A 54,589-nucleotide genomic window follows, 5' to 3' on the forward strand; every position below is an offset into this window, starting at 1 on the left:
AATAGCTCCGTGAAATATACTCCCTTTTATATTTAAACTAGTACTTCACCCGTCAGTTGCACATATATCAGTTTTAAAATAAGAAAAATAATAACATGTTAACGACTATCTCTTTATAACAACACCAATTTAAGTAAAATAAAATGGAAAAAAAAAACATAAACTTTGATCTTTTAATTCAGAGTTGTAACATATGAAATTCAATTAAATATTACAAAGAAGAAAACGTGAAGCGCGCAAGACAAGATATGAAGATTAAGTGAACTCATTTAAAACATATGATGTAACCCTATTTCATGAAATGCAATCTACTACATCATGTGAATCTTCTGCAAAATAACTAACTTAACAACATACACGGTAGCAGGGAAATAACACAATAGATATTCAAATAACTTGCAAGTCTATCACTAACGATGTTCAGTTGGTGATGCACATTACTCAAACAACAACACAACTTATAAATATTGCAAAAAAGATAAGATATATACGTCACTACCAATACTAATACCAATACTAATACTAATATTGATACTAATACTGATACTAATATTTATAGTAATACTGATACTGATACTAATTCTCACACTGATACTAATACTAATACAAATACTAATACTAATACTAATACTAATACTAATGCTAAATACTAATAATAATAGTAATACGCATATTAATACTAATATTAATACTAAAACTAATACTTTTTTTTAAGGGAATCTAATACTAATACTAATACTAATATTAATACTAATACTAATACTAATACTAATATTAATACTAATACTATTACTATTACTAATACTAATATTAATACTAATATTAATATTAATACTATTACTAATACTAATATGTTAATATTGTTAATGTTAATGCTAATGTACTAATGTTAATACTAATTTTAATGTTAATGCTAATCTGGATATGCTAATGCTAATTATCATTGTAATCCTAATATTATCCAAATCATTATCATATTCCTAATTCTATTCATAACACTAATCATAATTCTAATCTTAATCCTTATCGTAATTATATTCCTAACACTAATCATTATTTTAATCCTAACACTTATAATTTTAATACTTATAATGCTAATGTTAATTATAATTCTAATTCTAACCTTAATTATAATCTTAATTCTAATCCTAATCCTAATCCTAGTGCTAATCATAATCCTAATACTGATACATGTTACTAATTGTAGTACTAATCATAATCATAATCTGAATTATAATTCTAATATTAATATTAATCACAATCCTAATCCTAACCCTAATATTATTTCTATATCATAATTATAATCTATTATTTTCTTATAAAAAACAATTATATTCAATCTCGCAACCTCTATATCAAATTATTTATATGTTGTAGTTGAAGCATTCAAAAACACATATTAAATATATTATAAATTAATATTTAATTATATTATCAATCTGACATTAATATGATTTAAAATATTATTAGGGAATAAGAAAACGTTAAGATGTAAAAAGAACAATAATCGTTGTTAATAGGATAAATTACGAAAATCCTCCTGAACTCAGGTTAAATTACGGAAAACACCCCCAATTATAAATCCTCCTGAACTCAGGTTAAATGTTTATATAAATAATAAATGGAAAAGTAAAATATAATTGGATTTTTGTGTAAATCAGTCGAATATATGATGATTTCAACAAACATAGAGATGTAGAATCGATATTTGATTCTTACAAATATTATAAAATAAGTTATATTATTTTACAAATATTATACAAATAGAATCTAACAAAATAAATATATCTTATTATATATGATTGGGAAATAGAAAACTTAAGAATATTACACTAATTTAGATACATAAATTGTAAGTTAGACAAAAGAACTCATGTATTCCGAAACCAAAATACAGTGTTAAAATATTTAATAATCAATTATTTACGCTATAATACCCTACATTCGTATTTTTATTTTCATCTGGTTTAAAATTTTAATTTAAAAAATTAGTAAGAATATGTGTAGCTAAACATAATTCTTTTCTATGATAGGTTGTCTATATCTTTACCCACACTATAATGGATTGTAGTAAATCTCGTATAAGTTCGATATGGTACCAATATTGTACCAAATGAAATGATAACCACTAATTTAGTATTTGTTAGATAATATTTTGTTGGTATACTTTGATACTTGATATTTGAAAGGTTGGGCCAAGCCAGACCTCAAGTACATCATCCCATTCGTTAAAATAAAAAGATTATTTGTTGCCGCAAAACCATGTTATATGCGTAACAAAACTCTGTCCAACCCGTAGTCAACAACACATACATTTTTCCATATTTTTTTGTCGCGAACACACAACAACTTAAAAATGATTGTCGTCCTTGTAGCGAAGGTTGATAGTAGACAATCCTGTCAACCGAGAAGCTTCAACAAAAGCATTACTCAAAGGCTGTAAATAGAATTGAATGAAGAAATCAAATACAAAATAAAGCAATAAATTAAAATTATACTACAAAAGGACTACAATAAAATATACCATTGCATGTAGGTGATTAATGCAATTCTTTCTCAAGAATTCTCTCCATATCTCCGAAACAGAAAAAATGATTGTGGAAAAGTTGATTAAGGTGAATGTGTTGAATGATAATTTATAGGAGAGTTAAGGAATGTAATAAATTTAACAAATAAAGTGATTAATTGAAATTGATATAATTTCCGGATTTATCTAAATTAATTTAAATATAATAATATGTGAAAATTATAAAAATTGCATTTAAGTCCTACAATTTTTTTAATCAAAATATTGTCTATAAAAAGGAAACTCATTAATCAATAAAAATACATTGTTTTGACATGTAGGAGAGATAAAATTTGAAAACCAATAATGTGAAATTATTTCATTAATAATATGGGTGATTCTTGTAGGTGGGGTTTTTTTGCAATTAATATAAATATTGTGGATAAAATCTCATTAACCAAAAAAAGAATTATGTGCCTTTATGAATTTACGTTTTTATTATGAAATGATTGATTAAAAAAAAGGAAATTCATTAACCAATAAAAAGACACTACTTTGACATGTAGGAGAGATAAAATTTGAAAACTAACAATGTGAAATTAATTAATAATATAGGTGATTATGGTAAGTGGGGTATTTTTGCAATTAATATAATATTGTGCATAAAATTTCCTCAATTGGAAAATTAAAAAATTGTATTTAAGTCCTACATTTTTTTTAATCAAACTATTGTTTATAAAAAGGAAACTCATTAACCAATAAAAAGACACTATTTTGACATGTAGGAGAGACAAAATTTAAAAACCAATAAAGTGAAATTATTTCATTAATAATATGGGTGATTATTGTTAGTGGGGTTTTTTTGCAATTAATATAAATATTGTGCATAAAATTTCCTCAATTGGGAAATTATAAATATAGCATATAGCTCCTACATTTTTTTAATCAAAATATTGTTTGTAAAAACGAAACTCATTAACCAATAAAAATACACTATTTTGACATGTAGGAGAGATAAAATTCGAAAACCAATTATATGAAATTATTTCATTAATAATATGGGTGATTCTTGTAAGTGGGGTTGTTTTGCAATTAATATAAATATTGTGTATAAAATCTCATTAACCAAAAAAAAAAAGAATTAAGGCGATGTTTGGAAGCGTTTTGGAACTTATTTTGATTTCATTTTGAGGAAAGATGTTTTGAGGTTGTTTGATTTTTTATGGATCTCTTAAAATTGCGATTGACATGGTTTGATAAGAAATTGAATCAAGTTCAACCGAGTTTTAATTGAGTTGAACACAAATTAAGCTCGATCAACTTGATTTTTTGTACATTTTTTATTATTATTTTTTAGTCGAACTCGAGCCGAGCTTCATAACTACTGTGTTAGCGCAACATGTGCATTTTCAGTGACATCAAATTTGAAGTGAGTTGAACGTGTTGATCTAAGGAGCGTAACCAACCGCACGGATGACATATTATTTTAGCGACAAAGCAAATTATTGTAAATACTACTCTTAATGAAATTAAATCAGTATGAATCAAACTGTATTTATAATTCACATTTTATTTTATTTATTGATATATTATGAATGTACACTTTTGAAAAAAACACTTGGTAATTGATGAATAATTCAATATGAAAAATGTATCTTTATATACAATAAGGTGGAGACTCTTTTAATCCTTCTGCGTTTATTCCTGTTGTGAAATGCCCTTTGAATGAACGTACTTATCTTTAGTTTTTAAGTTTGAGTTTTATTATAGATGGTTAATAAATAGAGTTAAAATCGCTAACGAATGATATGTTTGTTCAAACTTATATTCCCTAGACACAAAATATAATTTGGAGTATCAAAATAATAATAGCAATGCTCTCCTTAGAAAAATATTACATGTTGTTCCATTATTTTCTTAAAGAAAAATATGTCTAAAGAATCATGTTTAACTCCAAAAAAATTGTGGCAAAGAGCGGGTGATGTGGTCGAATTTTGATGTGAGATTGTTACGCCAGACATGTACTATATCCATAGGCACCGGAATCAGAGAGGGTGAGGCCGAGTTGGATGTGCTTCAATGCGTCCACGTTTCGCTTGATGATGGCATATAATTCTACCGTAGAGGGTGAAGTTAGTGAGTGTCTGTGCATGTTACTTGAGTGGTGGTATACGGTTCCATGAAATCGGTGTCTTTGGGGATGTACGGCAACGGTGACACAAAACGGTTGATACGGTTGAATTCCGACGTGAAATTGTTATGTGTTGAGGCTGAGAGCGGTTGATGCGGCCGAATTATGACATGAGATTGTAATGCGTGAGGCTCTTGTAGTGGATCTGTGTGGATTCCTCTCATGAAATGGCCTTTGATTTGAAGTCCTTAACATGACTGTCAATCAATTGCACAACTTCCATAGCATAAGAACTTAGCCCTAAGGTGTAAAAATAGTGTTGGAAATACTAACTGGTAGAAATAGCAAATAAATGTAGGAATGCAAGAATAATTTGTAGGAAAAATACTTGTATTGCTTTCAATGTTTGGATTTTTGGATGCCTTACAAACTAGGTCCCTATTTAAATTTATATCAATTCACCTCCTTAACGGACAGTGAAGATCGACCTTATCTAATGGCTAACATTTGTAGTTTAGAAAAATATAATGAATTCCTACAAAACATCTAAAAAAAAATCCTAGAAAGTCTTGTAAGAAATGAGAGAGTAGTGAGGATTATTATTTAAAATGGCAAATACATTCAAATAAACAATATATACTCGATGCGAATAAAATCTTGCTTTCCATCACAAAGATATATTTTGAACTCGTGATGCGTTGATGGTTAACTAATCCTATAACATATAAGGAAAAAAATTATTGAACTGCACCAAAGCACATATGAGCTTGAGAGACTAAGGGGATGTTTGTTTTTGTTTTCAAAACTTAATTTCAAGTTTTATACTATTCATAAAATTGAGATCATGTTTGTTTGATAGTTTTATCCAGAAATTCCTATTTTTTTCTTATCAAATTTCTATTGAAAATACACTATTCATACTTTTTCAAATTTCAAACTTACTAAAACCTACTATGAACCTATATTTTTTATTCCACCAACTGATTTCTCTCTCCTTCAATTCATCTATCCCCATTAATATTCACACTCTCTCTCCTCTCATTTCTCTCTCATCATTAATATCTACACTCTATTTCCTCTAATTTATCTCTCCTCATTAATATCTCAATCCCCACTCTCTTCTAATCTTATAATAATAATAATGATAATAATAATAATAATATTTTTTAACAATTATAATAATAATAAAGAAAAGGAGAAATCGAAAAGTACATAAATAAAGATAGAAAAATAACAAAAGAGAAGAAGAGGGAGTCGACGACAACGGGGGTGGCGGCGGTGAACGAAAGAGAGAGTGGGAGAGGCGGCGACGGTGGTGGTGGACAGATCTCAAAAAAAAAAAAAAAAAAAAAACTAACTGAGAAATCAAGAGAGATAATGAAAAGGAGATAAAGAGCCTTACGTGGAAACGAAGGAGACAGCGACGATGGTGGTGGTGGTGTACAGATTTATGTGGAGACGATGGTGGTGTAAGGAGAGAGAAATCGATAGAGATAACGAACAAGAGAGAAAGAGATTATTTATGTGGAGACGAAGGAGGAAGCGCCGGCGGCAACGAGGGGCGATGGCGCGGCAGTGGAGGAAGGTCGGAATTTTTGGAGAGAGTTGAGGGATTAGGTGGAGAAGAGAGAAGATGAAAGTGATAGAGGTGGACAGATAATTAAGGTTATAGTAGTTGAGGGTATTTTTGTCTTCTCACACTAGTCCAGGGGGACTCATTAAATAAGAATGAAATTTGGGTATAAGCAAAAGTTTTTAAAAGTCAATTGAATTTAGTTCAAACTATTTCCCATTCGAGGGGTATTGCATATTTCCCCATAAATTAAATTGAAGTTTCTATTTAATGTTTAATGTTAGATATCGGGGGTGGCCTGGGGAGGCCCGCCTAGGGGTGTGAACGAGTCGAGCTCGCCTCTTTTGGCAGGCTCGAGCCCCAGCTCGAGTCTATTTTGTCGATCTCAAGCTCGTCGAATTCCTTCTTTTTTGGCTCGAGCTCGTGTCCATTTTGTCGAGCTACTTTATATAACAATACTAGATGTAATGATTTTCACATCTCTTATATATCTATTGTTTATGTTTTTACGGGCGATCTACGATATTTTCATAAACTTTTTCCGAATCTCGTAATATGTTACAATATGTATGTCTCATCAACAATAAGATGATTCTTTGCCTTTTTGGACGAGGCCCGTTGAAGAATTCGCGAGATCCTGCGCAAAAGAATTGCTAACGGAGAGATTAATAATTGATATATGTTTGATTATATACATATTTTTGATGTATATATATGTATATGCCTTCAAATGAGGATTCAAATAGACTAATTGTTTGAAGAAATCGTGTTCCAAGGCCACGACATAAAGCGAATAAAATACGGGATTATGGAGTGGTTTTGTACATTTTAAATGAATCTCTACTACATATTAGAATAAATAACATATGCAACACTCCTTTTTTGGTGGAGTATAATTAATGTACATTTCAACGACGTATAAGCAAATGAAAACGGGGGTTGTCGTACATCTGCTGCTATAATAGTACTGTCGGTAGTACGATGTTTTTTCCACGTTATTCTTTAATTTCGTCGTCTAATGAATTAGTCGGTTTCACCTTCAAATTTACAAATTAGTACAGTTCCTAATTTAACTTATCTTCAGCGACTGGCATTAATTCATGCGAACCATCATGTTGCTTGGCTCGTCTATCGTGTTCGTTCTTCATATATATTTCCGAGTTTTCGTTGCCTTCCACAAGCCGTGAGAGGGCAAGATGATTTTCATCTACATCCAAATTTTGAACTGCATCATCTTTTGTCCCATCGGAAAAATTAGAACTCGTTGAGGCTGTTTGTCTTTCATGGTCCATGTGCTCGTTCGAACAATTCTTGATTCCCGTATCTTCATTTGAGGGTGAGTTTTCCTCTTTGTGATCCAAACAACTTGCCGATTTTTCAGTAAAATAACCGGATGCTTCTACATTAACCATATCTTGATGATCGGACAATTCCTCCTTATATATATGTGACCACAGACTCGTATTAACGTTTGAAATACTAACGTGGAAAAACTGAAAGTGCTTGTTAAAGAAAGCCCGGAAAAACATAAAGCATACCTCTTCAACAAATCGTGACGAATTTGTGTTATCAGTGTGATTTGTAGTTGTTTGAGTTTCCTCGATCGAAACGTCGTGATTGTTTCTACTTTCCTCCGTTTGTGAGGTGCCACCGAGTATTTCTTTTTGTTTTACGTCGTTTTGAGGAATATTGTCCTGTTTGTCAACAGATTCAGTATCGTCAGCTTCTGTAGTCGAAGAACTCGTTGAAGGTTGAGATGATTCCTGCTATAATATATGAAGTGCAATTGTAATTCATATTCGAGTTTCGATTTCTATTTCTCGTAAATTTTATAAGCGAACCTGTACTGAAGCTGTTGAGTTTTGTTGTACGACCGGCGGACTCGAAACTTGATCGTCGATATCATGATCAAAGCTTGACAAGGAGCCTTGGTCTAATGAAAGTGTCGGTACAAGTACAGATGTGGGTGATATTAAAGATGCCTGAACATGTTCGAACCCCACATTATTTGGAGCCAACGGTATCGGCTGGGGATCATTTGAACCGAGTGTAGTTCGATTACTGCTTCCTTCGCCAAAACTTTGTTCGCTTTCACTACGTTCGATCGGTCCGATATTTACATCATTAATATTATTGATTGTTTCTTCGGAGTCTTGGGAACGAGACCTTATAGTATTGTTGTCCGAAGCCAAGTGTTCCATATCCTCACCTAAACGCCTCTTCGGATTAGAAGATTCCTATTCAATTATAAGACGGTAAAAACGACACATTATTAAACGCGCACGCGTAGAGTTTAACACCTAATACTATATACAGGAGGACTCACCGCTACTGATGTTCCAGATTCATATCCATCCAATGTATGGGCGAGTAAATTCCATCTGTTCTTTCGTTTATTCTCGTGCGGATTAACTGAGCTGTATTGGAACATCTCGTGGATCTTGTCATGCAGACTTGTACCACCGTCGCCGGTGATGTCTTGGAGATCAGCAGTCGAAGAAGACGAGCTGATGCAATACCTCTTGCCATTATTGATTCTTGAGAACGCGTCCTTTGTGAACATATCTTGTTCGTTAATTTCGTTGTCATCGAGATGGGACAACCGAAACGAACTTGCCCACAAGTCCTGTTCCTGGTCATCCCAATTAGGGATCTTCTTTTCCATGTCACCATCGTACGACGAGATATCTTCATCTTGATCATGGTAAGAGTAGTTCTCGTCAATTGTTAGAGGAGGGGAACTAACTTCGGAGACCTCCACTTGCAAATCGGAAGCAATTGAAAAGGACCGAGCGTGGCGTCTAGTGAACTTGTCGCCGTAGTAGAATCGCTCCTTCAATCTAGTACTACTACTACTACTACTACTACAAGCATCGAATGGACAGTTGTTGTAGTTAAAATGATTCATTATCGGCTTGTTGTTGTTATTATCTGTAAGAACCGGATCTTCTTGGACAACGTTTCTTCGAGCCATGAAAGAGAGAGATTTGAGTATTGCTTCTTTGTCTATCTTGTAAACGGGTTCATTCTCTTCCGATGAAGACGGTGAGTTAGAAATAGTGCTCGAATTTTCATGCGGAATCGGCATGCTTGTTTCGACCTCGCTGCAGGTTGCGTCTTCTTCGCTATGATTGTGGATATCGTTCTCATATACTTGAATGACTTCTTTTATTTGATCGTCGTCATCGTCAGCGTTGTCATTAGTTGGATTAGATTTAGTCCTTTCGTGCGATTCTTGCTCAATTATCGAGGTGAATTCTCTATCTGTCATGACAAAGGAATAAAAGAAAACATAGAATACGAGTTCTTCATGAGAAATGATTGTAATAGAAATATATATTTTTTTTTCTTACCAAAATGATTTCTCGGGTATCCTTGGAAAGATGGTCTTTGTCTGAATCCGAAATCGTGGACTAAAAAGTCGCGGTTGTGATTGTATTCGCCGGGGAAGAAAGCCCCTAGGGTGAAGCTTTCGTGCCTGCAGAACATGATATCTCGATTAGTAATATTGTTAGGTGGCATGAACTCTCGTTGGAAACTATCGTCGCCCGTGAGGTCAGGTTTTTCCTCCTGCGGGTCGTAAGGAAGGTCGAAAGGATTCCTCATTGGTACCAAAATCGAAGGTGCTGAACCGGGGCCAGGCGAAAAGGGGCTCGAAAGACTAGAATGAATGTTGCTTTTAGGTATTACAATCGAGGCAATTTGGCTCGGTCTGTCGGTTTTGTCTATGTCCATCAATGTTCGTCTAACCTGAAGGCTAAGCAATTTCCGTGATCTTCGTCTAGCGATCAAACTCTCGAGCCTCTTGTTCCTTTCAGGTTCCGAAATTCCAATATCTATCACATTCTTCTTATCGTCTTCTTCTTCTTCTTCTTCTTCTTCACTCTCCTCGTTTTTCAAGGACTCCTTTTTTGTAGTTTTCTCGTCTCTGGATTCTTGTTTCAACAAACTTTGACGATGAGGTGAGGTGGAACTACTTTTGGTAGTTTCGAGCAGCGAGTAATCGTCCACTTCCACATCACGAATCTCTTTCGCGCATTCTTCTATCAAGGGCTTTTTATCGACGATATTATCGTACAAGTTGAAATTGGTTGAGGTAATAAATGCATTTTTGTCTTCGACTTTGTGGTGTTGCTTGTTGTTGTTGTTGTTGTCGTCGTCCCTTTTGAGCTCTTTAGCTCGTCTACGTCTAACGGAATGGACCCGCGTGTACGACTTTTTTGTATTATTATTATCGGAATTATCCGACGCAAAGTTGGAATTTCCGTCACTAATTTCCTCTTCGCCCTCCCTCTCGTTGTCTCTACACTTTTTGCCATCTCCGAGGGCGGAGGAGATACTAAGAATGAAACAAGTGGAAACGACGAGAGGAAACGAATATATCAAGAACCAAAACACGGATGGGAAGGATATATACACAACGAATAAACACAAGAAAGAAAACGAAGCAAAAGGATGTGCTGTTGAAATTGCAACACATGTTTTCCATGAATAGTTTAGTATTTTGCACAGACAAATATGAACATCGTTTGCATTAACAGCCATGAAGATTTTTTTTTTTTTTTTTTTTTTTAAATTAAATGTTCGTTTTCTCAGGGTACCATGAAAATTCAAGAAAATGAGATAAGACAAAAAAAAAATGGCTAACGTAAACCAAGTGTGTACATTGTATTGAATAATGATGGAAAAAGAAGCATTTAGCTTCAACCGATAAATGTGGCCCCAAATATATCTATCTTTTTGTTTGGTTGTTAACTTCATTTGATCCTCTATTTATGCTCATGTTTACTATTGTTCTCTTGTTACCCGGTTTCTATGCATGGAACACTAACCAAAAAAAAACCAATTAATAAATTAAAAATACAAGTTTGTATTTATCTTAATTTTATTTATTATTTGCACCTATTTGAGAGGTGGTTTGTAAAGTAATCACTTCTTGTATCTTTTACACATGCGAAAAGATGTCGAGAAGAAAGAAATAATACTACTCATGCCTTGGGCAAACTGCATAAAAACCCCACGTGTTATGGAAAATCTGCATCAAACCCCCCTGTGTTAATTTTATTGCATAGAATTATTTATGTTTTATTTTATCTTGCATGAAATCCTCATTCCGTTAACAATTAACACCGTGTTACACAAGAGGGTTTCGTCCATGTGATTTACAATACAAGTGGAATTTATGTAAAATTTAGTTATTTATTTAAATGTTGAATTATTTTTTGAAATTAAATCAAATATATTTATTCAATTTTTGAAAGTCTAATTTTCAAAATTATTAATATAATTATTTATATCAAAACTAAATTCGAATTTTCATATTATTTATATTCTTTGACATATAATATATTCAGATAATTTATACAAATATATAACAATATTGATATTATAAGTATATAATTTTGATTTTTTTTAAATACATTGATAAAATACCTTTTTTTATATTCAAAATTGGAAATTTCCAATTTTTTTTTATTTAGTTTCAATTTTGATGCAATTGTTTTTTTTAAGAGAAATGGAATCAAATTTTGGAAATCCAAATGAGAAAAACAATTTAAAAAATCGAATTGGAAACGGCAAAAAAAAAAAAAATTGTTAGAAAGTTCATCCTGACTATTGGTTTTTATTTTTTTTTATATTGCAATTGAAGATACTACGTGCATACGACCATGCAACTTGCTGATATCTTTACGAGGCTTTGGGAAAACGATAATTTGACTTTCTTCTTGGCAAGTTGGGCGTTCGAAATTAGCACGCTCCAACTTGAGGGGGAGTATTGGCGAGTATCGAATGAGAATACTATAGTCTTGATTCTCGGAGCAAATTATGGTTGGAAAATATTTTGTATTTCCTTAGTTGTAAATATATTTTGTATTATTATTGTTGAGAGGAAATCTCCTGTAGCATAGGAAGTTTAGGAGTTTTCCTTTTCTCATGTTGGTACGTCTTTGTGTACATATCTCTGTAACTTCAGTATTGCAAATTCAAGAAAATGTCTTCAGACCACATTTGAATTCATCAGATCGCGATCGTACACTTTCGGTTCCTATTTGAAGTTCCCAAGCTCGAGATACGATGATTTGGAATTTCACGGTCAATAGAGATTAGTCGGTAAAATCTTGCAATCATCTCATTCTCTCGATGACTAGCAGGGCCCAAATGAATACGCACGCAATCTGGTGGGGAAGCGAACAGTGGAATTTCTAAACACAGGTGGAAGGACATTTGGAAGTTGAAGTTTCCGCCGAAAATTAAGGTTTTTTTTAGTGGCGCGCATGTTCGGAAATTTTACCATGCGCTGTGGAGCTACTTCGAAGGAAAATCATTCGTTCTCCTTTTCTGCTGCTGCTGCACTGGCCGGGAAGAAATGCGAGTGGCTAAAGAGAAAGGGTGGACTTCGAATTCGATTATTATTGAAGGATTGTTTTTCAATTAGCTCTTTTTACTTCCAGCATTGCTCTTTTGTTTATTAAGCGGGCTGAGGTAGCAAGTAGCAACTTTTGCCCAGTAAAACTTTTGCTGCTTCTAAAAAAAAAAGATTTGTTTTTTAATAATATTTTAATTTTAACAAACAAAATGAAATATGCATATAAAATAGAATTGTCTTTCTTCTTTTTTCTTTTTTCTTTTTTATATAAAAGACAAACATAATAAAAAAGTTAAAATAAATAAATAAATAAATAACAAAAGAAAAAAAAAATTCAATAGAAGGAACACAGATTTCCATTTTCCGGATTTTTTTAACAAAAAAATTAAAATAAATTTGAGGCTCAGATCTGTAGTTGAAGCAGGCAAAAGAGAGCACCCACCACGCCATGGCAACTGAAAAAAACCGGTTGCCTATAAAGGCCATCCGGGTCGCCCCGCCAAGATACGGGTGGGCTAGATCTCAAATGCCCGATGAAATTCATCAGCCCAGAAAAAAAAAAGAATCCAAGAAAAATAATCATCACAGCCTCCATTACACATTACATACAGATATACGAGCGAATGGCATCGACCCATGAAAAAACACACACACAGTGTGATAACTATGGCTTCTTCTTACTTCTTCTGCTTCAAGGGCTGTTTTTTTTTTTCTTTTCTTTTTCTTGAAGAAATCATGCGAGTGTAGAGAGAGGGGTAACCGCCCTTTATAAGAATTCCCATACATCTCTCTGCAACTCTCATTCTTCTTTTTCTGGGCTGATGATTCAACTCATTTTTGGGGATTTAATGGAGTACTGGTACTTATAATAGAGGGAAATTTACAGTTTTTGTCCTTTAAGTTTACAACAATTCAACATTTGGTTATTATGTTTGAGTAAACTGCAAATACTACCCCTGTTTTATCTCGAAATAGCGAAAACCCCCCTGTGATAAATAAACTAGCAAAACCCCCCCATGAAATTTAGTCAAAGGCAGAATCCCCCCTAGCTGATTTTTTAGACTTGAAATGACAAAATTGTCCCTCAAAATGTATTTATATATATATACATATTATATGTATATATATTCTTTTTAATTTGTTTGTTTATAAATTAAAAAAAATAGTAAACAACTAAATTGATTATTTTTTAAATAAAATAATTAAAATATTTATAAAATATAAGAATTTATTAATTGCAAGACTCCAGGGGTATTTGTGTCTTTTTATATCAAGTCAACCCTCAAATAGTTCCATAGGGGGGTTTTTGCTATTTAAATAATTTCACAGGGGAGGTTTTTGCTAGTTTATTTATCATAGGGGGGTTTTTGCTATTTCGAGATTACACAGGGGTAGTTTTTGCAGTTTACTCTATTATGTTTATATAAAACTCAATTTGTCTATCATATTTTAATAATTAGACACTTTTAGTCATTTTCGATGTTTACAGTTTACTGTAAATCCATCAGTATGGTAGTGATGGGAATACGTTCAGTTCTGTTAGTTTTAGGAAAAAATTGACGGAAATGAGTGAAAGTGTTGATTTTTTTAAATATGAAGGACCAAATGTTAAATTGGAACAAACTTGAGGGATGGAAACTGTATTTTTCCCTATGCATATATATCATTTTGTTTGTTAAATTTAAAATATTATTCAACAAAAAAAATCTAATGTATTTTTTTTTTTTTTTTGCATTTTATTTGTGAAAATTAAATATTATTCAATTTATTTTTATTATACTAAATAATATTAAAAAAAATTAATTCTAAATAGTATTCTAGATGTTTTATTATTTCCCAGTCCCGAAGCAATTTTAAATTTAACTTTTCGCCCCAAAATAGTGTCTTCCGTTACATGTGAACGAACACATGACGAAGGGACTAGAATGTGTTTAAAATTGAACCTTGAAGGTAAAATTTGTTCATTTTGGAACAAGGGGACCAAAAGTAGAATCATGACAAACATGAGAGACGAAAAATGTAATTCTCCCAAATTACACGGTTGTTCATCAATTTCATTAATATGATGTCAAAAGTTATTAGAGTATGTACCTAACGTCTTTTGATAGAATAATTTAATAACAATTTAATGCATTAATGTGTATACATTATTTAATAACTTATTATCATGGATGGCATAATAGGAACTACAAAAAATTAAGAAACAAAAAACATTTATGATTTTAAAGGTAAAAAAAAAAAAGTATAGGATAGGAAGAATGAAGATAAGTTCGAGTTCTGAATTAGCCTTGATGTATATAATTATGGTTATTTGAGAGGACAAATTTATAAAGCTGTAGAGGATCATTTGTAAATTTTAAGTGTTCATATGAATAAAATTCGATGAGTTTGTCACCTATATCATTTAATGAACGGGTATAAATAAAAGTTCGAGTAAAATAGGACAAAAAAATGCTAATTTTACATAGTTATTGCATGTAAAATTGAAATATGGAAATTTGGAGGACCAAATCTCTAAGCATGAGAACGTATATTACCAAACTTACAATTTTCCCTTCATATAGTGTTGGAGTGTAGGTTTTACACCCAATTTATACAATTTTTTACGAGGATTTTTGTGGAATTTTATCGATATAATGGTGCTTAATGACTTGATTATTGTATTTTAGGTACAAATTGAAGATTATGTCGTTTTAATAATGAAACGGTAAAAAATGGGTCAAAGTCAAACAAGAATGGAAGAAAACAAGTCAGAGACAAAAATGACCGAGACGGCCGTCTGAAATCAGTTCAAATTCTTAGACGGACATCCCAAATGCAGAAATCTAACAGAAGCTCGAGACGGGCGTCCGAGAATTGTATTGGCATGGGACAGTCGTCCGAATGCACGCGGAGGTATAATTTGGGAGTTCAAATTGCGCAAGAAAACCCTGATCTTTTACCAAGTCTTAACATCTATATAAGAGCAAATACCAAACATGAAAAAAGGATATTTTTTACACAATCTTAGAGCAAGAAGAGCGAGAGAAGGGAGAATCGAAGACGAAAACTTGACAACCCTTCATCATAGTTTGTTCTTTATATCTCTTTTCTGAATTTATGTATTTTAATATTTTCATAATGTTTTTGCTTAAGAATATGAGTAGCTAAATTTTAATTTAGAATTTTGTCGGAACTCTATGTGGTGAATTTGAACCTATTTTTCTATTGTTATGCAAGTTTGATTTCCTGATTATTTCTTCTATATGATCTTATTTAGTGCATTAATCTAGCTAGGTTATGTTGTTATGTGTTATTGTTCAAATTTAATCGACATATCGTTTTAATAATTAGAATAGTGATAGAAGAACATTCGACTAGTTTTCACCAGATTAGTGTGTTAATTACATGTGGTATTGTATACATACATATATCACCGTAGGTAGCCATTGGCGAGACTTGATCTTTAATACTTTATTCAAAACTGGTTAGCGTAGATATATAATGAACTGCTTGTGAATAATAGAATTATAATACATGCGAGAACGTGGTATAATTATTATAGTGTCTCGGGTTAATAGCCAGAAGACGTAACTTGCATGATAGAGGTTTAATTGGGTGATAAATTAGGGGGAGACAAAGTCTTATATTCGTTTTTATTGATATCTTAACGCATAGAGTGCAAAATAGAATCTTAAAAATTTTCATTATACATTAGACTTTTAAAAGCGAAAAGTCGAGACATCGTTTTTAATGAAATTCAGACAGGACATGTAAGAAATCAAGGCTTGCGATTCTTCGAACCCCGCTATATTGCGCCACTCTAATTATTTAGAGAACCTAAAAAGGGGATACACATAAAGCGTGAGACCAACCACTGATTTAATATGAACATTGGTCTGACATTACTCGTGCATCTCTCAACATATCACTCACGATCTATGAGAGCCCTAAATTCCAAAACTTTCAAAGTCCAAAAATCTCCATTCCGATCTATCATATGCCTTAAACATATCAAATTTGAAGAGAATATTTTCACCATGCACTTTCCTATCAAGGTCAACAACCATTTCTTGGGCTAAATCTACATATTCATATATATATTTCATACCAAACGATTCAAATCAACGAAAACACATGAATATTTGTTATATGAAAAAAATAAAACACTTTTTGAATTCATTAAATTACATTTATTATAAGCTTGAAAAAACAAGTTCAATTATGAATGTAAATCCAAATTTTCATTTATTAATAAAACACTTTGTTCAATAATAAATTTAACAAAATCATTTATTTAAATAAGCTTATTTCGAGTTGAGTTTTCATAACAAGCTCAAACTCGACTATAAACTTTTCGGGCTTAATAGAATGACTCAAATTCGACAAAATTCTTAACTAACTAGGCTCAACTCAAATAAAATTGTATTGACTCATCGAGTAGGCTCAACTCGATTGAGAATCTTATTTATTAATTTTTTTTTTTTGAGAAAATTGAGTCTTATTTCTAAGCAAAGAATATTTCGGTATCTTCTTATTGCTAATTTATAGGTCATTTATGAAGACTTTCAGCTACTAATTGCATAATTGATTGGGATTTCTTGTACCAAAATGCGAAATCCCTTACCCCACGGCTCCCATCCCTTGGTCCGACAAGTATTTAATGGAGAAATCTAAATAGTCATGGTGACTCAACGGCTCGTTAAGTAGCGGATCCGGACCTGGTGCCCATTAGAAACCAACCCTCATTGGAGTTGAAATTCTCACACTACGGCTGCCAGGATTCGATTCTAGAACCTCGTACCAACACTGCCTCCGAAACCAGTTGAGCTAGCTTGATGGGGATTTCTAACTAATACTATTTTTAAACGGTATATAGAATTATATGTTTGGACAAACTGCCACATAAGCGAGAAGAACGAGAGAAATCGGATAAAACGGAAACGCACTCGTGCAAAACTATTTAACGGCCAGAAACCACCGTCGTCACCAATCTAACGGCTGATATTGCCGTTCTCCATCCCCTTCTCTAACCCACATATCTAGTGGAAACTGGAATAATCTCCGCCTCTGTAAATGTATATATATAATCTCCGGTGTTGTATGAATTCAAGTTGATTTTTTTTTTTTCATTTTCCTGGATTTTTTTTTTCTTCCTCCCAGATAATGGCAGCCACCGTCGACACGACGATAATCTACAGACGAATTTCGACTTTTAGATACAACAATCATCGCAACTATTTACACAATTGCCCCTCCGTTTGCAGTCGGTATAGAGCTTTCCATGGAAAACCTGGTCGCCTGCTGTACGATGTTTTGTCGCCGCCTAGGGTTCCGAATTTTCAATTGTGCTTTCTAAATAATTGCAATAATCCGAAGTGGAAATTATCCAGAATTTACGCCAATACCCCCCACGAACACGACAATGATTCGTCTGAGAAAGCCGAAACGAGTGGGTCAGAAACCCCGAAGGAAACGGGCCCCGGTTCGGGCTCGGGTTCGGGTTCGGGCCGGAGGGAGAAGCAGGGGAAGAACAATTGGTGGAGCAGCAACAGTAATAAATGGAGATGGCAGCCGATAATTCAAGCACAAGAGATGGGTGTTCTGCTCATACAATTAGGGATTGTGATGTTTGTGATGAGATTGCTTCGGCCCGGGATTCCGCTGCCTGGCTCCGAGCCTAGGACTCCGACCACGTTCGTTAGTGTTCCGTATAGCGAGTTTTTGAGTAGGATTAATTGTAATCAAGTGCACAAGGTGGAGGTTGATGGTGTGCACATTATGTTTAAGTTGAAGGGAGGAGAAGCTGTGCCTGGGAGTATTGAGAGTGCTGCGAGTGAGGTGAATAGTAAGTTTCAGGATTCGGAGTCTTTGTTGAGGAGCGTGGGTCCCACGAAGAGGGTGCTGTATACAACCACAAGGCCGGTTGACATCAAGACGCCGTATGAGAAGATGCTAGAGAATGATGTCGAGTTTGGTTCTCCGGATAAGAGGTCCGGTGGATTCTTGAATTCTGCATTGGTGAGTTCTTATTGCTTTATTGTTTTTTCTCAAAACTTTTTGCTTTGGAATCTGCTTGAAAAAATAGGTCTAACATTTGATAGTTCAATATGACATGATTTTGGAAAACTAGGACCATCAAGTTTCATTCTTTTGTGAGTTTTTGTGTTGCCAAGTGTTCTTATAGCAATGGCTTGAAGATTCTTGCTTTGATATACAGTACATATGTAGTCTCACTAATATAACACAGAAGCAAAATCTCCACTTTAATTTTTGATGATGTGATGATTGATTAAGTTCCCATGATTCCCGGTTATTTACTTTTGGTTGAAGCCTTAGGAAATGACAACTTCAACCAAGCAAAAGTAGGTCTATATATTATTCTAACAAATAAATTATAGACCATTCTGTTGGTAGTTAGCAAATGAGATCACGTACAAGGGAATTCTAGTATTTTTAAAATTCCATGAATTTCAGTAGTTAAAGAGAAAATTTATAGCATAATCTAACAATGTATCAGCATTATCCAGTTTAATAAACCAAAAAATCTGTGGCTTTCAGCAGTTAGTTACATATAACTTAGTGAAGCTTAGAACGCAGATTATTTTTTAGAGATAAAATTAAGTCTAACCCTTGAATAGGAAGCCCTATTAGTTTTAGCATTAAACACATCACATTTTATGTGTTTAGCAAATCTGCAACAAGTTCAGAAATCTTAAGCTATTGTTTATTTGGATTTAAGAAAGAATAATAAAGAATAAAAGGACAAGTAGCTATTTTCTGTTTGGTATAGAAAGAAGACAGAATAATAAAGAGAAGGAAGATGAAGAGCAATTGAGATAGGAATAGAAAAAGAAAATGAAACAGGAACAGTTTCGATTTGATCTAATCTATAAGATGTCAAGTATACCTTAAAGTTTAATTTTTGTTGCTTCTGTCATCGTTATATTGATCTAGATATCCTATTTATGAAATCTGACTCCATTCCTTTTTTGTTCTACAGATAGCTTTATTCTATGCTGCTGTACTTGCAGGTCTTCTTCACCGGTTTCCTCTAAACTTTTCTCAGGTATGAACCATTATGCTGTATATAGTTTTTGAAAGAAGAACCGTCGACAGGGCTTGATGATATATTGACTGCAAATATACAGAATACACCGGGGCAACTTAGAAACCGCAAGTCCAAGAATTCCGGGGGATCCAAAGTTTCTGAACAAGGGGAAATTGTTACCTTTGCTGATGTTGCTGGTGTCGATGAGGCCAAGGAGGAACTGGAAGAAATTGTGGTATGTTAGAACTTCAGCAATTTCGTATTATTTAGTCAATTTATAAAAGAATGCAATACTACTTTCACAACCTAATTATGTTTGTATAATAAGTTATATATTTAATTGTTTAATCTTCTGCTTTTACTGGCCAGGAATTTCTTAGGAATCCAGACAGGTATGTAAAACTTGGTGCACGCCCTCCTAGAGGTGTTCTCTTGGTGAGTTGTCTTTTTCCAAAGTAGATAGAAGAATATAATATTTGGAAGTATAGAAGTAAATTGTGACACACGGCTCAGTCAAGCTCTATATTTAGAGATTCCGGGTGATCTATCTTAAGTGAAACACATTTCTCCTCTCTCCCTCCTTTTTTTTTGTTTAATTTCATGAGCATGTCAATAAAAATTTGCCTGACTATGTCTTCGAAGCAAATTATTGATTCGTTGTTTCCCATCAATTTTTGTACACAGTCATTGGATTTTTCATAAAATAAACATGTTAAATTAAAACCTAATGTTTGGTTTCGGTTCATGTTTATTTATATTTATGGTAAGCTGAAATAATTTTTCTCTGCTAATTATTTCCTATGTACAAAATTGAATATAATTTCAACTGCAACTACTATTGTGTTCCAGGTCGGTCTTCCTGGAACAGGTAAAACACTTTTAGCCAAAGCTGTAGCTGGAGAAGCTGACGTTCCTTTCATAAGCTGTTCCGCAAGTGAATTTGTAGAACTGTATGTTGGTATGGGTGCATCCCGTGTCAGAGACCTTTTTGCACGTGCAAAGAAGGAAGCTCCTTCCATAATATTCATAGACGAGGTTCCTTCTTTCACCTGTAAGGGCATTACGGTAACTTGTCATTTACAATCTTTCTCATAAGCAATTTCTCGTTATGTAGATAGATGCTGTGGCCAAGAGCCGCGATGGCAGATTCCGTATCGTGAGCAATGATGAACGGGAACAAACGTTAAATCAGCTTCTCACTGTATGATTTCTCAAACAAAGTGTTTCTTTCTTGATACATTTTATTCAGGTGTGATATGCTTAATACTAGAAAAATAAATATACTGTAGGAGATGGATGGATTCGATAGTAACTCAGCTGTCATTGTACTTGGAGCAACTAACAGAGCAGATGTTTTGGATCCTGCCCTTCGTCGACCCGGTAGATTTGATCGGGTCGTCATGGTAACTTGGCTACCTTAAATTCTAATTTAACAGTGGTGCAAGTATTTTCATTTCCTGTAAAGTAAGATGCCTAATTTTGTCTTTAGGTCGAAACACCTGATCGGATTGGAAGAGAAGCCATCTTAAACGTACATGCTTCCAAGAAAGAACTTCCTCTTGGCAAGGATGTTAATCTGAGTGATATTGCTTCAATGACCACGGGATTTACTGGGTAATTAAATTAATTATTCACGCTCTGAACGTTTGACGTGTTGCGTTGTTGACTTTTTCTATAAAGTGTTTTTCCCGTCGTTTTGATGTTGTGCAGGGCAGATCTGGCAAATTTGGTAAATGAAGCTGCATTATTGGCCGGAAGGAGCAGTAAATTGTTGGTGGAGAGGGATGATTTTATTCAAGCAGTAGAGCGGTCTATAGCGGTAAAATACACTACCCCCTTCATTTCTTGCCATTCTTTGAGAGCTGAAGTGGTTTAAAACAACTCCTAGAGATTAATAAAATTTAAAATACATTAGTCATTTCTTTTATATGTTTAAGTACTATTTAACCTTCGATAATATTGTGATATTATGGCATAAAAAACCCAAGTTAAAACTACCATTGTTTTGGCATCGGCCGGTTAAAGTTCGGTGAGTGAGACTTATGGATATGTAACTGCTGGCAGATGTTTAGGTTTCAGTCATTCAGGTCTGGATTGACTTTGATTGTGGGTAGGTATAGTTGTCCTTTTACATGTGAAGTGTATTAAAGCTTTCTTCTTTCTTATTTGAATATTTGTATGGGGGTAAATAAGTTCTTTACTATGTCCTCAGATTTCTAATAGAGTAACTTGGAGAGCAGGTTTTGGTTATTAAACGAGAAAGATATATAGTTCGTAATTTGTCTAATTCCTAATGGAGGTCCTTGTGGTAACCAAAAACGAACATATTATAACGCAGCATATTTAGATATTTTATAAGAACATAATGAATGGAGGTCACTATTCGTTTTATTAACTTTTCTTCTTTCATTACTTTTGGATTCATGCATTGCCAATGGACTAACCATAGGAATGTCGGGGTGCGTTTTGAGAATAATCTGAGTATTTTCTCAAATGTGCAATTGAGTATCTTCTAATTTTTTATTGTCAAAATTATGTGACTATGGCTGTATCAGATACATGTCTCAAAGTTAAATTGAACTCCAATAATACTTCAACATCACAATAAAAGTAAATAATCACAGTTGTAAATATCATGATCGACAAATTATGTGGAGAAATCTACTCTTGTGGTTGAGTGACAAAAGATGCATTAAAAGTGTAGAAAGATGAAACGTAACAATTGTCTTTTTTGGAATGAGAAATGTTGGATTGGCCGAAAAGAAGAAATGTAGAAGAGTGATAGTTTTAGAGTCATAAACTAGTTGTAAGATGTACGATTGAATGTACCTAGTATTTTCAATATTCTTCGCTTCGCAACCCAAAATTTTTGTATCCACTACTAATAAGTAATTAGTAAATAAGTCCCAACAAATTGTACTTGGCCCAGATCTAACATCAGACCTTTTATATTGTACAAGTTATAATAGTGAATATTTCTTAAAATTCTGTAGTTACTTGCTCACATATATATATATATATATATATATATATATATATATATATATATATATATATAATGTGTGTCAATCAAAGAACATAAACAAGCCACTTTTGTTTTGCTATCATTAAACGTAATTATATTTCTCAATGCTGTGGCATTGGCCTTGCATGATTTGGTTCCCTAAATTTCTTACGAAGCTGTGTTATGTTGCAGGGGATCGAAAAAAAGACAGCCAAGTTGAAGGGCAGTGAAAAAGGTGTTGTTGCACGACATGAAGCTGGTCATGCAGTTGTGGGAACTGCAGTTGCAAATCTTCTCTCTGGACAACCTCGGGTTCAGGTAATGTCAGTAGTATTCTTTCGGCTTTCTTCATATACTAAACTTGTTTACAGAATTCATGTTAATAAATTGAATAAAATAAATTGAGTAGAAGGTGATTATTAATATGTATCATTACTTTTGTTTTCTTTATCAGAAGCTGAGCATATTGCCACGATCAGGCGGAGCACTAGGATTTACTTACACACCTCCAAGCAGCGAAGATAGGTATTTGCTCTTCGTAGATGAATTACGCGGGCGCCTTGTTACTCTTCTCGGCGGACGTGCAGCAGAAGAATTTATTTACTCTGGACGTGTATCGACAGGTGCACTTGACGATATTCGACGAGCTACAGATATGGCTTACAAGGCTGTCGCCGAATATGGCCTTAATGAAAATATTGGCCCCATCTCTTTGTCGACTCTTTCTGGTGGCGGAATGGATGATTCTGGTGGATCTTCTCCATGGGGAAAGGAGCAAGTAATAATAATATACTCTCTTTTTTGTTTTTAGTTTTTATTATACTTGCAAATGTTTCGATGGGATTTGTAGTGATTGTACGGTTTTGTTTTTTGTGAACTTGATAGGGAAAACTTGTTGATCTTGTTCAAGGAGAGGTTAAAGCTTTGCTGCAGTCTGCTCTTGATGTTGCAATCTCTGTTGTTCGTGCAAATCCTACTGTTTTGGAGGGTCTTGGTGCCTACCTTGAAGGTAAACAACGTACATCAGTTGTTATCATCGTCACTTTCTTATTTCTACAATGTCGAAAGGTTATAAATTAGCTACTGAATTCGGATTCCATGTGGGATATCATAATCAGAATTAGCCATAGAAAAACAAATCATGCCATGCGTAGGGAACAACGAAAAGAGAGAAAAACATTTTCTTGACATAATTTCATGATTGCAATCGTATGTGGTATAATGTTACTTGAAATATAAGGGTGCATTTGGATGGAAGGATTTGGGGGAGGGATTTCAAATCCATAATAACAAATCCCTCGGACTTGTTTGGATTGAGGGATTTGGAGATGGATTTCAAATCCCCACCCCTCCTTTTTAGTTGATTTTGGAGCAATAGTGATGGATTTCAAATGACTCCAAAATTGGAGTCATTTCAAATCCATTCCCCAAATCAAATCCCTCCCCAAATCAAATCCCTCCCCAAATCCCTCCATCCAAATGGACCCTAAAACTATTTCGGATTGATATACTGATATTCTGGGAACGATATAATTTTCAGAGAAAGAGAAAGTGGAAGGCGAAGACTTGCAAGAATGGTTGAAAATGGTGGTTGCTCCAGCCGAGCTTACATTCTTCATCAGAGGAAAACAAGGATCGCTACTCCCTCTTCAATCTGGAACCTGAGAACAATTAGCGGTTTCTGAAAGCTCCATTATTTACCCTACTTGAATATTGCCGTAATTATTGCGCGAATGAAGAACTCATGGTGGAAGCAAACTGGGGGCGGTGAACGTATTCTTGGCTAATGCGAACTTTGTATATTCATCAAATAACATAATTTATAGTTCGTTTGTACAGTTTACTCAGTGGAAATGCATGTGTTTTAAGATATGCCGAGAAAATATTTTTTCTCAAAATCATAGAGTCGCAAAAGAAAAGAAGAAAAGAAAGGAGCATGATGTTATCTTGTCGAGAAGTTATTTCAATTGTCAGTTGTCACAGCCCCTGGTCTGTTAATCGGGCTAATATTTAGGAACCGAGTAAGTTGTAGTCGCATACTGTTTTATACGTATAAAGAACTTCTTCTACCATTGATTGAGAAAATCTATTTTTATTACTGTACTATGATATCTGTAAACTGGGTAAATTCAGGTGTGCACGATTTATTGTGTATAATAAAGTGAGTGAAATTATAATGCATTCAGAAACTTAATGATGCTCGAAGGCTACCGTAGGTGAAACTTGAAAGATAAAAATTGCTTTTGTTAAGGTAAATACATGTCACAAAATATTACAGCCAGCAAAGGGTGGGGGATGACCACCCTTTGCTGAAACAGTGTAAGAGAACAAGAGGAGAAAGACACAAAATACACGAGTTATCCCAAATATTTATGAAAAATACAATATAATTGTGGCACTGGATCGAAAGATTGAAGTTGGCAAACTTTGTATTAATAGGCATTTATTTTAGAAACAAAATCAAACACTGGCAACTAAATCTGATTGGGAAAAAATAAATTCTAAAAAACTTTTACATGTTTCCATTTCCAAGCCAAAAATATTGAAAAAGTAGCAAAATCGTGGTCGGCAGGATTCGAACCTGCGCGGGCAAAGCCCACATGATTTCTAGTCATGCCCGATAACCACTCCGGCACGACCACTATTGACAAACAGTTTAGTAGATATCCAATAATTTAATAGGCCATTTCACTTGCAGATTGTACCAATGATGTGGATTAACTTAATCCCTTTGATATCAACCTCACTTTCTACCAATTTGGATAATTCTCTGACTTGCCCAAAACAATCGAATGAGAAGTTACTGCAAGGTACTTAATATATATACCATTTCACTAACAAACAAGAAATTATATCTCTATATATGATTTTGTAAAACTCTATGTACTTATACGATGAGACTGAGAGTTATATCACCGAAACAAATTAGTAGATTTCGCCCATCTATCTCCCTCCTTCTCCCGTCGGCATAATTTTTTTTTTCTTTTTTGACTCGTTGGATTACTTTACAGGATGAATCGGAAGAACAATATTGATTAGCTTTCTAACAATTAATTAAATTCAATTAGTGAATGATTATACATGACTATTTTCACCATCAAATAACCCTTATATCACTGTCTTCCCATATTCTCAATATTATTTATCTACTTTAAGTATTCCTGGATGAAGAAATCATCATTTCAAATAAGTAGCAATTTATATATTCACTAATAAATAAATTACTTTACATCTTTACATTACGTATATGTCCAATTGTGCTTATAAGCAAAAAAAAAAGGCTTCCCTTTCTTTCTAATAACACTTGCGCAACATCCTTGTCAATTGATTCACAATGACATATGGGGCCGCTATAAATTTAGCTCAGACACTGATGATAAGTATTTTGCTACAATTGTTGACGATTACTCAAGATACACTCGGATATGCATGGTCAAAGCTAAATTTGAATTTATTCGTCTTATTCTCAAGTTCTTAACTACGGTACGGAATCAATTTGGTGTTCACGTTGAGTGGTTTGGATCAAATAATTCTTTAGATCTAGTTGCACTTCAATGATTTAATTAGTATGGTAAACATGTGATTGTCAAGACACTTTTGCCTATTGCAACTGTCAAACAATGGCATTTATGCCAAATGGATGTAAACAATGCTTTGTTGAATGGTTCGTTTATATGGATTTACCACTAGGCTACAAATCTTCCACTAGTCGTCCTTCTGATCATCAGTCCGAGGTTGTTGTAAATTAACAAAATCCTTATATGGTTTAAGACAAGCTTCTACGCAGTGGAACTTCAAGCTAACATAAGCCACTGTTCAATTTGGATTTACTCGATCCAAGGCTGATTATTCTTTATTTACCAAAGGAAGTGGTGATTCATATTATAGGAGAAATATATTTGGAGAAAAGAGAGTATGAATTATCTCTCACGTATATTAATCATATATATAGTTACATGTAGGAAACCCTAATCCTAACTACACAAGGTAACCTATTATACAAGGTAACTAGAATAAATAGGAATAATAATAATATACGTAATATATATATATAAAAGATACACTAATAATATATATATAAAAGATACGCTAATACACCCCCGCAGTCGAAACGGGAAAGGAGAGGACGTGGAGACTGGAGACAAACTGTTGGAACAGTTGAGTAGGGAGCCCTTTCGTGAAGATATCGGCAAACTGGTAGGCGGATGGGACGTGAAGAACTCGAACGTGTCCCAAAGCAACTTTGTCTCGGACAAAGTGGATATCGATCTCCACATGTTTCGTACGAGAGTGTTGAATAGGATTGCTGGATAGGTAGACGGCACTGACGTTGTCACAGTAGACAATAGTGGCTTTCGAAAGTGGGCAGAGCAGCTCAGAAAGTAGGTTGCGTAACCAAGTCGTTTCGGCGACGGCATTTGCGACAGCTCGGTATTCGGCCTCCGCACTCGATCGAGAGGTAGTGACCTGTCGTTTGGAGGACCAAGAGATGAGGTTGTTGCCGAGGAAGACACAATAGCCCGATGTCGAACGACGAGTGTCAGGGCAGCCACCCCAATCGGCGTCGGAGTAAGCGATAAGAGAGAGGTCCGGATTGGGGGAGAGCTGAAGGCCGTGATCGAGAGTTCCACGAATGTAGCGAAGGATACGCTTGAGAGCGGCCATATGAGGTTCCCTCGGATCATGCATGAATAGACATATTTGTTGCACAGCATAGCAGATGTCAGGACGAGTAAACGTGAGGTATTGCAGTGCACCGGCAAGGCTGCGATAAAGAGTAGGGTCTGCAACGGGTGGTCCAGCGGTCGAAGACAACTTGCTCTTTGTGTCAGCCGGCGTAAGACAAGGGTTGCAGGAAGCCATGTGTGCACGCTCTAGGATCTCGTCGGCGTACTTGCGTTGAGAGAGAAATAGCCCATTCGACGAGCGAGTGACTGAGATCCCGAGAAAGTAGTGAAGATCGCCAAGATCCTTCATTGCGAACTCTTGATTAAGGGCAGCGATGATGGAGCGGAGCAATTCAGGTGTTGAGGCCGTAAGTACAATGTCATCGACATACAGCAGAAGGTAGGCGCAGGAACTGTTGCGACAGTCGCGTGAACTGCTGCGACAGTCGCGTGAACTGTTGCGACAGTACACAAAGAGTGAAGTGTCGGACTTGCATTCTCTGAACCCCATGGTAGTAATGTGAGATGCAAAACGCTTGTACCAAGCACGTGGTGCCTGCTTGAGACCGTAGAGTGCTTTGTTGAGACGACACACGTGAGTGGGGTGAGATGGATCGACGAATCCGGGAGGTTGCTCGCAGTAGACAGTTTCAGAGAGATTGCCATGTAAGAAGGCATTTTTCACGTCAAGCTGGTGGATTGGCCATGATCGCGAGAGAGCAATACTGAGAACTGTTCGAACAGTGGCTGGTTTGACGACTGGGCTGAAAGTCTCGTCAAAGTCGATTCCAGCCTGCTGGTGAAACCCACGAACAACCCACCGTGCTTTGTATCGCTCAAGGGAGCCATCAGACTTGAGTTTCTGTTTGTATATCCACTTACCAGAAATAACATTAGTGGACGGGGGGCGGGGCACAACATTCCAAGTATTGTTTTTAATTAAAGCAGTATATTCCTCAATCATGGCGTTTCGCCAGTTTTGGTCAAGAAGAGCTTGGCGATAGTTGGTGGGAATGGGAGAGGTAGAGGATGCAACGAGAGAGAAAGGGACTTTGGGTTTGTGGATGCCCACTTTACTGCGAGTCACCATAGGGTGAGCAAGGGGAGGTGGGGGAGGTGTGGGAGTAGGAGAAGGGGTTGTGAGCTGGTTGTGGTCGACAGGTAGTGCTGCAGGGGAAATAGGTGTTGGCTGTGTTATGGGACTGTTGGACGGACTGTTGGAACAGGGTGGTTCACTGTTGGAACAGTTGGAGGAACTGTTGCAACAGTTAGACGAAGTCTGAGGGAGGAGGAACAAGGAGGGTGTGTTTTCGTCCAAGGCAGAAGGAGGAGGGGTGTTTTTGGGGGGAGTTGACTCAGCAAAGGGAAAGTTAGTTTCGTCGAAGATAACATGACGAGAAATTATAATTCGGCCAGTGGATCTATCAAGGCAACGATAGCCTTTGTGAGAGGAAGGGTGACCGAGATAGACACAAGGAGTAGAACGGGGGGCGAGTTTATGTGGTGCGGTGGCGGTGAGGTTGGGATAACAGAGACAGCCGAATACTCGAAGATGAGAGTATGTAGGTTTGATGAGGTAAAGAGCTTCGTGAGGAGTCCGGTTTTGTGTGGTTTTGGTAGGTAAGATATTGAGTAGGTGTGTGGCCATATGAAGGGCTTCGACCCAATAAGTAGGGGGAAGATGGGCTTGAAAGATGAGGGATCGAATCATGTTAGTTATAGTGCGGATCATTCGTTCTGCGTGTCCGTTTTGAGGGGAGGTGTGGGGACACGAAAAACGGTTTAGGATGCCGTGTTTAGTGAAGTAGTTTTGAAAATCCGCATTTTTGAATTCACGACCATTATCACTTTGTAAGGCTTTTAGGGGATGTTGGAATTGAGTTTTGAGAAGTGTATGAAAATTGACAAAGGTTGTAAAAACATCAGATTTATTTCGAAGGGGAAAAGTCCATAAATAATGGGTAAAATCATCAACTAGCACAAGATAATATTTGAAACCCGTAAGACTAGAAACAGGAGAAGTCCATAAATCAGCATGAATAATTTGAAATGGAGCAACAGTAGTAGATTTTTGAGAAAAAAATGGTAGACGAAAATGCTTGCCTAATTGACAGGCATTACAAAGAGACTCCCTATGGTCTTTATTATGGGAAAGAGAAGTGCTAGAAAATAAACGAGACATGACGTGTTTGCCGGGATGGCCTAGACGCCGATGCCAAAGAGTTCGAGACGAAGGTGTTGTGACAGTGAGGAAAGCAGCGGGAGGTGAGGTGGGGGGAGGGACGCCAAATGGATATAGGTCACCGGAGCTATTGCACCGGAAAATCTCGACTCGACTCCGAAGATCCTTCACAGAAAAACCAAACGGATCAAATTCAACCGAACATGAGTTGTCGCGGGTGAACTTTCGAACAGATATAAGGTGTTTAACGATATTGGGTGTGACATAGACATTTGTGAGGCGGAAAGGAGTGGTGGGAAGAATTGTGTGGCCTATGTGGGTTATGGGGAGGGTGGAACCATTACCGACGACGACATGTTTGGGGAATTAACTGCCTGGATTAAAAACAAAATTGAAATTACCTGAGTGTGGTGCCATATGAGAGGTCGCCCCGCTGTCCATGAACCACTGTGACTCGGTAGGCTGCTGAAGTGTCACCGTATTCAAACGGTGTGCGAGATCCACCACGTTGGCACTGTTGCAGGAACTGTTGCAACTGTTGATGGAACTGCCAGAGCTGTGGCACGGTTGCTGCTGCGGATGAACCTGAGTAGGAGCCGAGTGACCGGTGTAGGGTTCAGGTGGTCCAGTAAAGTAGGCTTGAGCCGCTGGGTGGCCCGATGTATTTTGAGCGGATCCCAAAATTGACTGTTGTCGGTAAGGTGCGCGCCAAAGTTGAGATGCGCCATGAGCACTATGATAGCCGTAGTGCTGCATGGGGTGACGGTTAGTGCTGCGACCTCCACGACGGTTGGATCGGCCACCCCCGCGCTGATAGCGCGAAGAACTACCTCCGCGGGAACTGTTGCAGGAACTGTTGCAACTGTTGGATGGACAGTTCGCGTTGGAGGCGTAGAAAACAGCAGCGGTCTGCTCCGGTTCAGAAATTCTTGTTTCTTCCATCTGAAGGAGCGAACGAGTCTGTAGAAAGGTGGGAAGGGGATTTTGAAAGGAGATGAGATTGGCGACGGTCCCGTAATTTTTCGGAAGGCCGTGTAGGGTTTGTAGAACGAGTTGTTTGTCGGAGATTGGGTTTCCGACATCGGCCAAGCTGTCCGCCGTGGTCTTGATTATTTGGCAATAATCGTGAATGGAGAGAGCGCCTTTCTTGAGGGACTTGAATTTTTCTTCAAGTTGAATGGCTCGATAGTCTTTGTTATCGGTGAAGAGAGAAGATATGGCGTTCCATAGATCACAGGCGGTGGAGGTTTTTGAGAGAACCATGCTGGATAGATCGTCGGAGATGGTGCCGTAGATCCAGGATTGGAGGAGATAGTCGGCGCGCTGCCATTCGTCGGCGGAAATCGAATCCGGTCGGGGTTTGCCATGGAGAAGATCGGAGAGGCTGAAACGACCGACGGTGATCGTGAAAAAGTGGCTCCACTTTTGATAATTAGGATTTTTTAGATCTAGAGTAACGGGGATAAGGGATTTGATATTAGAGATGGCATGGGCGAGGTGAAAAGGATTGAGAGAGGCGGTGGAGGAAGAAGAAGAAGAAGTATCGCCGGCCATGGAGAAGAGAGGGGCGACGGCCGAGAGGGGGAGAAAGATGGTGATGGCTAGCACTGTTGGGCCCCCGCGGGGATAGCACGAACTCCACATTGGTATGATATTGTCCAGATTGGGCTGGGCCCAACTGGTTTTGCTCTTGGGTTTCCCCAAAAGGCCTCATACCAATGGAGTTACTATCCCCTCCTTATAAACCATAGATCTTTCCCATATTTAACCGATGTGGGACATTGTTTGCACCTCAACAATCCTCCCCTCGAACAAAGTACCACATAGGTTGGACCACAAAGGACCACCGAGCCTCCCCTCAATTTGCGCCTGGGGCTCACACCATCAGAGCGCACCGAGCCTCCCACCTGGAGCTCGTCGAACCGCCTGCCATTTGCGCACCGGGAGCTCACCATTTTTTGTTCGGCACCGAGGATTCGGGAATTTCACACAGATTCCGGCAATTTCCACCACATGGTTAGGTCTGGGCCATGGCTCTGATACCATATAGGAGAAATATATTTGGAGAAAAGAGAGTATGAATTATCTCTCACGTATATTAATCATATATATAGTTACATGTAGGAAATCCTAATCCTAACTACACAAGGTAACCTATTATACAAGGTAACTAGAATAAATAGGAATAATAATAATATACGTAATATATATATAAAAGATACGCTAATAATATATATATAAAAGATACGCTAATACATATATTTGTTGCTCTATTAGTTTATATATAGATGACTTCACATTAGCTAGTCATAATCCTACAATGATTGTAGATTTGAAAAACTAGCATATTCAAGCTGAAGGAGTTGGACAAATTAAAAAATTTCCCATGCAACTCAGAAGAAGGAGATGTGTTACTAGATGACTCGGTTTACAAAAGGTTGATTGGTATAATTTTTAACAACACCTATTATACTCAAAGCCTTCTTAGACTCGGATTGGGGCTCATGCAACGACACAAGGAGTATTACTCGTTTTTATGTGTTTTTGGGAGATTCCTTAAGTTCTTGAAAATGAAAGAAACAAGCTACTGTTTAAATTTCCTCAGCTTATAAAGCAGATTATAGAGCTTTAGCTTCCGTAGCTAGCGAATTAGTTGGAATTAAACAACTTCTCAATGATTACCAAGAATATTCAAGTGCTACTACTCTACCGTTTTGTGATACTTCGATAGTTGTCCACATAGCCAAATGACCCTACTTTTCATGAGCGGCGAAGCATATTGGAATAGATTGCCATTACATTCGAGAGCAGGGTACCAAAGGTGTCATTAGATTAATAATGCCAATCAAGAAAATGGACCAGGTTGCTGACATTCTTACAAAACCCTTACATATCACTTCCTTCTCTTATAATTTCATGTTCGAGATATATGTCTCTTAAAAATTTATTCGATCCATATCTTGAGGGGGATATTGGATTATACGCAATCGACTACTTTCCACCAATCACATCGCAAGGTTCCACCTCACCAAGATTGTTGGTATCAACATTAGTCGATCGGGAGTTAATAAGGGTTAATTAGTCATGCGCGAATCAAAACCGTGTAACAAACTCGAATGTATTCTTTGTATATACTCTTTGTATGTATACTTTGTGTATAAATAGATGGATCAGAAGAGTTGGTCAACTTAATTCATTCGGTTCAGCATATTATAAAATCACATACATCAGAAATAAAGCAATTCAAGTTTTTCATCTCCGTTACTCTTCCATGCATTGAACTTCAAGCTTTCGTCTTCCTCCTCAACATGAGATTCTGCAGATTCTAATCGCGGCAAGATGATCCAACATTAAAATCATCATATATAATATTTCAAATGAGAGAGACAAATCTTGGAAATGTAAATACACAAGAATAGAAATATCCCAAGAGCAATACAAAGATAACAAAATGATCAATATCTTGTACGTGTGTAATCCTCTCGTCCTCATCAATCCTGACCGACAAACCAACTCATCAAACTCGTGAACATACGGCTCACCTGAAACATACATAATTCGTATACAACAGTGAGATATTAAACCCATTTATAAGAACATTGTGAAAACACGCATAGACAAGTACTATACATGAAACACCATAAGGCAAAAGTTTCACAAGCCTAATTCGCAAAATCAAGTTTACATCCATACTATTAGTTGGAGTTTAAATTTGCAGTACCGTGTGTCAACTCAACTAAATGATAAGAAAAACGTATAATTTATGAGTCTTATTAAACCATGAAATAATATAATTTGTCCATGTATGATATCTACGCATACAAATAACTTAATTAAACAAGTACATTTTGTTGTCCATATATATCATCATATTATAATGTAAATCCAAGATTCGAACTTGAATCAGTAAAGTCCTACAGATGCATCATCTAAAACTTAAACACAAAAATCAAAATTTGGAGGAACATGCTCCAAATCAATACACCAATTCACAATTGTAACATAATTAATTCCCTATTGCAAGGTAGTTGATTGACAGAGTGATGGTGGGAGATGATTTGATGATCACATGAACTTTGTGCTTAAAAGCATATGATTTGTGTGTTAAGTGGGTGTTAAGGACCGGTTTGATATCACTGAATGAGCGCTGATTGGCAGCAATTACTTATTCGGTCAGTGTCCATCTTATTAAGTGTGTTTGGTATTGATAGCTGATCGATGGAGTGGTTTAGCGCTTATTCAAAAAAGAAATCGAATGAATTTTGGTCGAGTATATCCTTATGGAGATTTTATATTGCACCGGCCACTGCACCACTATCTTGCATCTTTTATTTTCCATTATAAGTTTGAAATTATTTTAGGAACTCCTCATATGGAAATTAAATATAACTAACCACCAAGGGGATTACACCCTAGTGCAAACCCCCTCTATTTTGAAATTAATTTGACAGACCCCCTCGTCCACCCTAAAATACCTAAAATATCATTTTAAAATTAGTTTAAAATCCTAGCCAACTCACATCCGTCTTTCTCTCTCACTCTCATATTCAATTTTCGCCCCCATAGATCTCCAACCGGTGATGGTGCTTCACATTGTCATAACTCTCTCTCCGGTGGTCGTAATTCGATGGTTTAACTACCGTTGGATTCCTCTCGTCGAGCTTGGTGGTAATTTCATTCAGTTTGGAGCACTCGATCTGTTTCTGCAATCGTTTTATAGTCGGAGCGTATTTCGACGACGGTGGGTCTTGCCGGAGGAGTAATTTGTATTCCGACAGTCAGAATTTGATGGGGCTACCCATCGTTGGATTTCTCTCTTCGAGATCTATTTTTATTGTAATTTTGTTCAATTTTATATTGTCAGATTTGTTTCAATAATTTTTTTCATTGCGAGTGCGGAACCTTTGGTGGTTGGTGGTAGCTAGGGTTTTGGTAAGAGGTGCTTGTGGTGAAGAGTCATTGGTGGCTTGATCTAAAATTCGTAGCATTTCGCAGCTATGACCTCTCTCTTTGTCTATCTCTCGATATCTTAGTATTTGTTGATTTTTTGGTGTTTTGATGTTTCTTCAATTTTTGTTGATTTGCACTAACATAAATTTTCTCCTTTTGATTTTGCAATTGCTGTTTAATGGAAACCATTGATCATCTCCTTGAAAGTGTCAAAAAATGTGGTTAAAGTTACATCTGTTTCAAGTTACAGTGCTCTACAAACTGTATACATTATTGTACATTACTAGTTACATATACTAACATGTAGTTACATATGCATATATTTGTGTATTTTCGATTTTTATTTGTTGGTTATGAGGTGATTTATAATATAAATATTATAATTCTATTTTTTTGTTGTTGGGGTTTAAAATTAATTTTGTATAATCCAATATTCGTGTGTGTACATAATTGGTCGACTAAAAATTTGGGGTAAAAAGAAAGAATATAACTACGAATGACTATAGTTTACTATAGTTACATGTAGTTATTTTCAATACAGTAAACATATCGATTATAAACAAATTAAATTAAAAAAAAAATTAATGAAAAAAATATATAAATACTAAATAATAAATTAAAAAAACATGTATTTGAATTTTTTTTTAAATAAATGAGTGAAAATGCTAAATGCAGGTCAGAAATGTTGAATGCAGTTTGGCCGGAAATTGAATATAAGGACAGTATAATACTTTCGCCTGTCCAGGGGTACGCCTAAGGATGATTTTTCCTTAGGTTTATCTTTAGTTTATTAGGCACCTAGGGGTATATAAAATAAGCCCAAGTATATGAAATTGTTTGTGTTGGTTCAGCTCCTAATGTAATATAACACTTTATATTTAATATTTTTAGTTAAAAACTTTAATACCAAATTTATAATTTATTAAAAAGAAAATGCTCATTTTAGCAACTTAAATTTTTAAGTTAATTTCGATTTTAATGTATTTCCATGCTTTAGCTACTTTTATTTGTAAGGTTTACTTTTATTAGTTGTTTGAATTTAAAATTAATATTTTATTTATGCTAAATATTTAATATTACTTCACAACCAAAATTTTAATATTTTATTAATTATGTAGTTCATATTTCGAAATTGTCTATTTATACATGCTAATCAAATTTAATTAATAAATAATGTTTCAACATTGCATAAGGGTATATTAAGAAAATAATATTATTCGGACATTACTGATATTCAGTTATCAAATGGACTTAATTTTTCAGCCTTAAACATTCATACTCAGCTCTTGGTGATTAAGTTGTTTAATCAGTATTCAACATTCAGTACTTAATGCTATCAAACGAGGCCTAAGTACTTATTTCAAAAAATTTGGAATATTTGCAAATATGCTAGAAAATCAACCTAAATAGAAAAAGAAAACAAGTAGAAAGGTGTTTCTTTTTTATAGAACCAACTTCTTTTAAGGGAAGTAAGATGAAAAGTTATTTTTTTGTAAACACTTACAAAAGACAATGAACAAAGAAAGCTCAAAAGCGGTTTCTAGAAGTTTTTGTAAACACCCTTTGTTTCAAAATAAGTGTAGTTCAAGGTTAATGCACATTAATAAGGATATTCATTAAATAAAATTAATTTGAGGAAACAATATTTGACAAATTTAGGCCTTTTTATGTCCTTTTATTTTCTCTATCTATGTATCATCACTACATTAATATGAGGGTAAAGTTGGGACTTTCTGGTGATAAGAGTTTTTAGTCACGAGTTTTTGGTATTTTACCCCACTTAATATGGAAAAAATAATATGACTAGAATGACACTTATTTTTCAATATAGGGAGTAATTACTCTATTTAAACAGATAATCAAATAACAATGTATGAATTAAATTAAGGAGTTTTTTGCATAAGTGTCCAACCAAACATCTTTATTATTCTAGGTTTATGGACTATATCTTTTTCACTTATAAACCCATCCCTTTAATATTTACTATAAATAAATGAAATATTCATGTATATGACAATATTACTCCCAATTATTTATACTCAATTCTTAATTGTAACCCCAATTTAATCAATTTTGTCCAAAAAATCCAAATTTGACCACAAAATCCAATTTTGACCTTTTCATTTCAAAAACTTCTTTTTTTCAAATTTTTTTTTTGCTGCTGGATTCCGGCGTTGACTTTTTCGAATTTTTTTTCCTTCCGGATTTTTTCGCCGGTTTCCGGCGTTGACTTTTTTTTTTTTGGTCTGTTTTTTTCCGCCAACGGATTCCGGCGTTGACTTTTTTTAGTTTTTTTTTGTTGTTTTGTTTTGTTTTTTTTTTTTGTTTTTTTGTTTTTTTGTTTTTTTACGTCCACCGCTAAACGTTGACCGTAATTGTGCTATCACTGACAGTAAATTAACGTAATTATACTGTCAATGACAGTTAATTAACGTAATTGTACTGCCGTTGACAATACATTTATGTAATTGTTCTGCCGTTGACAGTAAATTAACGTAATATTATTATTTTTTATTTTTTGTTATTTTTTTAATTTTGTTTGATTTGTTGACAAGTCAACGTAATTATATTACTGTCGTTGACAGTAAAATAACTGTATACACAATAATATTACTGTCAACAACATCAATATTATTATTTTTTTTTAGTTTTTTGTTTTGTTTGAGTTATTCACGGAGTAACGTAATAATATTACTGTCTATTATTGTAATATTACTGTAAACACAATAATATTACTGTAGTTGACGGTAATATTACTGTTGTTATAGTAATATTACTATCAACCACATCAACATTATTATTTTGTTTGGATTGTTTTGTTTGTTTGAGTTATTCACGGAGTAACGTAATAATAATATTACTGTCTATTATTCGTAATATTACTGTGGTTGACAGTAATATTACTGTTGTTATAGTAATATTATTATCACTCACAGTAATATTAATTCTTTTAGTTTTTTTTTATTTTATTTACATTTGTTGAACGGTCAACATAGTAATATTACTCTATTACACAATAATAATGAGTTTTGTTGTGTTAATATTACTGTGCTAGAGATTAATATAGCAATATTACTGTGTTAAACTATAGTTTAGTTAATTTTACTGTGTTTAACAGTAATATAGTTAATATTATTGTCAATCACAGAAATATTGATGTTTAAACGAAAAAAAATGTTATGGAAAGAAAAAAAAAATTCAAAAAGTCAACGGCGGAGGCAATTTTATAATCTTTTTTTTGAAAAAAAGAAAATTTTTGGTCAAAATTGAATAATTTGTGAAATTTGGGGTCAAATTGAGGTTAAATTAAATTAAGGATGAAATTGGAGCATATTATAGTATGAGGGGCTATTTTAGTCTTTTACAAAAATTTAGACCTTGTGTGGACTTATTTGTAAAAGAATTTTTTGTCTGAATCACTTTATGAATAAGTACCTATTGAAGGGCTTATTTGTAATGACCAGTTAAATTAAAATTAAATATATTGCGCATGATCATTACATTTCTCCTTCCTTTATTTGAGCCTACTCTAGTTATAAATAAGTCGAATTGCAAAAAAATTAAATGATAAGAGCACTTAATACAAGAAGGGGTATTGTATTTTTTTCGTGTTGTAAATATACCCACCCATCCAACACTTATTTGCTACTATAAAAAAACCTCATACTAAAATTATCCATAACCTGTTGAAACTCTACTTCACCCCAATTTAATGATTAAACCATAATTTTAGCCTCAATTTCACCAATTAACCAATTTTGGCCTTTATCGTTATTAACTTTTTTTTTGAATGTTTGTTTCCCGCCACCGGCATTATCCACCGGTCAACGTGCGGTCTTGGACGTTAACTTTGGTTTTTGTTTTTTTTTTTTTTTTGTGAAAATTATCCTTTTGATTTTTTTCTGCCAGACATCGTCATACAATGACGGTCTCCGGCGTTGATTTCTTGTTTCGGTTGTTTGACTGCATTAAAACGATATTACTGTTAACATAATAATATTTATGTGTTAACAGTAATATGAAGTAATATTAATGAGTTCGATGTGACTATTAGTGTCTCAGACAGTAATTTTGTTGTGAACACAATAATATTATTGTGTTAATATTAATATTACTGCTTTGGCCTGCAATAGTATTGTCTTAGCCAATAATATTATTGTTAACACAATAATATTCAATTGTTAATATTAATATTATTGTCTTGACCTTTAATATGAATGTGTTGATTGTTTTTAAAAAATAAAACTGAGAAACAAGTTTAAAAAATATTAATATTACAGTGAAAAGAGTAATATTACTATCTAAGACATGTTGATTGTTTTTAAAAATAAAACTGAAAAACAAGTTTAAAAAATATTAATATCACAGTGAAAATAGTAATATTACTATCTAAGACAGTAAGATTATTGTACTGTGCTGATACTAATTTTACTGTGTTGACCGGTCAACGGTTGGAAAAAAATAAGGACAAAATGCACTTCATACCCTACAAATTTCCCATTTTCGCACTTTCCCCCCTAAAAATTCGAAAACTGGATAATCCCCCTTCAAAATATTATTTTAGTTGCACTTTGCCCCTGAAGCTAATTTTTGGTGGGCATTGTGCAACAAAATAACATTTTAAAGGGGCATTGTACAAAAATATAATATTTTTAAGGGGTAACGTGCAACAAAAATAACATATAAAGGTGCAATGTGTAACAAAAATACTCAAATGCCTATGAATAATCCATTAAATGTTTGCTATCGAGACAATGTGCAACAACAATAACATTTTGAAGGGTGACATTCACTTTTTAAAATTTTGAGGGGGTAAAGTGTGAAATTAGAATTTTTTAGGGGGTGATGTGCAATTTGCCCAAAAAATAATTCAAAAATTTGGTTTTCTAACAAAAAATTCAAAAAAAGAAAAAAATCAAAACCAATGCCAGTCGGTCAGCAGCCGAAAAGAAATTCAAAAAATTGTGAAAATTGGTGTTAATGTGATATATTTTGTAAAATCAGGGGTGTGCAATGTTTTTTAAGTTGGGGATATTATATATGTAAGTAGTGATGCAAATTATATTATAACGGGTATTTTGAACAAAATACAAATGGATGAAACTTATTTGTGAAACTGCTATTTGTCCGAACATACGTGCATTAAGTCTGGGAATGTGAGTTTATTTGCAATTTGCCCATATAAATATGACACAATGTTATCCGTGAAAGTACTATATGTTCATATTGTTGCAAATAATATAAAATGTGGTTATTTCTATCTTAAGTCACTCGGGGTTTATAACTCCTCACTACACGACTAGAGATTCTCAACTTACCCCACTACCTCATTATCCCCTTGTAGTGGTTGTAACTCCTTGTAACTTCGCGGTGGTTACCACTTATACCATCTAATCCCATAATTTTCTCTCTATGGATTTGTTCTTTGCATTCTCTCTTTTTATATAAACATCGTGTTGCCTACATTGTACTACTGAATTATTCCACATCACCAAACCGAGAGCCAGAGAAATATGTCATTTTACAACACATATAAATAAATTGAGAATAAAGGGAAGGGTAAATAGCACTTAACCCCCTTGTGGTTTGGACATTTTGCACATGACCCCCTTATGGTATGAATTTAGGCACATAACCCCCTTGTGGTTTTGACATTTTGCACATGACCCCCTTATGGTATGAAATTAGGCCCATAACCCCCTTGTGGTTTTGAAATTTTGCACATAACCCCCTTATGGTATGAAATTTTGCACATAACCCCCTTATGGTATGAAATTAGCACATAACCCCCTTGAATAGAAAACTGAAAAGACTAAATTACCCCTATCAAGTCAAAAAAAATTGTTTTAATTTAAAAATAATTATTCTATAAAATGAAAAGCTTAATGTATTTTTTTGTAAAATGAGAAATATAATATATTATTGTGCTTTTTTCTTTAATTTTACTAATTATTGTACGATTGACAATTTATTCGATTTTAAAAATCAATTTGAAAATCTTTAACATTGTCATTAATTATGATTATTATATTACTATTTTATAGCTATTATCAAACTTTAATTTTTTTAAGAAACAAAGTCTTTATTCTTTTGATTCTTTTGGAAAAATCTAAAAAAAATATTTCTCTAAAGTTGAAATGAAAATTAAATTTAAAAAAAAATGTGCGGTAAAATAGAAAAAACACAATAATATATTATATTTCTCATTTTACAAAAAAATACATTAAGCCTTTCATTTTATAGAATAATAATTTTTAAATTAAAACAAGAATTTTTGACTTGATAGGGGCAATTTAGTCTTTTCCAATTTTCTATCAAGGTATGTGCTAATTTCATACCATAAGGGGGTCATGTGCAAAATTTCAAAACCACAAGGGGGTTATGTGCCTAATTTCATACCATAAGGGGGTCATATGCAAAATGTCAAAACCACAAGGGGGTTATGTGCCTAAATTCATACCATAAGGGGGTCATGTGCAAAATGTCCAAACCACAAGGGGGTTAAGTGCTATTTACCCTAAAGGGAATTTGAACAATACTTACGCTGCTAGCCGTGACCTCTTCGTCCCCCCATCCACTTTTTGCATTATGAAATTTATGCTCTTGCATATTAGTATCCTTCTTCTTCTGTTATGCAATTAAAATAGAAGTGTACAATTATATTAAGTACTGTCAACTAACATTTTTATGTTAACGTGCAACACGTGATTTAGTCCCCAATTTATATGAATCCATGATTTCACCAATTTTTATCTATTCCCCTATAACTTTACTGCAATTTATGATTTATAATTGGAACTTATTTATTCAGACAATACTTGTTACAAAGTGATATAGTTTTATGATATGAAAGAACTTTGATAACTTAAACGAGATATTGATTTACATTTGAAACGTCTGATAGATGATCTAAAGAAGTTATGGACATATATATATGTAGTGAGAACATGCGATGCAAAAAATGGAAAATTGTTCAATATATATCCCATAATTTTATGTATAATTTGGAAGAACACATTGTTTGCGGATGTATGAACTATTATTAAGAACAATAAGTTCGAGGTGTGTGTAAGAATGATGAATAACATAAAATGGAGTTTTTGATGTTTTTATTAAGTTTAATTATTGTACACTTAGATTTGAACTAGTAAAATTTTGTTCGCATGTCCTCATGGATGTATGGTACATTTGTATCGGAACCACTTTATTCAGGTGTCTTTTTATTATGCTTTTATAAGTTAGATTTCGTAACAACACACAAACTAATATTGCAATATAGTAACTTTCATAACAATTAATTTGTCTCAACAGATCAAGTAGATTTCTATAGACATAAATCAATAGGGTTGAAAATATGAATTGCATCGAACGTGAAACCAATTAGTTAAAACACCAAAAGTTACCTGATTATCTGTAGGTTGATTGAGTTGAACGCTGTTCATCTTCTTAGTCAACAAATCCCGCATAGAATAGTTATCCAAGAAGCTGGCCGCAGGATGGTGGTGCTCGAATTTCCCTCCACCGTAGCGACTGCAGCAGAGGTCGTAGGTGTTGGGGTCATTTTTTTCACATGGCAGGCATGAAAAGTAGGCACCGGAAATCGAACTCCCATACGCATTGCAACTTCGGAGTGGGCATTTCATCTGTATGAAGTAAAGGGCCAAAACCTCTTCGAAATCCAAACTTCAGTCGCCGTTTTTGTCAATGGCGTTGAACATTGTGTCATTTGCGCAACGACGACTTACCATAGTCTTGTACTCGGCAAAGCTGATTTTGTCGTCGCAATTGGTATTAAGAGAGAGAATGGATGAAATCATATTATCGAGAGAATAAAATTATGGGAAAAGCTTGATTTCTTTCATTAGTTGATATGGCATAATATAGCCACTCAAAGACACCACAAATTAGCTAATTACAAGAATTACGACTAATTACTACTCTATAAATATTTACACAATACTTGCCTAATCTTGTAATAAAATATATAGTTTCCTAATACTCCCCCTCAAGTTGGAGAGTGAGGATTTCGAACACCCAACTTGCCAAGTAACAAGTGAAATTGTTGTTGACTAAGGGCCTTGGTGAAGATATCAGCCGGTTTGTTGAGACGATTGGATATAAGCCGTTGAAATGCTGCCGGCGAGTAATTGTTCACGCACATAATGACAATCGATTTCTATGTGCTTTGTTCGTTCATGAAACACTGGATTAGAGGAAATATGAAGGGCAGCCTGGTTGTCGCAAAATAATCTCATTGGTTGTGTATGGAAGACACCCAAAGAGGAAAGAAAGGACTTAATCCATGTTAATTCACACGTTGTAACTGCCATGGCGCGGTACTCGGCCTCAGCAGATGATCGAGCCACAGTGGGTTGTTTCTTGGTTTTCCAAGAAATTGGGGACGAGCCGAGTTGTACAAAATATGCGGTGAGAGAGCGACGAGTAAGAGGACATGCAGCCCAGTCAGAATCATAGAAAGCATATAGTTGTAGTGAGCTGTCTGAGCGGAGAAGTATGCCTTGACCCGGGGAACCTTTCAAGTAGCGTAAAACACGAAGAACAGCGTCCAAATGGTCTTGTCGAGGCTCACGTAAGAACTGAGTTAAAATATGCACGGCGTAACAAATATCCGGCCGAGTAATGGACAAATAGACCAAACGGCCAACGAGGCGTCGGTATCTCTCCGGATTATGTAATAGAGGACCTGTTGCATGTGTTAGACGGTGGTTTTGCTCCATTGGAGTTGCAGCTGGTTTGGCACTAGTAAGACCGGCTTCCTTCAATATATCAAGTGTGTATTTCCGTTGGCATAGAAAAAGACCGGACGAGTTTCGAGCAGCTTCAATGCCAAGGAAATATTTTAGAGGTCCGAGATCTTTGAGCTGAAAACACTGGTTCAAATATTGCTTGAACGAAGAACATGCAGGAGAATTATTGCCTGCCACAATAAGATCATCAACATATACGAGAACGGCAAGGAAAATCCCATTGCTCCGGTAAGTGAATAATGTATGGTCGGCATGAGATTGAATGAACCCATAACGACGAAGAGCACTTGTGAGCTTAGCTAACCAGTTGCGTGGAGATTGACGAAGGCCATATAGAGATTTTCGAAAGCGACAAACCTTGTTTGGACGTGAAGAAGTATATCCAGGTGGGAGCCGCATATAGACCTCTTCATGTAGATCACCATGGAGAAAGGCATTATTAACATCTAACTGATGAATTTCCCAGCCTTTAATGACCGCAACGGCAAGAAAGAGTCGCACACTCACTAGTTTGGCAACATGAGCAAAAGTCTCGTCGTAGTGGATTCCTTCAACTTGGGTATCACCTCGAACAACAAGTCGAGCTTTATGACGCTCAATAGAACCATCGGCATTATATTTCAATTTGAAGACCCATTTGCAACCTATGGGCTTCTTACCGGCAGGAAGATCGGAAATGGTCCAAGTGCCATTGCGTTCCAAAGCATCAATTTATGTTTGCATAGCCAGCTTCCAGTTTGGGTCATGTAGAGCCTCAGAAAACGTACGGGGTTCTATCCCGGCATATGGCAGCCAAAAACTTAGAATGAGATTTAGAAAAATTTTCACAGGTAACATAGTTCGCTAATGGAAACCGCGTACCTGAGGATTGATAAGTGTTCGTTTTGCACGATTTTTGCTTATCAATTCTTCGAGTTTTGGTCTTCGTTCGTCCGAGTTTTCGGCTTTATTTGTATATATTATGTTATTTTTGTTTTATTTATATTTTAGGTAAAGAGAAGCTATTTTTGCCGATTCGAAACGATTTTGGAAGCGAAGCCGAAAATCAAACCAAACACGTGCAAAAGTGCATTATCGCGGGTGTGGCACTATTTCGTATTTCAAGCATAACTTTTGCATACGACCTCCGATTGAGCTGATTCAAGTGGCCTTAAAAAGCTCACTTCAATATCTACAACTTTTGTGAAATGCAAAATTGTTAAATTCGGGTTACAAAAGGGTCAAAACAGTGTTTTAAGTTGGCGCAGAAGCCCAGATCGCGATCCAGCCTTCCTGGATCGCGATCTGGGGGGTCTTACAGAGAGCAAATTGGGGTCAGATCCAGATTGCGATCCAGCCTTCCTGGATCGCGATCTGGGGGGTCTTACAGAACATTTTTTGATCAAGAACCATATCGCGATCCACCATTCCCGTATCGCGAACTGGAAAGGCGGTGCGCAGTTTCCAAGGCTGCCAGATCGCGATCCAAGAAGCCCAGATCGCGATCTGGGCACAGAATTCGAGACAATATATTTTTCTTTGATTTCCTACTATAAATAGAAGGACTCTTATTCATTTTAAATATCTCGACCAATTCTCGACAACTCTCGATTATCTCTCGACTTCTTCTTCGGTTTTCTCTTCGGTTCTCGCCAGTTCTTCGCGGGAAGCTTCGACGAGGGTTTCGACTCGGGTTTTTCATAAGCTTTTCTTTACGTTTTGAAAAACTTGATACGCGTAAAACCTACGTATTAATAACCGCAAGTGTACAGTATCGCGTTTTGTAGAATAGTGAATTCCAGATATCGATCCACAGGGAATTAAATTCCTAAATCTACCAAGTACCGCAATTATACTATCCTAAACTTTATCTAAACGGTAGAAAAAGATGGGAGATGACATGAAGCCAAAAGGAAACAAAAATAAAAACAACGGTCCGCCAGGACAAGCAAGGAATTCCAACGTGTGATGGCTTCTAGGGTAAAATCCACCAGTGTACTATCGATAAAGATCTACAAAACCGAATCTAATGTCAATTCTATATTCGCTAACCCAGACACTAATGTACCCTAACCCCCGTCTCCAGTGTAGTTAGAGTCTACCCACAGGTCCGACGTCTCCGTTCAGAACCTGATATTAAGAGAGCATTTAGGTCAAGTCCTTAAGGGCTACCCGAGGTGCATCACGTCTCCGTTTCCACAACCCAAGCTATGTTTTCCTAAAATCAAACGAGAAATCCTCTCTCGAGTTCATTCCCATTTAGAATCAATTCAACTGTTGGCCAAACAATCGAAAGCATTTAATACAGGAAAACATAAAAATAATCAAAGAACGACAAATAGATCACAGATCTGGAAATCAAAATCAATATATACAAGGTTTCATTTCCCTAAAAGAAAATGCTCAGTTCATTACAAACATAGCATCAAAATAAAGAACACGAGAAATTATAAACTAAACGTAAAGAAAAGCTTATGAAAAACCCGAGTCGAAACCCTCGTCGAAGCTTCCCGCGAAGAACTGGCGAGAACCGAAGAGAAAACCGAAGCAAAAGTTGAATCCGGAAGTGTTAGGAGTCTAAATGGAGAGGAAGCATGTTCTATTTATAGGGGGCTTGCAAAAACACAAATATCTTGCCTCGAAAACTGTGCACCGCCTTGGAAGATCGCGATACGGGAGTGTTGGATCGCGATCTGGTTCTTGATCGAAAAATGTTCTGTGAGACCCCCCAGATCGCGATCCAGGAAGGCTGGATCGTGATCTGGATCTGACCCCAATTTGCTCTCTGTAAGACCCCCCAGATCGCGATCCAGGAAGGCTGGATCGCGATCTGGGCTTCTGCGCCAACTTCAAACACTGTTTTGACCCTTTTGTAGCCCGAATTTGACAATTTTGCATTTCACAAAAGTTGTAGATATTGAAGTGAGATTCTAAGGCCACTTGAATCAGCTCAATCGGAGGTTGTATGCAAAAGTTATGCTTGAAATACGAAATAGTGCCACACCCGCTATAATGCACTTTTGCACGTGTTTGGTTTGATTTTCGGCTTCGCTTCCAAAATCGTTTCGAATCGGCAAAAATAGCTTCTCTTTACCTAAAATATAAATAAAACAAAAACAACATAATATATACAAATAAAGCCGAAAACTCGGACGAACGAAGACCAAAACTCGAAGAATTGATAAGTAAAAATCATGCAAAATGAACACTTATCAAGGATCCGGATGAGGGGTGAGACAATTTGGGGTGTACAACTGTAGCCATGTGACACACATAATCACGAAGATGGGCAGGCGGGCGACGAGATCGCTGAGCTCGACCAAGTGCTGGCTCGATCGTGGCTAATTGTGATTCCTCTTGGGGCTCCAAATTAGAAGAGGATGACTCGGCAGGAACATTTGACAATGATGAAATGTTGGGGGCTGCTCCCCCTGACTCTTCACACTCAAAATTTTGTTCTTCAAACGTAGAGGTGTTCCAGGACCAAGTATTGATGTTAGTGGAGTTTGGGGATATTTCAGTTGATGGAATATTGGTTTGAGCAAAAGGAAAAACATTCTCATCAAATATGACATCTCGGGAAACAAACATTTTGTGGGTTTCTAAATCCATGACCTTCTAACCCTTTTTACCATGAGGATATCCCAAGAATATACATTGACGACTTCGAGGAGAAAATTTATCTTTTGACCGATCTTTGTAATGAGCATAACATAAACACCCAAAGACTCGAAGATGCTTAAGGGAAGGTGATTGAGAGAATAATTTATCATGTGGCATGAGGCCATGCAATAAAAGAGAAGGAGTTCGGTTAATGAGATGACCATCAGCAAGAACACACTCCCCCCAAAACTCTATTGGAAGTGATGCTTGGAAAAGAAGAGCACGAGCAATATTTAAAATATGGCGATGTTTTCGCTCGACCCTACCGTTTTGTTGTGGGGTATCTACTATGCTAGTTTGGTGCAAAATACCATGTTGAGCATAAAACGAGGTCATGGTGTTTGAGACAAATTCCATACCATTATCGCTTCGAATAGTTTTGATCAGTTTATTGAATTGAGTTTTGGCCATAAAACAAAATTGTTGTAGTAAGAGGCTGGCATCACTCTTTTCATGCATTAAAAATACCCATACTGCCCGACTAAAATCATCGATAATTGTAAGGAAATACTTAGCACCAGAATGGGTAGACTTTCGATAGGGGCCCCAAATATCACAATGAATCAAGTCGAAAATGTTTGTAGCAGAATGAGTACTTAAAGGAAAACTAGAGCGAGTTTGTTTGGCTCTACAACAAATATCACAAATAGAGTTTTTATCAGAAAAATCCACCTTATTGCCATTAATACTCAAAAACGACATCGGCTTCGATGATGGGTGACCCAACCGGCGGTGCCATATATCATAAGATTCTATTGTCCGTTTTGCAGCAGCAGATGAGATCACCACAGGCTTATAGTAGTACACCCCTCCTCGCGTCTCACCCTGACCAATTAGGATCCTCGTGGTGCGGTCCTGCACAAGACACATATGATCAATAAATGTGACAAAGCATTTCGCATCACGAATTAATTTGCTAACCGAAATCAAATTCATCGTTAAGTGTGGCACAAATAAGACATGGTGCAGGATAAGCCCGGGGTGTAAAATACAGTTGGCTTCTTTAGTTGCGGTTGCTTGTGCACCGTTGGGTAACTCAACCGGAGATGGACTAATAGCATGAGTATTAGTCAGCAAAGATAGGTTGCCAGTCATATGGTGCGACGCTCCACTATCAATTAACCAATATTTATCATAATTCCACTTACCAGACATAGAATTACCGTCAGGGCTGTACTCGATCAAGGCTAACAAACGTTGTACTTGATCACTCGAAAGACCAGGAATAATTGGTGAAGAAGAGTTCATTGGTGCTGCTTCCGTGGGGGCTAAGATACTCTGCTGAGTAGCGGCAGCAAACATTGGGGAAGATTGTCCACGACCTGTAGAAGAGTGATGTCGTCCTTTGCCGCGACCTCTACCTCGGAGGGGTGTGGGAGATATGCCGAGGCGGTTCCAGCAGCGGTCATAGGTATGACCATACCTTTGACAATGAGTACAGTGTGGTCGACCACCGGGTGGAGCAGGTGAAAGACCCGATTGAGCTGGCGATGGGTGATTCGTTTGCACCGAAAACCCCACGGCAGGAGCAGACTCTCTCGGCTGGAATGCTGACTTGTGGCTCTCCTCCTAGCTCACCATGGCATAGACCCGATCGATTTCAGGGAGAGGCTCCATATTAATGATTTGGGTCCGTAAGGTATTATAAGACTCATCCAAACCCATTAAGAATTGATAGGTTTTGAGATTGTTAAACCAACTGAGTATTGGAGAGCCATTTGCACATTGACAAGACTCTAGCGGCGACAGAGTTGCAAGATTTTCCCACATACCAAGAAATTGAGTATAATAAGACATAATCGATGACCCCGACTGTTTTGTAATGGTGAGATCGGACCACAATTTATAAACTTTTGGACCATTTTTTACAGAGTAACGGCTTTTGAGACAATTCCACAAGATTTTGATATCAGTAAGACGAGAGACGGTAGCCCGAATGGGGTCGTCTAATGAATTTGCAACCCAAGAACATAACATGGAATTGACAATCTCCCATGCGACGAATTGAGAATCAGTTGGACTTGGTTTAGAAATAGACCCATCGATAAACCCGATTTTATTCTGAGATCTTAAAGCTAATTTAACAGCCTGTTCCCAAGAAGAGTAATTCTCACCTTTTAATTTAATTTGGGTTAGTATTGAACCCGGATTCGCGGAAGGATGGAGATAGTATGGTGATGTAGGATTGATGAGGTCAGATTTGCTTTCTGCATCTTTGGCCATAACTTGAAATATGAGATATGCAAAAGAAGAAAATTTGAGGAAGTAGCAGCGGAAGAAAAAAAAAAGATGCCCTAAGGCTCTGGTACCATATTAAGAGAGAGAATGGATGAAATCATATTATCGAGAGAATAAATTATGGGAAAAGCTTGATTTCTTTCATTAGTTGATATGGCATAATATAGCCACTCAAAGACACCACAAATTAGCTAATTACAAGAATTACGGCTAATTACTACTCTATAAATATTTACACAATATTCTAATATATTTACTTGCCTAATCTTGTAATAAAATATATAGTTTCCTAATAATTGGCGTCCAGTGATCGGAAGTAGTTTTTGGCCTTTTCTTTCTCCTCTTCTGTTGCTCTTGCGTAGTAGGCTTTTGCAATTTTATGTATATCGGCCATGTAGGTCTGATCTTGTTTTCTTCTTGCCTATTCATCTCCAATTGAAAAAAGTAAATTAAACATCAAATCATCAAAAAAGAAAAGAAGAAAGAGATGCAATAACTAACGTATATAGTTCTTGAAATTGGTATCAAGTAACAAGCATTAAACAAAATAAAGATTTCAAATTATTCTTCTATTTCAGTTTAATGAAACATTTCTTTTAAGGATTGTGATATGAATCATTTAAATCACAACACGTCGAGTAAGAAGTGTAAAACCACCTGATATCTTATGATAATTACTACTGATATATTAATAGCAGTGTTCTAAAATCAGGCGAGGTGGAGGCGGTCCCAAACCTTTTAGTGTAAAGGTTTGAAAAATCGGTTTTTTGCATGTGAGGCGGTTTTAGGCGGTCCGAGGCGGTCAAACCTTTAAGGCGGGTCAAACTCGGTGGCAAAAATTGGCAAAAAGTCAGTTTTTTTTTTTTTTTTTTTTTTCGTGTAAAAAAAAAAAAACCGGAAGCTGATTATCTTGTTTGTGTAAAAGCATCACTTGAAGCATTCATGTTTCTTGTTAGAGGTGGAATTGCGTTTATGGCACATAATGAGGGGGAAAATTCTATTTATAAGGGTCAGTTTCTAGAATTTATTGAAGCATTGGGGAGAAACAATGAGAATATAGCAGAAACCTTTGAGGAAATTGTAAGATGACTTCTCCTGTATTAAAAAAGAACAAACAAATGTATGTGCGGTTGAAACTATTGAAAAGATAGTTGAAGAAATTGGAGATGGTTTCTTTAGTGTTTTTGTTGATGAGTCCGGTGATTGCTCTCGTAAAGAACAAATGGCAGTAGTTGTGCGTTTTGTTGATGATAGATGATTTATGTCGAATAATTTATTGGCAATGTTCATGTTAAGAATACAAGTGCGATAGCGCTTAAATATTCTCTTGAAACTTTGTTGTCGGGATTTGAATTGTGTATATCTAAAATTTGAGGACAAGGATATGATGGAGCAAGTAACATGAAAGGTCAATTTGGTTGATTGAAAACTTTGATTAAAAAGGAGAATCCACAAGCATATTATGTGCATTGTTTTGCTCACCAACTTCAATTGGCTCTTGTTTCAATGGCTCGGAAGTATGAAAATGCCAATTGGTTTTTCCTTGAAGTGTCTCGTATTGTAAACTTTCTACGGTCTTCTAACAAATGACGATCTTTTCTTCGGAAAAAACAAGTTGCTCATTTTGGAAATGTAATTGACGATGATTTGGTGGAAACGGGTACCGGTTTGAACCAATAGTTGTCTCTTGCAAGAGCGGGTGATACACGGTGGGGATCTCACTTTCGGTCTCTTAGTAGGTTGGTTGATTTGTTTACTCCCATTATTGAAGTGCTTAAAGATTTGAAAATTGATAGACATTTAAAGGGTGAACCAAAAAAATTATTATTTGCCATGCAAACTTTTGGTTTTGTTTTTATGTTGCACTTAATGGTTTAGGTTTTGTCGGTGATAAATGATTTGTCTCAAGCATTACAAAAGGCGAATCAAGATATTGTGACCGCCATGCAACTTGTCCAACTAAGTAAGAAAAGGCTCCAACAAATGAGAGATAATGGGTGGGAAGCATTTTATGAAAAAGTGGTGGATTCTTGTGGTATGTGAGATCGATGTGCCCGACATGGAGTCAAGGTATGTGAAAGGTAATAAATCCAAAAGACTAGCTCCGTTATTGACAAATCTCAATTATTTCAAGAATGATTGCTTTTTACATGTCATAGATTTTGCAATGAAAGAGTTGGGTAATCGATTTACACCGGAAAATGTTGAGTTGTTGAATTGTGTAGCATGTTTAAATCCTAATTCTTCATTTCAAGATTTTGACACTAAACAACTTGTGAGGTTGGCAAGATTCTACCCAAATGACTTTGAGGATGTTAGTGATAAGGAGTTGTCTAGCCAACTTGAGACTTGTGTGTCAAGATGGACGATATTGTTTTCCAATTGAAAAGGTATTTCGGATCTATGTAGGACTCTTGCTCGTACAAAAAAGCACAAGACGTTTGGATTGGTGTACACACTTTTATAGCTAGCTTTGTCATTACCGGTGGCCACGATAAGTGTTGAGCGAGTATTTTCTGTCATGAAATATGTAAATAATGAGTTGAGAAATTGAATGGCTAATCAAACGAGTATTTCTGGCATCAAAATATGTGAATAATGATTGTTTAGTGGCATTTGTGGAGAAAGAAGTGTTTATTACAATCGATGATCTAAATATTATCAAGCGCTTTCAAGCCACGAGTAAGAGGTATTTACACTTGGACTAGAAATAGATTTTCAATATGAGTTTTAATTGAAACATTGTTATGTTTTTACTTTGTAATACTCGAATATTTAATTATTATTTTTCTATGCGGCATTCACTGAATTTTCATGCTGGATCCGCCACTGCTCTTGGCTTATAAATATTAGATTGTGGTGCATGGGAAACTGCATTTTTGCACAAAGCGAGTAGAAACTAGAGAACATTCTACGCAATATAGAAGATTACTTTTGAATTTGACACCGCAAGGGTGGATGCGTAAGAAAATTCATAGTTGAAGGGTGGTTGTAATTATCCAAACATAAGGTTTTTTTTTGTAATTTGACCATACATCTGGGGTGATCTTAATTTACCCTTATATATGTATTATAAAACAAGGGTAAAAGGGGTAATTACACTGCACAAAAAGTCAAAAACAGGAAGGATTATACATTCGATACAGTATTCAAACAAAAGTATAGTTTTTAACCAATGCCTTGTGCTTCATGAAATGAAAAATTATTCCTCAAACATCAATCTACCAAGCATTTCAATACAAAACCTATATAAATCATAATTTGAGATGAAATGATCCCAATTAAATAGTGCATAATAGTGATGGGAATGTGTTCTACACTAATACGATGGACACCATTTGACAAACCTGCTTGTTTTTTGAATTCATTCGTTTGGGCTAAGATATAATAGATAACTTAAACACGTATATAAAAGCAAAAAAAACGTGAAGTACACTTACATTGTTAGCTTTGACTTATTAATCGTCCCACCCATTTCTTGCATTATGAAATTCAACCTGATGCATATTAGTACAATTAGCAATTTCAAATATAAGTGTACAACCATAATTAATATTTTCAACTAATTAAGAACGTGATTAATTAATGTTTTCACTGTTTGTTCTATGCTACACCTGGTGAACTTATGGTACCTCATTATACCCTGTCACACATCAGTATAGATCGGGTTTCGGGTTTTGGGTTCCAGGCATACCAATTTTACAGACATCCACGTGTATGAGAATATATATATATATATATATATATATATATATATATATATATATATATATATATATATATATATATATATATCAGGGCCGGCCCTGGGGTGGGGCGAGCAGGGCCCACGCCCAGGGCCCAATTGCCTAGAGGGGCCCAGTTTTCCATTTTTTGATATATATATATATTATTTTTTATATGCAAAAATTTATTGTTTTATTATTAAAAAAAAACATATTCTTTTATATAAAAAAAATATTCTTCTATTATTATTTTTAAATTTAGTTTAAAAGTAGACATAAAATTTAATATTTTATTTGGTCACACAAAAATTTATTACATATTTCTCTAACATTTGTTTTATGTATTTTTTTTATCTTGATATATGTTAATATTTTTATTCTTTTACTTATGAAGTTTTTATTAATAAATAATTTATTTATATTATGTCATTAAGCATAATATGCAAAAAAAAAAAAAAAAAAAAAGAAAATTAAAGAAAAATCGGGGCGTTGCCCTTGAATTCCCGTATTATTAGTCGTACAAATTATATTCTCGCCCAGGGCCCCCAAATATGCCGGACCGGCCCTGATATATATATATATATATATATATATATATATATATATATATATATATATATATATATATATATATATATATATATATATATATATATATATATATATATATATATATATATATATATATATATATATATATATATGTGTGTGTGTGTGTGATTTTGTGTAAATTAAAGGTGGAAAGTAATCATGGGAAGTTCGTCGGGTGTGACTTATAATAGACCATGTGCAGTAAAATATTTAGTCACCAATGCTTAGGGGGTGGAAGAAAATCAGACAAAATAGATAAGAAATTACTTTCTTGGAAAATTTCCAATTTTTTCGGCTCGTTCCAAAACAACCGGACTGCAAAAATTCATTCCGATACGGAATGTCTCGGATTATAAAAGGTGATATCGCTATATTTCTCAAAAAAAAAAAAAAAAAAAAAAACGAAAACCTTAATTTTTGTTACATTACATTTTTCCTGTATTTTCTCAATTATAAATTTATCAAGTACATATACATTCTTTTAATTTCAACAATTTTTTGCGTTCATCTAAATCATCTACACCGTCTAAATCTTTAATTTTAAGGAGTTAATGATCATACATTCAACATATTATATGCATTATAATCGTTATTTTTAATTAAAATATTTAAAGCTTTACCCTATTTTGTAGTGTTATTTCTAATTAGCTTTACCCGCATAAAATTTTCTTTCACCTTGGTAAGTTTTAGTCAAAAAATTCTGGTTACGTCCCTGATTAAATTCCGAAAAATTACCTCAGGAGCATCATCAACTAGACTGATTTGAGCGGCGTTCAATTTCTGAGTCTGCAACCTCCGCATAGAATAGCTATCCAAGAAGCTGGTCGTAGGGTGGTGGTGCTCGAATTTGCCTGCGCCGTAGCAACCGCAGCAGATGTCGTAGGTGTTGGGGTGATTCTTTTCGCACATCAGGCATGAAAAGTAGGGACCCTGCAACGACCCCCTGCAGGCATCGCACCTTCTCAGCGGGCGTATTTTGTGTATGAAGTAAAGGGCCAAAACCTCTTCGAAATCCAAGCTTCCGTCGCCGTTTTTGTCAAGCCACTTGAACACTGCGTCACTTGCGTAATAAGGATTTACAAGAGACTTGTACTCGGCAAGGCTGATTTTTCCCGTGCAGTTGACATCCAGCGATCGGAAGTAGTTTTCGGCCTTTTCTTTCTCCTCATCTGTTGCTCTTGCATAGTAGGCCTTCGCCACCAGATGTAACTGGTC

At 35.4% G+C, this 54,589-nt stretch overlaps 3 protein-coding genes and 1 non-coding gene across 8 annotated transcripts; 1 reads left to right on the forward strand and 3 right to left on the reverse strand.

The window, feature by feature from the left end:
• Positions 1-6,964: 6,964 nt before the first annotated feature.
• On the reverse strand, positions 6,965-10,953 carry LOC105956495 (uncharacterized). 4 transcript variants are annotated; one of them, XM_088813477.1, is made up of 5 exons: positions 9,564-10,953; positions 8,537-9,474; positions 8,052-8,447; positions 7,749-7,976; positions 6,965-7,646 (listed from the first exon to the last, which is right to left on the reverse strand). In XM_088813477.1, the coding sequence occupies exons 1-5, from the start codon at positions 10,753-10,755 to the stop codon at positions 7,275-7,277; spliced, it is 3,126 nt and encodes a 1,041-aa protein (XP_088669603.1). In that variant the 5' UTR covers positions 10,756-10,953; the 3' UTR covers positions 6,965-7,274. The 4 variants fall into 4 exon arrangements, with proteins under 4 accessions (XP_088669603.1, XP_088669604.1, XP_088669602.1 ...); XM_088813478.1 differs by having other exon boundaries at positions 7,749-7,973; positions 9,564-10,951; XM_088813476.1 differs by having other exon boundaries at positions 6,965-7,973; positions 9,564-10,951.
• A 6,430-nt stretch (positions 10,954-17,383) lies between these two features.
• Positions 17,384-24,683, forward strand: LOC105956637 (ATP-dependent zinc metalloprotease FTSH 9, chloroplastic). Of its 2 annotated transcripts, XM_012980498.2 has the most exons (14): positions 17,384-17,634; positions 17,720-18,577; positions 19,560-19,625; positions 19,708-19,842; positions 19,977-20,042; positions 20,457-20,642; positions 20,722-20,808; positions 20,897-21,010; positions 21,097-21,221; positions 21,318-21,426; positions 22,804-22,929; positions 23,066-23,389; positions 23,497-23,620; positions 24,152-24,683. In XM_012980498.2, the coding sequence occupies exons 2-14, from the start codon at positions 17,723-17,725 to the stop codon at positions 24,274-24,276; spliced, it is 2,442 nt and encodes an 813-aa protein (XP_012835952.2). In that variant the 5' UTR covers positions 17,384-17,634; positions 17,720-17,722; the 3' UTR covers positions 24,277-24,683. The 2 variants fall into 2 exon arrangements, with proteins under 2 accessions (XP_012835952.2, XP_012835951.2); XM_012980497.2 differs by having other exon boundaries at positions 17,437-18,577.
• A 488-nt stretch (positions 24,684-25,171) lies between these two features.
• On the reverse strand, positions 25,172-25,253 carry TRNAS-AGA (transfer RNA serine (anticodon AGA)). The gene has a single exon. It is a non-coding gene; the product is annotated as a tRNA-Ser (tRNA).
• A 7,698-nt stretch (positions 25,254-32,951) lies between these two features.
• On the reverse strand, positions 32,952-42,227 carry LOC148764981 (uncharacterized). Its single transcript, XM_088812638.1, has 3 exons — positions 42,156-42,227; positions 41,814-42,053; positions 32,952-33,002 (listed from the first exon to the last, which is right to left on the reverse strand). The coding sequence occupies exons 1-3, from the start codon at positions 42,225-42,227 to the stop codon at positions 32,952-32,954; spliced, it is 363 nt and encodes a 120-aa protein (XP_088668764.1).
• Between the last annotated feature and the right edge of the window lie 12,362 nt (positions 42,228-54,589).

The sequence above is a fragment of the Erythranthe guttata genome, chromosome 14, assembly GCF_056151865.1.
Source record: "Erythranthe guttata isolate IM_541 chromosome 14, IM_541, whole genome shotgun sequence".
Lineage (NCBI taxonomy): Eukaryota > Viridiplantae > Streptophyta > Magnoliopsida > Lamiales > Phrymaceae > Erythranthe > Erythranthe guttata.

What these genes read in the sequence shown, in the direction of transcription:
- LOC105956495 (XM_088813475.1), bottom strand. Translation starts at nt 10,755, where the DNA reads ATGGCTGTTAATGCAAACGATGTTCATATTTGTCTGTGCAAAATACTA. An exon ending in ATACCCGAGAAATCATTTTG is followed by an intron (nt 9,475 to 9,563) that starts GTAAGAAAAAAA and finishes TTGTCATGACAG; the next exon opens with ATAGAGAATTCACCTCGATA. An exon ending in AATCTGGAACATCAGTAGCG is followed by an intron (nt 8,448 to 8,536) that starts GTGAGTCCTCCT and finishes ATAATTGAATAG; the next exon opens with GAATCTTCTAATCCGAAGAG.
- LOC105956637 (XM_012980498.2), top strand. Translation starts at nt 17,723, where the DNA reads ATGGCAGCCACCGTCGACACGACGATAATCTACAGACGAATTTCGACT. An exon ending in CCATAATATTCATAGACGAG is followed by an intron (nt 20,643 to 20,721) that starts GTTCCTTCTTTC and finishes CTCGTTATGTAG; the next exon opens with ATAGATGCTGTGGCCAAGAG. An exon ending in CGTTAAATCAGCTTCTCACT is followed by an intron (nt 20,809 to 20,896) that starts GTATGATTTCTC and finishes AATATACTGTAG; the next exon opens with GAGATGGATGGATTCGATAG.
- LOC148764981 (XM_088812638.1), bottom strand. Translation starts at nt 42,227, where the DNA reads ATGATTTCATCCATTCTCTCTCTTAATACCAATTGCGACGACAAAATC. An exon ending in TTGCCGAGTACAAGACTATG is followed by an intron (nt 42,054 to 42,155) that starts GTAAGTCGTCGT and finishes TACTTCATACAG; the next exon opens with ATGAAATGCCCACTCCGAAG. An exon ending in ATCAACCTACAGATAATCAG is followed by an intron (nt 33,003 to 41,813) that starts GTAACTTTTGGT and finishes TGTATGTTTCAG; the next exon opens with GTGAGCCGTATGTTCACGAG.